Source organism: Mobula birostris, chromosome 7, assembly GCF_030028105.1.
Source record: "Mobula birostris isolate sMobBir1 chromosome 7, sMobBir1.hap1, whole genome shotgun sequence".
NCBI lineage: Eukaryota > Metazoa > Chordata > Chondrichthyes > Myliobatiformes > Myliobatidae > Mobula > Mobula birostris.
In genome coordinates, this window is record NC_092376.1 from 104,674,866 (window position 1) to 104,746,954 (window position 72,089).

A 72,089-nucleotide genomic window follows, 5' to 3' on the forward strand; every position below is an offset into this window, starting at 1 on the left:
AATAATCTGCAGGTTTCTCAGCGTATTGAAGAATGGTCATGTGATCAAGCAGCTGAATCCTATTGGTTGCAGCTGTGGAATTGCCACCAAGGTAACATCCAATAGGTGAAGCAAGGGAAGAAACTGATCTAAAGGTAAATGAAAATAAAACAACTGTATCATATTTACATTAGACAAATTCAAAATACACGAGACCATCACGTCATGGTGCCAGACATCCCACCCTGCAAAAACTCATTTCAGGAAGATAGCACCATCAATTTGTGGGAGACTCCCGGAACTTTCGGGAGAGGTGGGATGTCTGCAATAGAGTAGCTCCTTAGCAGCTAGCCAGCTAGTTTAAATAACGTTAGCTATGCTAATGAACGAATGACACCTGTTAATCTCACCTCAACATGTTTTATACAGTCTTAACCTGCCATGGGCAATAGAAAAGTCACTGTTGCAAACAGTGCAGCGAGCAACACTGTCATTATTTTTGACCCTTATTAGGCAGGGGTACACTTTAGTGTAGTCTGGGGTGACGTATGTTTTATATTTTCTTTTTTTGGAACACTCTGCCACTCTGACTTTTTTTGGAACTCTCTCGCTCGTGGTCTTACTCTCGCTCTCTCTCTCTCGTGCGTGCGCTCTTTCACTCGTGGCCGCTCTCACTCACGCTCACTCTCGTGCTTGCTTTCTTGCTCTTGCTCTCTCTCTCTCACGTTTGCTTTCTTGCTCTTGCTCTCGCTCGCTCTCTCACGCGCGCACTCTCTTTCTCTCTCTCTCTCTCGTGGCCACTCTCACTCGCGCTTGCTTTCTCACTCTCACTCTCCCTCTCGCTCTCTTTCGCACACTCTCTCTCAAAAAATTGATTTCCGTGATATTGTATATAATTTGCGGGCATCAGGGAGCCACTATTAATATGCGAGAGACTCCCGGAACTTCCGGGAGAGGTGAGATGTCTGTGGTGCATATCACATTAATTGTGCAATTCCTCATTGTTATCACTTCAGAGGATCTGTCCTGGGCCTAGCACTTAAGTGCCACTGTGGCAGCGTTTCTACTTCCTCAGAAGTTTGCAAAGATTCAGCATGACATCTAGAACTTTGATAAACTTTACAGACATGAGGAAGTCTGCAGATGCTGGAAATCCAAAGCAACACATGCAAAATACTAGAGGAATTCAGCAGGTCAGGCAGCATCTATGGAAATGGGTAAACAGCTGATGTTTTGGGCCGAGATCCTTCTTCAGGACTAGAAAGGGGGGGGAGGGGGAATGCCAGAATAAAAAAATGGGGGGCGGGAAGGAGGGTAGTTAGAAGGTGATAGGTGAAGCCGGGTGGGTAGGAATGATAAAGGGCCAGAGAGGAAGGAATCTGATATGAGAGAGGAGAGTGGACTATAGGAGAAAAGGAAGAAGGAAGAGACATAGGGGGAAGTGATAGGCAGGTGAAAAGAAGTAAGAGGCTAGAATGGGAATAGAAGAAGAGGTGAGGGAGTGGGAAAAAATTATTGTAAAGGGAAATCGATATTCATGCCATCAGGTTGGAGGCTATCCAGATGCAATATAAGGTGTTTCTCTTCCACCCTAAGTGTGGCCTTATCTTGGTACAAGAGGAGGCATAGAGCAATATATCAAAATGAGAATGGGAATCTGAATTAAAATGTTTGGGGTCTAGGAAGTTCTACTTTTGGCATATGGAGCAGCAGTGCTTGATGAGGCGGTCCCCCAATAGACAATGGTTCTCACCAATGGCCACATCAGGAGCGCTGAGTACAACAGATGACTCCAGCAGGTTCACAGGTGAAGTGTTGCCTCACCTGGGGGACTGTTTGGGGCCCTGAACAGAAGTGAGGGAGGAGGTGAATGGGCAGGTATAGCACCTTGGCCACTTGCAGGGGTAAGTGCCAGGAGGGAGATTAATGTGGAGGAACAGATGAGGGAATCACAGACGGAGTGATTCTGCTGGAGAATGGAGGGGTGGAAAGGTAAAGACATATTTGGTGGTAAAACTCCTTTGGTGATGGTGAAAATTGTGGAGGATGATATTTTGGATGCAAAGGGTCGTACGGAGGTAGGTAAGGACAAGAGGAACTCTATCACTGTTAAGTCAGTGGGAAGATTGGTGAGCATGGATACTCGGGAAATAGAGGAGATGTGGGTGGAGGCAGCATCAATACTGGAGGAGGGTAACTCTGTTCTGTGAAGAAGGAGGACATCTTTGATGTCCTGGAAAGGAAAGCTGAATCCAAGGAACGGATGCACGATGGCAACAAAGGAACTGAGAAAAGGGAGTAGGATTTCTGCAGGAGGCAGTATGGGAAGAGGTTCAGTCGAGATACCCATGGGAATCGATAGGTTTATAAATGATTGTCAACAGTTTGCCTGAAGAGATGCAGCTAGAGGGATTGAGAAATGGAAGGGAGGTGTCAGAAATGGACCAACTGAGTTTAAGGCCAGAGTGTAAGTCAGAGGCAAAGTTGATGAAATTGATGAGCTCAGCGTGGATGTATGAAGCAGCGCCAACGCGGTTATTGGTGTAGCGGAGGAAGAGTTGGGGAGCATTACCAGGGAATGCTTGGGACATGGACTGGTCTATAGAGCCAGTGAAGAGGTAGGCAGATACTTCTATAGAAGTGTGATAGATAGTATATTGATTGGTTGTATCACAGCCTGGTATGGAAACACCAATGTCCTTGAACAGAAAGTCCAACAAGAAGTAGTGGATACAGCCCTGTCCTCTCCACCATTTGGCACTGTCACAAGAAAGCAGCATCCATCATCAAGGGCCCTCACCACCCAGGCCGTGCTCTGTTCCCACTGCTGTCATCAGGAAGAAGGTCCAGGAACCTCAGGACCCACACCACTGAGTTCAGGAACCATAATAACTCTTCAACCAATAGCTTCTTGAACCAGTAACGATAACTTCACTCAACTTCACTTGTCCCATCATTGAACTATTCCACGATCTATTGTCTAACTTTCAAGGACTCTTAATCTCATGTTCTTGATACTTATTTCTAATTTATTGTTACTATTATTTCTTTATTTTCTTTTGAATTTGCAGTTTGTTGTATTTTGCACACTGGTTGTTTGCCCATCCTGCTGAGTGTGGTCTTTCATTGATTCTATAATGTTTCTTGGATATGCTGGGTATGCCTGCAAAAATAACATCTTAGGGTTGTATACAGTGACATAAATGTGCTTTGATAATAAAATTACTTTGAACTTGGAACATAAATCAACTCGATATATTAGTCCATGTTCTCAAATTTAATTTTATAATCATACAAGATATAGGGACACAGCTGACTTTGGCTCAGTATATAGAAACATAGAAACATAGAAAATAGGTGCAGGAGTAGGCCATTCGGCCCTTCGAGCCTGCACCGCCATTTATTATGATCATGGCTGATCATCCAACTTAGAACCCCGCCCCAGCCTTCCCTCCATACCCACTGATCCCCGTAGCCACAAGGGCCATATCTAACTCCCTCTTAAATATAGCCAATGAACTGGCCTCAACTGCTTCCTGTGGCAGAGAATTCCACAGATTCACCACTCTCTGTGTGAAGAAGTTTTTCCTAATCTCAGTCCTAAAAGGCTTCCCCCTTATCCTCAAACTGTGACCCCTCGTTCTGGACTTCCCCAACATCGGGAACAATCTTCCTGCATCTAGCCTGTCCAATCCCTTTAGGATTTTATAGGTTTCAATCAGATCCCCCCTCAATCTTCTAAATTCCAACGAGTACAAGCCTAGTTCATCCAGTCTTTCTTCATATGAAAGTCCTGCCATCCCAGGAATCAATCTGGTGAACCTTCTCTGTACTCCCTCTATGGCAAGGATGTCTTTCCTCAGATTAGGGGACCAAAACTGCACACAATACTCCAGGTGTGGTCTCACCAAGGCCTTGTACAACTGCAGTAGTACCTCCTTGCTCCTGTACTCGAATCCTCTCGCTATAAATGCCAGCATACCATTCGCCTTTTTCACCGCCTGCTGTACCTGCATGCCCACTTTCAATGACTGGTGTATAATGACACCCAGGTCTCATTGCACCTCCCCTTTTCCTAATCGGCCACCATTCAGATAATAATCTGTTTTCCTATTTTTGCCACCAAAGTGGATAACTTCACATTTATCCACATTAAATTGCATCTGCCATGAATTTGCCCACTCACCCAACCTATCCAAGTCACCCTGCATCCTCTTAGCATCCTCCTCACAGCTAACACTGCCACCCAGCTTCGTGTCATCTGCAAACTTGGAGATACTGCATTTAATTCCCTCATCCAAGTCATTAATATATATTGTAAACAACTGGGGTCCCAGCACTGAGCCTTGCGGTACCCCACTAGTCACTGCCTGCCATTCTGAAAAGGTCCCGTTTATTCCCACTCTTTGCTTCCTGTCTGCTAACCAATTCTCCATCCACATCAATACCTTACCCCCAATACCGTGTGCTTTAAGTTTGCACACTAATCTCCTGTGTGGGACCTTGTCAAAAGCCTTTTGAAAATCCAAATATACCACATCCACTGGTTCTCCCCTATCCACTCTACTAGTTACATCCTCAAAAAATTCTATGAGATTCGTCAGACATGATTTTCCTTTCACAAATCCATGCTGACTTTGTCCGATGATTTCACCGCTTTCCAAATGTGCTGTTATCACATCTTTGATAACTGACTCCAGCAGTTTCTCCACCACCAACGTTAGGCTAACCGGTCTATAATTCCCCGGTTTCTCTCTCCCTCCTTTTTTAAAAAGCGGGGTTACATTAGCCACCCTCCAATCCTCAGGAACTAGTCCAGAATCTAACTAGTTTTGAAAAATTATCACTAATGCATCCACTATTTCTTGGGCTACTTCCTTAAGCACTCTGGGATGCAGACCATCTGGCCCTGGGGATTTATCTGCCTTTAATCCCTTCAATTTACCTAACACCACTTCCCTACTGACATGTATTTCCCTCAGTTCCTCCATCTCACTGGAACCTCTGTGTCCTACTATTTCTGGAAGATTATTTATGTCCTGCTTGGTGAAGACAGAACCAAAGTAATTATTCAATTGGTCTGCCATGTTCTTGCTCCCCATAATCAATTCACCTGTTTCTGTCTGTAGGGGACCTACATTTGTCTTTACCAGTCTTTTCCTTTTTACATATCTATAAAAGCTTTTACAGTCAGTTTTTATGTTCCCTGCCAGTTTTCTCTCATAATCTTTTTTCCCCTTCCTAATTAAGCCCTTTGTCCTCCTCTGCTGAACTCTGAATTTCTCCCAGTCCTCAGGTGGGCAAACCATCAGTTCAAACTGTATTGTTTTAATGGGATTGCAAAGAGTAAGTTGAGAATATATAGTTATAGACTGCCCCACTACTTCTGCACCTTCACTACAACAGCCACAGATGCTTTAGAAACTGCCTTTTCAACTTTAAAGTCCTTGAGGACAGATTGTGAAAGGTGCCATAGCAAAACAAGTCTTCCTTCCTTTCTTCCACTCCCTCTTTCCCTTCTATCCTCTCTCTTTCCTCTCCCCACCATAAATGTTGTCTTCTTTTCCTCCCTACAACGATTTGTTCCTTCTGTCCTCTATTCCTCTATCTGTTCCCTTTCTTCTTTCCTTCCTTCTTCTCTTCCTCTTTCCCTTCCCTCTTCCTTGCTGGCAAAGAAGATTGAGTGCTAGAAGATAGGATTTTTATGGAAAGGTGTTCTCTGGTTGAATAGACTGGACTATTTCTATGCTTTATGACTTAATGACTCTAATTATTTGTGACTGGGTTCATGAGCAGACTATGAAGTCATTAAGTCTTTACTTCACTCACTCGCTGATTATTATAATGCTAAATGGATATGGTAATCTGGACTGATATATCGATGCCTCCCTGGGCCCAAAGCAACCTTTATTTTTTTATTGCTGAGCAAGTTCATCATCATTGTGTTGTGTAACCAGCAACATGGGACAAGACTAACTTGATCATTTTATGTTTTAAGAAAAATAAAACAGTAAACACTGGGCACATTCAACACACCAAGTGTGAAGAGTAGGAAATATTAATGCTTAAATTCAAACATATTCCCAGTTTCTAACATTTACACATTTATTGTGCTTCTGGATCTCTTTTTTGTCATTTCCTGTATTCCTAATTCTTAATTGTATATTGGGACCTATTATTTATATACTTTAATGATAAATTTACATTGAACTTTGAACATAAGTTAACTTGTAATGTCAGTCTATGTTCTCAAAGTAAGTTTCAGAATCATGTGATATAGTTCCCTTCTGAGTGAAATCCATAACTACTTGTTTTATTTACTTGTTTTATGGAGGAATTATATCATTATTGAGGGAGAAATTAGGGATAATCATGAGGAGTGAGGATTGCCTGTCTTTACGGGGAGAAGCTTCCTTGTATCTGCAGTGAATAAGACTGTGCCCATTTCTGACACATTAAATTACAGCTGTATTTAATGCCAAATAACATCCTTGAGAAAATGTTCCCTAAATTTGATAGAGTCCAGAATGAAATGGCATTAGGGTCATTTATAAATGAATCCATGTAAGACCATAAGAAGTAGGAGCAGAATTAGGCCTTTTGACCCATTGAGTCTGCTCTGTCATTTCATCATGGTTGATCCAATTTTCCTCTCAGCCCCAATCTCCTGCCTTTTCCCCACATCCCTTCATGCCCTGATCAATCAAGAATCTATCAACCTCTGCCTTAAATATACATAAAGGCTTGAGCACCGCAGCTGCCTGTGGTAACAAATTCCACAGATTCACCACTGTCTGGCTGAAGTCATTCCTCCTCATTTCTGTTCTAAAAGGATGCCCTTCTATTCTGAGGCTGTATCCTCTGGTCTTAGACTCACACAATGTAGGAAGCATCCTCTCCACATCCACTCTTTCAAGACCTTTCACCACTCTATAGGTTCCAATGAGGTCACCCCTCATTCTTCTGAATTCTAGTGAATACTGGCCCATAGCCATCAAACGCTCTTCATATGACAAGCACTTCATATACAATGTGACCTCACTCAATGCATCCCACAGACTAGTCCATGTCAACCCAGTGAAAAGCAGGTATAAGAGACAGCAGATGCTGGAATAGAAAATCTATGTTTCAGGTTGAGGCTGGGTCCATTAGCCCACCACAGATGCTGCCCGACTGTTGAGATCTTGTAGCATCTCATCTGTTGATACTTAAAGGCATGATGTGAGCCTATGGAGGTGAGATGTAGAGGTTTTTCAGGCTGCTTACCATGCAGAACCTCCTCTCTCCTTGGCATTATGGGGGCTGCAAAGAAAAGAGATATCAGGACTGTCACAGAGGAAAATTTGAGCTGGTGAAGAAAATGCAGGAAACGTGTCTGAGGACTCTTGAGGAATACCTTCTTAGTGACAGACAGGTCCTTCCCTTGGACTTCAAACCATCCTTAGAGGCCAGCAATTGGCATCATGGCACAATAATGCCTACAGTTTCAGATAGCTACCACTGTGACATCCATTGTATCAGTATCTCAGCAGCTAAATGACGCAAAAGGTATTTCTGTTACTTTTAGCAAACTTTGTGGACTCTGAAGTTATTTTCTGAAGGTGCTCAGTTGATGGTCCCAATGTCAACAGAGTATCCCTTTAAATAGCAAAGAAATTACCAAGCACCACATGCTCCTGGCCCTACTATATTGAGCTTTTTACTCCACTGTATGCCCAATGGGCAGGAACCTGTGTGCAGTAAATGATAATGTTATTTGATATGTGCCTGACGCCATATACTAATATGATGTGTTCAGTCCAAGTTTACATCTGTTAGCACTACCCTGCGTAAAGAAATTGGATAGTGGGACACTTATGAATTGGGTGCAACATGATAGGCTTATGTGCTTCTTTTGCGTACAAGTCCTTCTGGTTCTGTATTAGCAAGCTCCCTCTATCATTCTCCCAGTGAAGTGTTTGTATGGGTGAGTTTGCTGTACTTTATATGAACATTTCCACTGAGGTTAGTACCCAGTACTCACTCATTAGGGATCTACTCTCTGATCCCATTGGAACCTGATATCTCAGTGTCATAAGGAAACTAAGCTTGGCTGCATTACAGAGGATTTATGATAGACAAAGACCAAGGTCTGGCAACTAGGCCCAGCTTGGGTACAGAATTGGAACCACAAATTTAGGTGAGCAACTTGAGTTAATTTATTGGGCAGAACTCATTGCTAGGTTCTAGTTTCCCCCATCCTGTGGTAGAATATGAAGCCCAGTAGTAAATATCTGGCTTAATCTGGGTGAGCTGATGCCTGCTTTCATTTCTTGAAGATGGGCAGGCCTTTTCAATTTTGCACCAAGCACTGTTCGCAGTAGCATGACAGATGTTTGCTATTTTCATGTGAGGTATTATCTCACTCAGACTTTACATATAACTACACATAATAATCAAGCACAAATAAATAAAAGGTCTAGATTTATTTTCAACTCAGTGGTGTGGTGGGGGCTCACTTTTTAGTTGCATTAACAGTGATTGACTATCATTGGTAAAGTGTAAATTTAAAATTTTGCAAGAGTAACAAAAGTTGGAAATAAGTTGGTTGTTCTTTTGCCAGAAAACATTGAATCTTTGGAATGTACTTCTGATTGGTGTGTTGTGTGCATTATCTCTGCTTGTCTTCTAGAATGAACTGAACTATTTCTTAACTTGGACAGAGACAATGTTATAGAAAGTAATGTGATCACCAAGATTGATTTCAATTGCCTAAAGAAGTTGGAGAGAAATTACCCTGGATATTTTTCCCATGTTGGCTTTTCTGTTACTTTGTCTATCCAAGAGATTATGGATCTGCAGGTTGGGGTGAGAAGGGAATGAGGGGTTTTGTTGAAGGAGTGCATGGGAGGAGGTGTAGGTGTAGGACTCATAGGAAAATGAGTTCAAGATAAACCCAACCATTATGATACTGAGCAGGAATAATGATACATTCAATCATTTTCAAAGGGTAATCCAGTGCAAAAACAGGCTCTTTAGCTATCATGTCCTTGTGGACTATCAAGTACTTAATTATATTAATCTCATTTACCATCTGTTGGTCCATAACTTCTATGCATTGGTGATTCAATTCCTCATCTAGGTACCTCTGTTGTTCCGGTCCTGTATAGAAACTGTTTGCTGGGGATCTGAGCAACAATAATGTACCTAAGCCTAACAAAGAAGATTGTGATAAATGGGAAATTAGAACTTGGAGAAAATTGTTTACTTTCCACTTCATATCAAGAATGGAAAGATAAGCCAATGAAAACTATCAATCTCTGCAGCCATTGTGTGCTTTGTCATACAAAATCTGGTACTACTGGGAGAAGGTGGATGTGTCTCATATTAGTATTCACCCACCTTGTCTAGCTTAAATATAAAACTGCAATTGGAAGCATACATCTGAAGAGACACGATGCTGCAATACATAGACTTTGCCTGTGATCACTGTTTGATGGAGATAGCCAATTATCTCAAGCTTTGATCTATCCTTTTCCCATATTTACACATTCCCTTTTTGAAAACTAGCTTTGATTCTGCCTCTGGCACCAGTTTCTCAATATAGCTCAAGGACTGATCTGGCATATCATCTTAGAAAATCTCCTTTGCTTCTTGCCAAGGCTTTGACAGCTTTTCTAAGCAAGGAATTTGAAATGGATGCAATATTCATGTTGGCATCTAAATAGTTCAGTGTTAAATTAAAAAATAATCAGAGAGTACACACATCACCGTTTCCAGAGAAATCTTTATAGAATTCTATTGTACAAAAACTTCAGTGAGCATGACTGATATGTCATTTGTCAGAGATAGAACTACATTGACCATCTATCTTACTAAGTTTCTGAATTCAAGGTCAACTTGCAGGTTAGTATCTGTATTGGTTTTCATAAACCCTCTCCAGTTCTCCATAGCACAGGAATCCATCAATAGCATACAGTCCTATGATTAATAGTTCCTCAGCCAGCGCTTCACCCAGGAGAAACAAAGTGGCATAAATGATGACCTTTTCACAGGAGGCTTCTTTCAGTATTTTTCTGGTCCCTGAAAAGTGATAAGAGGCTGATAGATTTAACCCTCCCTCTCCCATGAGAAGTGAACCCAACTGCAGGCTACAATGAATTCAGCACTATGTATCACAGTCTTAGGCTGATTGAAGAAAAGAGTATTTTGAGATTAATACTTGGCTCTAAACTCATGATTTACCAGGCAGAAGTGATCCCTGCCCCCTTATATGCTTCTGAGACCTGGACTACTTACAGTAGGCATCTCAGGGCACTATATTATCAATTCTGTCTCTGCAAGATCATCCAGATTCACTGAAAAGATAAGAAAATCATCATCAGTGTAATCTTGCCCTCCACCATCCCCAATACAATAGGCAGGTTGTGTCAGCCACCTGTGTGACATCGTTCTCCCGAAACAGACACTATATTCCGAGCAACACACACAGAATGCTGGAGAAACACGTAAGGCCAGGCAGCATCTATGGAAAAGAGTAAACAGTCGATGTTTCGGGCTGAGACCCTTCATCAGGACACATTATTCTGAGCTCTGTCAGAAGATGAGATTAGCAATTGGAGTGAGGAAAATATTCAAAGTCTCCTTGTGGAAACGCAGCATCTCTATTGACCCATGGAGAAGCTCTGGCCTAAAATGGTGCAGGATATTTCAGGGTGATATTGAAAATATCAGGTTCATATATTGTAAGCACACAGAAGCCCTATGTAATTAGCAGAAGGAGCACAACACCTCACACTTTACTATCTAGTGCATCAACAACTTCCTATCCTATGTGAAGAATAGTTGTGAGATTCACCCATTGGCCTCCCCAGCCACCTCAGAACCTCTGAAATATCAAATCATCCTTGAGACCAAGAGAATTTGTTGAAAGGTAAAGGTTGCCAAATTGCGTGGGACCATATGTTCTGTTTACCCACAGTCTTATCCACCTTAGCTTTTGGGAAAGGCATGTTTATGATATAAATATATTAAATTTTAACTGTAATGATTAACCAGCAAGTCAGAGTATAATTAAAGTAAACTATCTTGTCAAGCATTACATGCCCTCAAATCCTTAAACTGTGCAAACCAAATGAGTAAGCAAAATTAAGAGAAGGAACATTAAACAAGACAAACAATGATTTTAAAATAATCATCTACAGTACTCTTCTCAGCAATTATAAATAACATTTGACAGAAGTCGTTGAAGGAAGTCATAAAGCTAATGCCAAGTATCAGCAGAAATCGTTGAAATAGTTCCCATGAATAAGCAAACCAAACCTGTGTTAAATTTTACACTTTCTTAGAAGAAGTAAAAAGGAATTACTGGATATCCTTTTGGAAGACTATTCATTCTTGCAAAGCATTTGCCCCTCCAGCATTGTGCTTTTTTTTCTAGGCTTTTGGAATTTCTGGTAAAACTAGTATTTATACTCGTCACTATTGGCCTCTTGAGAAGATGGAGATGAGCATCTTTCCTGAACTGCTTCAATCCTGCAAGGTATAATCACTCTGTCATTGGGTGGCGGTGGGGAGGAACTGGGCGGCATTCCAAGAAATAGATCCAGCAATGATTAAAGAATAAAACTGTAGTAACATATTTCCAGGTCCGGATGAGGTGCAACTTAGAGGGAAGCTGCAGGTGGTGGTGCTGCCCTATACTTGTTAAGTGGTGGGTTTGGGAAATGCTATTAGAATGGTTAGCATTTTGTAGATGGTGTTCACTGCAGTCTCTGCTCACTGGTGTTTTGTTCTGGGTGATGTCAAACTTTGAGGTTGTTGGAGCTGCTCTCAATCAGGCAAATGGAGAAGTTGCCATCCTGAAATATCTTGTAAGTGGTGATAAAGCACAGGGGTGTCAGGAGGTGATCCACTATTCCAAGACAATCAGTCTCTGATCCATCCTTGCTTGCAAGATATTCATATGCCAATCCATTTTGGGGCCCTCAAGACTTTGATGGTGAGTGACTTATGAAATGAAACATCGACCTCAAAAGAGCTGAACTTGCCAAGATGCAACTATACCCACGCTCTTTAATGCTTGAGCCACTAGGCAGATTCCTTATTCTCAGTAAACTGACTAATCTCCCACCCTCATATTCCTGGATCTAAGTCAATGAGTCCCTCAGAGGTTCCATATGCCTCACCTTTTGGTACATTTGTTCTATAAACTCAACATGTCCTCTTTATGTGCTAAACATACATTGATACAATTTAAGGTGGTGCATAGGGCACAAATGTCGAAAGACAAATTCGATTGTTTCTATTCACATATAAGCCCAATTTGTGATAGATGCCATTCTGAGGTTGCTTCCTTGACTCATATGTTTTGGTCTTGTCCTTTCTTGCATAAATATTGGAAAGATATCTTTGATATTATTTCTACTGTTTTGTGTATTAATTTACAACCACACCTTGTTACTGCAACTTTTGGGTTACCAATGATGGAAGATAGTTAATTATCCCCTTCAGCCTGTCAGATGATTGATTTTTTTAACATTAATAGCTAGAAAATTTATCTTATTGAACTGGAAAGAGGTCAATCTCCCACAACATTTCAATGGTTTTCTCAAACTATATCTTGTTTAAATTTAGAGAAAATTAGAAGTGGCATCTCTGACCCTTCGATTAAATTTGAAGAAACTTGGACAACATTTATTCAACATTTCCATATGATGTAGTTTGACCTTTTCGAATCCTTTTTTTAAATTTAAAAATACATGGATAGAGGAGTAGAGTTAAGGACATTAATGATTCTATCCAATGTAATATGTTAGCCTGTCTTTTTTTTCTATAGCTTTGATTTTAGTTTTATTTAGTTTAGGTTAATGTCACTTAGTTTAATTAATATGTCTTTTTTTCTTTTTGTAATTTGGGATTTTTTTTAGATTTTTACTCATTTATCCCTCTACCATGTTTAATTATATTTATAGTTTGAGAAACTTTATACATCTGTATTATTACCAATGCTATATTTGAAATGTCAATTGTTAATAATGTAATCCCAATCTCTGTTCATTAATATTGTTATGTTTATAATTTTGAAAATTAATAAAAAGATTTAAAAAAAAATATTTGGAGAAGTGTGAATGCTCAGGCACAGAGAATGAAAGGGATCAAATTTAAGTTAAAAATAACTCAGTGGACCAGCATCTCAGGGTCAGAAACAAAGTTGCAGATAGTCTACCAGTACAGAAAGACCCCAGCAACAATCTACCCCTGACTGAACATTAATCACCAACTCTCAGAATTGTCCCAATGCTTGCAATAATTAAATATTACAATTGGAAACACTTCTGCAGTGAAAAATCAGAGTATCTTTTTTTAATATGGCATTCCTTTCCCACTTTGAGCCTTTTGATTATTAGTTATATAATCTTGAAAGTGACTATTTGACATGGTTGGGCACTTAGAAATGGGAAGGCAGTCCATTAACCGACAGTTGCAAACCAGACACATGCTGAGGCAGTAGGATAAGTATGCAAGTTGTTTGGAGGAACGCATTAAACCTTTGGAGGACCATGGGTAATACTTCACTTGATAGATTAGGAAATGCAGAAGAAATGGAGCCTGAATTTTGGGATGCATTGTAGTAGCCAACACTTTCACCACAGACTGTTCACATCTGTTTGGGGGTAAGGAGGGAGCTGCTGTCCAGGTTGCCAACTGTGATCTTAGAGCACCTCGTTCCTAGAGCTGCAGGAAAAGACTGTGTCCTCTTCTTAGGCTACAGGAGAAATGCAATTCAGAAACTGACAGCAATTCAGATTTGTTTTCCTTGGCTGTTTTGCAGCAGCCTAAAGTTATTAATTGATCCTGCTGAAGAAACTGTCCCCTATAATGGCACTGTTACTTATAGGATGCATGGCTGAATACTGTGTGAGACGGATATGTCAGCACACTTCTGAGACAGCCAGTGACTATCCTCTTGATATAGAATTGAGTTGCCTACCTTGAGGGCCAACTCATGGTTTGGTAGCTTAATGTGAAACAACTCAAGGTCAACCCTGCTCCAGAAAGCGGGTAGTATACAGTACAGTAAAATGCAGAAACAGGGAATTCGGCCCAGAGTGTTGTGCTGAACTAATTGAAGACTCCAAATCCCTTCTCCCGGCTCATGATCCACATCCCTGCATTCTATATATATTCATGTGCCTGTGTAAGAAACTCTTAAGCATGTCAATCTACCTGCTTTCACCACCATTCCTGGCAGTGTTCCTAGTAATGGACAGTTTGACCCCAAGAAAGAGGTACTGGCTCTTTACTCCATTTATGCTTCCCATAATTTTAAGAACTTCTATCAGATCTCCCCTCAACCTTCACCACTCCAGGGGAAACAACTTGGGTTTGGTTAACCTCTCCTTATAGCACATGACTTCTAATCCAGGCAGCATCCTGGACAACCTTTTTGGTACCCACTCCATAGCTACAATATCCTTCGTTAATGGGGTGACCAGAATTGAATGCAATACTCTAGAGGCACCCTAACTAGAATTTTAAAAAGCTGCAACATAACTTGCTGATACTTGAACTAAAAGCCTAAACAAGTTCCATGATTCGCTGCCATGCTTTCATGCAGCCTACCTCAGGGAACGGTGAAAAAATATATATTATGTACAACAAGCATAGAATGGACGTTTGAAGAGCAATATTTTACCAGATGCAGACATATAGGAGATTATTCTGCTTCCAATTGGCACAAAATAAGATGGTGCCCTCTTAATTCTTGGCTCTAATAACAAGGCATAGTGAAGAGTGTAATTAACATAGATAGATCTACACAAAGCCAGAAATGACCCAAAAAAGGTCAAGTAAAGGGTTAAGGATGTTTACTACTTTCCATACCCTTAAAGTAGCATACATAGACCACCTGGTACTGAGATTGATGGATTTATATTTGGTAAACATTTCAAGTGATCAAGATAAACTTGAGAAATGAGGTTGAGTGGATTATCAGCCATGATCTGGTCAGTGGTTTTACTTTGTTAGGAGTTTGAGGAGATTTTACATGTTTACAAAGATTCTTGCAGATTTCTACAAATGTATGGCTTCTACAGATGTAATGCTTTCTGACTTGCTGCATCATGGCCTTGTATGGACCCTCCAGTGCACGGGATCACAGAGATGGCAGAGGATTGTAGAATCAGCCAGTTTCATCATGGGTACAACCCTCCCTGCCATCAAAGACATCTTCCAGAGACAGGGCCTCAAGAAGTTGGCAACCATCATTGAGGGCTTTCACCATCCGGGACGTGCCCTCTTCGCGCTTGCATCAGCGAAGAGGTACGGGACTTGAAAGTTCACATTCAACATTTTAGGAACAACACTATCTCCTCTGCCATCAGATTTCTGAAGTGAATGAATCCATGAACATTGCCTCGTTATTTGTCTTTTGCTCTATTTATTCTTGTAACTTATAGCATTTTGTATGTATTGCATTGCACTGTTGCCACAAAAATAACAAATTTCACGACATATGCCAATGAAAATAAACCTGAATCTGATTGGGGGAGGGGGACTTATTTCCTAAGCAGCACACACAAAATGCTGGAGGAACTCAGCAAGTCAGGCAGCAGCTATGGAGATGAATAAACAGTTGACATTTCAGGCTGAGACTCTTCTTTAAGCATGGAAAGGAAGGTGGAAGATGCCAGACAAAGGAGGTGGGGGGAGGGGAAGAGGTATAAGCTAGAAGGTGATTGGTGAATACAGATGGGTGATGGAGCAGAAACGAAGTAAGAAACTGGGAGGTGATAGGTGGAAAGGGTAAAGGGCAGGAGAAAAATGAATCTGATAGGAGAGGAGAGAAAACAATGGTAGAAAGAGAAGGAGAGATACTGGGGGAACTGATAGGTAGGTAAGGAGAAGAGGGGGCAGAGTGGGGAATTGAAGAAGAGGGGAGGGAAACAGGAAAATTACATGAATTTGTGGAAATCAATGTTTATGATATCAGGTTGGAGTGTATCTAGATGAAATATGAGAGTAGAAGAGGAGGACATGCAGCGACATGTCGGAATGAGAGTGAGGATTTGAATTAACATATTCAGCCACTGGGAAATCCTGCTTTTTACAGATAGAGTGAAACTGCTCGTCAAAGCGATCCCCAATGTATGTCAGGTCTCACTAATGTAGAGGGGGCCATATTGGGAGCACCAAATAAAGTAAGTGTCACCAACAGATTCATAGGTGAAGTGTTGCTTCACCCAGGAGGAAGTGTTTGGGGCCCTGAACAGAGGAGAGGGAGGAGGTGAATGGGCAGGCTTGGCACTTCCTCCACTTGCAGGGCTAAGTATCAGGAGGGAGATTAGTGGGGAGGGACGGATGGACAAGGGAATGGAAATACTAATTTCCTCATGTTTCTTTGTGACACAGAGGTCCCTGGGCCTCAGTTTTAAGCAACACTGCCTTATCCTGAAAAGCAAAAATAAAGAAAGACCTGGCAATGGTCTAATCACTAGACTCTGACTGTACACTGACTGACCACAAGAGTGGTTGAGATCAGCCCTTAAAGAGTGGGGCTGTTTTCAATAAACTCTGGTGCTTGAAGAACCTTACAAATTTCTGTACAAAAATAAAGTTTATTTTAAAATGAGGAGTTTACTTTTTCTTTTCCAGACAGTTTATTGCAGACTTAAGATTTGTTCCTGTTCTGAACTGATGCTCATTGGAAAGTATCTCCATATGGTAAGAGGAAGCAGTGTTACGCTGTTATACTATTGTCCTACCTGTGTCACCAATGTTCAGCATCATCATTTCCCTTTTTCAGGTGGTCTTTTCAAGCTTCAGACACCCATCGTTAAATTCAAAGAAGAACAGGAAACAGTATCTTGTTAAAATATTCTTACCTGCCTGTTTAACTAAAATGTATTTAAAAAGGGGGATCTAGTGCTAGTGCTGGAATTCATTCATAAAATGCAGGTGCAATCCATTCATTTGCCCACCCATGTGCCCTGTGCCTCATTCCTCACCCCTCCAACCACCTGTACAGGGACACCAAGGGTTTAACCAGATGACAGGTTGAGCATTGACGAATGGACATCGCAGATATCGAACCACTGCTCGGACACTCTGATGCGGCCACGCAAGCCTCTGGCTGGCAGTACGGGGTTGGCTTGACGCTCCTCTTCAGTCACCACCTTCCAGGAGTAGTGGTCCTTTATGAGGAAGAGAGCACGGTGAGTGTAGGAATAAAAGGCTGCATCTAGGTTGGCCACAGGGTGGTCTCCAGCCACCGTTGATGGAAAGAAGTCCACTATCTTTTTGGGAAAGCCATTCACCTTCTGGTTAATATCGATGCTGAAGGCAGTCACCTGAAATGAAAGGGCACTATGAATCAAACAGACAATTTTACATTGAACTTGAGCTTCTCCTCCTTTCCATTAACCCTTCATTCCTAAGTTCCATATTTCCAGCAGGGGGTGAGGTATTGATGGTGAGAACACATTACCCGAAGCAAAAGTATTGCACCTATGCCATGGAGGTGAGCAACTAGATTTATAGAAAAGCATAGTGAGTCTTTACAGATGGTTTGTCTGGAGTAATAGAGTCATGCAGGCCTTTCATCACACTGAGGAGGCACCGACCATCAAGCATCCATTTACACTTAACCTTCACCAATCCAATTTGATCAACTCTCCACCTACCCACTTAGCCTTCCAATCCACAAACCTTTGGGCTGTTTGGGGATCCCAGAGCACCAAGGGCAAACAATGCGGTGACAGGGAGAACGTGCAAGCTCCACACAAACTGCAGATACGGTCAGGATCATACCTGGGTCACTGGAGCTCTGAGGCTCTATCCCATAACAACTTCAGGCATCTCAGTGTGGAGAGAGATGCCTTGTTAATGCAAGAACAGTTTGGACATACAGAGGCCCTATTAAATCTCTTAACTCCATTCTGCAACATCAAATGCCTCAACCCAAGCTACCAATATTCTCCACCATCCTAAACAGCTGACTTGTGCCTCAATTCTGCTTTCACTCCTGTGGTCCACATTCATTAACCCAAGGTTAGGATTGAACAGTACTGTGAGGAAGCATCACTACCAACCACACCTACATGATCTCAGCTAACATCTCTGTGTCTTACTGAGGAAACATGCACCCTTAAATTTACCTGTGTTCTTACTCAGCTGGAATGTAAAAGACCCATGTCACTATTTCTTGTGAGCAGATAAATAGAGAGGGGAACGGATAAACTATTAGGTAGTGGCTGAGAACTGAAAGGGGAAGCTGGGAAATAGGATAGAGCATCTAAGAGTTGGGGAGTAAGAGTCTGAGAATGGGGAAAGGGAAAACCTGGCCATCTATCCAGGGCACCTAATACTGAAAGATAAGGGAAATAACAGTGGGTTTGGGAAAAAGAAGACAAAAATCTCAGAGCAATACACAATAGCCAAGAGTTTGCATCACTACCTGACCAGGAGTAATTTAGAGCTCTCTAATTTGGGTTTCAGTACCACTTAGTGCAATGGCTACTGAGGACCCTTTACTATATTCTTGATATCATGCTGAGTTTTTAAGTAAATGGGAACATTGATATGTAGGAATTGTAATATATACAGTAGGTGCCATAAATGTGGCAACTTACCTCATCACCTTTGAAGAAATAAATGCTCCTGTCATTTCTGTTGAAATAAGCTGTGTCTATTGGGTTGGGGACATCGGGGAACCCTTCACTGATGGGCTTGGGGTAGGTGTTGCCATGTGCGTCTTGAGTAAAAGCCATATCATTAATGGGGTCGTAGTGCCAGTACTGTGTCCCTATAAACGAAATGGAGGAGTTAAAGATGTCTGATGCTCAAGTACTTCAAGAGTCCTCATCACCCAGTTGCACTGGTGAAGGATCATGCACAAAGTCATGCAACACAGAAGCAGGCCGTTTGGCTTACTGATTCTGACCCATTTACCCTCATCACCTTTTTTTAAAATCTTCTGTGTACCCTACCAAGCCCCCCAGATTCTACCACTCACCTACACACTAGGGAACATTTAGGATATTGCAGGAAACTGAAGCACCAAGGGAAACCCAAACAATCACCGGAGAATGTGAAAATGCCATACAGAGGGGATCTGAATTCAAGATCGAGCCAGGCCACTGGAGCTGTGATGTAATGGTTCTACCAGCCACACTAGCTGTCCCTTAGCAGTTTTGCCCATTCCAGTGAAGAGGGTGAGATCAAAAATTGTTCAGACGTATGGAGGCTCCATTAATTTCTTCAGCTTATCCTGTTGTTCAGTCAAATCATGACTTACTTATGTTTCAGCTCCATTTTCTTGTACTTGGTCCACATCCATTAACATTATAACTCACCAATGATTTGCAATTTTTGTCTTGGAGAATCTTGTTGACTCTCACCTATTGGTTGGTGGGGGTGGGGGCGGGGGAATCCACTCTGGATTTCCAATATTCCCTGTGAATAGATGCTCCCAGTTCTGCTTTTACAGGGTTTCAACTTGATCTTCAGGTTACGTGCCCTCATTCTTGCAACTTCCTTACCCAATAAAGCACAGGAACTTTTGTAAGAGCCTTTGAGATCACCTCAGACAGCCATTCACAAGGAAATAAAGCCATTTATGTAACCTGTCATCATAAATTATGGTGGACCATCCAGATCTACTTGGATGAGTGTGTGTCTTTAAGAACATATTGGACATACCCAAACCAAAAGCCTTGGATGAACCAATAGATTCATAGCCTATTGAGGGCTAGATCTGTGGCATTCAAGACTGGTGATTCAGAGCTATACAAAAAGTTCAGGTAGAACTTACAGAAGGCTATTTAAAGAGCAAAAAAACAATTCTGATTGAGGCTCGAGTTGGAATTGAATGCATGTCAGCTCTTGTAGGGTTTGCAGGCCATTACTTCCTACAAAGAGAAACTTAGCATAATGAATGGCCATTATGCTTTATTCCCAGATGAGCTCAATGCCCTCTATACATTCTTTGGAAGGGAGAATAAAATTAAACTTGTGCAAATCCCTGCAGTACTTAATGACCTTCAGAAGCAGATATCAGAATATCTTTCAAGAGTGTAAACCCTCACAAGTCATCAAGCCCTAATGCTGTACCTGGCAGGGCTCTGAGAACCTGTGCCAACCAACTGGCAGGAGTGTTCAAGGACATCTTTAATTTCTTGCTGCTGTAGTTGGATGTTCCCAACTGATTCAAAAGGGTGTCAATCATACCAGTGCCCATGCAGGGCAGGGTGAGCTGCCGCATTGATTATCACCCAATGGTATTCACATTTACTGTGATTAAATGCTTTGAGAGGATAGTTGTGGCTAGAATCAACTCTTGCCTATTTAGGGACCTGAACGCACTACAATTTGCCAATCATCAAAATAGGTCTACAATCTCACTGGCCTTGGATCACCTGGACAATAGTAATACCTACATCAGGCTGCAGTTCATTGGTTACAACTTAGTGTTCAACACAATCATACAGTTCTAATTAACAAGCTCCAAAACCTAGGCCTCTGTACCTTACCCTGCAACTAAACCCTTGACTTTCTCACTGGGAGACCACAATCTGTGCAGATCAAAAATAACATCTGTCCCTCAAGTCTATGTACTTAGACCACTGATCTACTCTCTCTGTACCAATGACTGTGTGGATAGGCACAGCTCAAACACCTTCTATAAATTTGCCAATGACACAACTATTGTTGATAGAGCTTGAGATGGTGACAAGGAGGTGTACAGGAGCAAGATAGATGAGCTGGTTGAGTGGCATTGAAACAACAACCTTGCACTCAACGTCATAAGATCAAGGAATTGATTGTGGAAGCTGAGGGAACACACACCAGTCCTCATTGAAGAATCAGAAGTGGAAAGGGAGGGCAGTTTCAAGTTTCTGGGTGTCAACATCTCAGAAGATTTATCCTGAGTCCAACATATTGATGTAATTTGGCAGCTATTATTCATTAGGGGTTTGAGGAGATTTGGTTCGTCACCAATGATACTCGCAGATTTACTCTGGAGAGCATTCTAACTGGTTGCATTACCATCCAGTATGGAGGGGTCACTGCACAGGATCGAAAAAACTGCAGGAAGTTGTAAACTTAATCAGCTCCATCATGGGCACTAGCTACTCAGCATCAAGGAAACCTTCAAAACGTACTGCTTCAAAAAGACTGCATTCGTCATTCAGGACCCCTATCACCCAGGACATGCCCTCTTCTTATTGCTACCATCAAGGAGGAGGTACAGGAGCCTGAAACACACACTCAATGTTTTAGGAACAGCTTCTTCCCCTTCACTACCAGACTTCTGAATGGACAGTGAACCCACGAATGCTACCTCACTGTTACATGTTCTCGTTTTACACTACTTATTTAATTAAATTTATATATATATATATATATTGTTATTTATAGGTTTTTTAAAACATTAATATGTATTGCATTGTACTGCTGCCACAAAATAAACAAATGTCATGACATAAGCCAAGAATATTAAACCTGATTCTGATTCTGATTCTGATTCTGGACACACTAACAGGAACTTTGGGAAAGGTTTGAAACAGAAAATACTGGAAACACTCAGCGGGACAGGCAGTACCTGTGGAACATGACAATTAATATTTCATGTCAGATAGTCTTCATCAGAACTGGGAAAGGGAATATTAAATTAGTTAAGTAGAACAGAAAAGTAACAGATACTCTCTAGCTTGTGAAGTGTTTCCAGCAAACTTACTTCATATTTCCAGTATCTACTGTGAATTTTTTGTAATGCGTGATAGTGAAAGAGCCAGTTTGGAAAATGTCACAGAAGATGATGACATTGGCATCATCTGCTGAGTGCAATTGCAAACTCCCAGCAAGGGCAATTCAATTTGATTTCGGTTCTGGATGTAGCCCAGTGGTAGAACTCTTGCCTGGAGGGAGAAGTTTGTGGATTTCACCATGTAATCTAGGTTAGAGTCCACTTCAGGGAGTCCAGTTATAGCATTGATTAGATGCAGAAACTGAAACTCTTTGTTATACCTGAATACCCAGTGCTCTCTGTGAATTCAGCGAGCTCCACCCCACCTTGAAAATTCAACCATACACACTTTGCACCAGCAGCTCAGGGTCAAATCCTGGAGTAGCGAGGCCATACCACCATCTTACCTTCTATGGTAAGTGGAAAGGTGGGGAGCCTCACTGATGTAGAAATAAACTGGATTTGTTTCTGACCTCATGAGCTGCTTGTATGGAGTTTGCATCTATTCGCCAAGACCGTGTTGATTTCCGCTGATCGTTCCACTCTCTTTTTATATCCCAAAAATGTTTGGATTGGTAGCTTAATTATTTCTTGATGTATATTAAAAGCAGAGGGAATCACTGTGAAGCTGATGGACACGTGTAAAGGGAAAATTATTTGAATGGAACTCATGAGATTGTCCCCTTGGAAGCAGGTATGGAAATGATGGGATAAATGTTTTTTTTTAATGCAGTGTAAAATTGAACATTGAATCTTTCTAGCTCAAATTTCACTCTTGGGAAACTTACTTGTAACACAGGAGGGTAATCAGTGCATCAGATCAATGCTAGCTCCCATCAGAGTAATCCCATCAGTCTAACTCTCCGTCTCATTAGGATACAACTTCCATCTCTCCATATCTCTCACATACTCATCAAATCCCATTTAATTGTCTTCACATTTACCTGTACTAAAGGGTAACTCATTATAGCCAATTAACCACTCAACATACCTTTGAGATGAAAGAGAAAACCAGAGCACCCCCAGGAAAGAATATGGTGACAGGGAGAATGAGTAAATTCCACACAGATGGTTTCCGAGGTCAGGATCGAACCCAGGTCACTGGAGCTGTGACTCAGCGGCTTTACCAGCTGCACCATTGTGCTATCTTATTTATCTTTGAGACAACTGGGGCAATTATAATTTACCCTGTAATAAACTTCCTTATATTTTACCTTTGAAGAAGTACTGTACATCTCTTTTCTCCTCAAAATTGTTACTCCAGGCCCAGATATGAACAAAAGCATCTATATCTGATTCAGGAAGATTTCGCCATCCAATGGAGATGGGAATTGGATCTCCATAGCGAGTTCTGTTGCTTCTGTTTTCATACAGCCAGTACCAGCTCTTTCTGAAGAAGTACGTGTTGAAGTGGTAAGTCACAGTGCCATCGGAATTCTTACGCTGGTAGACCCAGTCAAAAACTGTACTGAAAGCACCTTCACAAACACCTAAGAATTGAGGGAGGAACCACACGTTACCAATTTTGACATAGCCGGGATAAGTTACTTGTCATTGAATGGGGTTTATGCTAATACCTTATGAGGGGCAGAGTTCATGGGTATCAGATCTAGCAATGTGATGCAATTTAAGTGCAATTCCAGCAAAACTACTCAGTATAAACTGCAACATTCTGTCCTGGTCTGAGATTGTGAAATGACAGTTTATTTTATAACATTGTAAGGGATATCTGCAAAGTTTATTCATCCCTGGTAACCTGAAAGTAGAAATATAGAAACATACAAAACCTACAGCACAATACAGGCCCTTCGGCCCACAAAGCTGTGCCAAACATGTCCCTATCTTAGAAATTACCTAGGGTTACCCATAGCCCTCTATTTTTCTAAGCCCCATGTACCTATCCAGGAGTCTCTTAAAAGACCCTATCGAATCCACCTCCACCACCGTCGCCAGCAGCCCATTCTATGCACTTACTACTCTCTGCGTAAAAACCTTACCTTGACACCTCTACTGTCCCTGCTTCCAAGCACCTTAAAACTGTGCCCTCTTGTGCTAGTCATTTTAGCCCCAGTGATGACTTTCTTCTTGAACTAATGCAGATTAAAATTTGGTTTTCTGAAATTATCTGACTTGAATTAAAGTCCATCAGCCTGTAACAAAGACTCTCGCTTCTCTCTCCATGGATGCATAGCGACTTGTGTGTTTCCAACATTGATTGATTTTATCATAATGAATTGTGTTGATCACAAATGGACCAGACTTGCTATGGACAACTTATGACATTTATAAACCAGGTGCTTTTTTCAATAGCGCTCTTGTTTTATGATCAGTTTTATTGTATGGAAAAGACATCTTTTACCTTCAACTGAATTTAATTTCTAAAAATGTTGTGATGGATTTCTACTTAACACCCCTTGGATTATAAATTTGACAATATGTCATAAGCCCATAAGACCACGCCCTAGGAGCAGAATTAGGCCCATTGAACCTGCTCTAACATTCCATCATGGCTGATTCATTATCCCTCTCAGTCCCACTTTCCTACCATCTCCCCATAACTTTTGACACTCTGATAAATCAAGAACCTATCAACCTCAGCCTTAAATAAATAACTTGGCCTGCACAGCTGCCTGTGGCAATGAATTTCAGATTCACCACACTCTGATAAAATATTTTACCTCATCTCTGTTCTAAATGGATGTCCCTCAATTCTCAGTCTGTGCCCTTTGGTCCTAGACTCCCCCCATCTAGGAAACATCTTCTCCACATCCACTCTATCTAGACCTTACAGTGTTTAATATATTTCAATGAGATACCTCTTCATTCTTCTGAACTACAGGGGGTACAGTCTCAGCGCCATCAAACATTCCTCATATGTTAACTCTTTCATTCCTGGGATCATTCTTGTAAACCTCCTCTGGACCTTCTCCAATGCCTGCATATCCTTTCTTTGAGAAGGGGCCCAAACCTATTTACAATACTCCAAGTGAGGCCTCACCAGTGTCTGACAAAGACTCAGCATCCTATCCTTGCTTTTGTATTCTAGACTTCTTGAAATTAATGCTCACATTGCATTTGCCTCCCTCACACCAACTCAACCGACAAGTTAACCTTTAGGGAATCCTGTACAAGGACTCCCAAGGCCTTTGCACCTCTGATTTTTTAATTTTCTCCCCATTTCAAAACCGCTCCATGCCTTTATTCCTTCTGCCTAAGTGCATGACCATACACTTTGTAACCCAGGTTAATTAAACCCAAGGATATAAAGTTGGAAAGCTCCACCTGTGAAGGGATGAAAATGAGGTTTCCCAAATTTTCTTAAAACAAGAGAACTTAAAAAAAGAAATCTATGTCAGAACAAGACATGGTTGATGATGCGTGGATGAGCGACAGAAACACAGCAAACTATAGAAACCAACTAAAGATAAAAAAACTGTTAGAAGTGGAATTAGAAGTTAGTATCTCTACCTAACTTATTGGAAATCCTCAGGGTGAAACCCCTGGAGGGAGATAATATAAATAAAAGATTTATTGAAGCTACATCTATAATGAGCGCCAGCTGTAGCAAGATGATATCGGCAAAGTGATCTCTACCATACAACTGGGAATTAGTTCTGTTAAATCACACCAAGGGATTGGTGAGTTAAAACACTTTTACTGTTCTGAGTGTACAATTTGTGTGTGAAATACGTTCAGTAGTTTTGTAACTGAGAAATGTTTCGAAATGACAATGCGAAATTGAGTTATTTTGAAATAGAAAATAAAATGCGTATACAGTAAGAACTTACGGATTGTAGTCTTGCTGTACACAGGTCAGGTTTTTTTTGTGTAAGTTTTGTGAATCGACTTTCCATGGATGACTCACTATTTCCTCCAAAAGGCCAAGAAACCAGATGGCGAACCACCAAGATTGAAGAATCAGCAAGGGAATGAAATGTTTCAAGACATGGAGTGTTTAATATGGTTGGATAAATAAGTTTAGTTCTCATTTGAAGGATCTGAATTTGATTTTTTGGAAGAACTTATTATTTTGCAAGAACTTTGATAAGTGACTGAATGAGATTTATTTTGTTTAAGAGTTGGAGATTTGTCATAAAAGGAGTTAAGCTGTATATATGGTATATAATTTTGGAGGTGTTGAGTTTGAATTTGTAGACACACTGACATGAACTGAAACTAAGGTTAACTATACTACTTAAGAATAGAAATTCAATTAGTTTTCTGACTAACTAAGGATAAGTAAAAAGGAAAGGTCAGTCTGTAAACCTTTAAAAAGGGTACTAGATCTAATTAGTTAGAGAAATTGGAGTAGTACTGGTTATTCTAATGAAACTCACTGATTCTAACTAAAAAGGAATTCGGTTTTCATTTGATATCTGAGATTTGGAACCTAAAACAGAATTTTGAGTTGTGCTTACCCCTGTAAATATTTTGTATATCTTGCTATTTTTATAAATAAACTTGCCTCTGGAAATATGTGTCTTCTCCTCACTGCCTCCTTTTAATACCTAGAGTTTCTGACGGCCCACTAGCGCCCAGTGTAGTATGTACTACATGAATAGATTTTCACATAAAGAGTGTGGTTCCCAGACATATGAGATTAAGCACTACACAGGTGTTACAACTTCCCTACACTATATTCTATCTGCTACTTCTTTGCCCATTCCCCCTATCTGTCTAGGTCCTTCTGCAGACATCCTGCATCATCAGCACCACCTGCTCCTCCACCTGTACTTGTAGTATTTGCAAACTTGGCCACAAAGCCATCAAGATCTTAATTCATTTCATTGGCATATGACATGAAAAGAAGCAGTCCTAATGCCAAGCCCTGCGGCACACTACTAGTCATCGGCAGCCAACCAGAAAAGGTTCACTTTATTCTCACTCTTTTCCTCCTGTCAGCCAATCTTCTATGCATGCTGGTGTTATTCCTGTAATACCATTGGCTCTTAACTTGTTAAGAAGCCTAATGTTTGGCACCTTGTCAAAGGCTTTCTGAAAATCCAAATGAACAACATACATTACTGTATATATTTATATAGTGTATAAATATATCCACTACATTTAGTGATGCTACATGATCCCATCTGAAGTGCTGAGAAATTTTCTTCCTAATCCTCTTTCCGGAACCTTTTAGTGATTAAATTTTATATTCGGCTTCTTCAGCCAACAACATTTTGATTACAAGTTGGCTAGTGCGACCTAAGAAAATGAAGGAGTGCTATTCTTCTCTAGACAAGTACTGAAGCTGATTCACAGAACTAATGACAGAAAGGAGTCATCCATCCAAAGTGATCCAGCTGTGCTTCCATAATCCCAGAAAATACATCAACTTAATTACACATCGAGGGAAACTGACTCATGAATGGGAAAAAAGTAAACAATGCAGATTCGAAGTACCAATGGGAACAACTTTGACTTCTTCTGTGATTCACGTAAATAAATTCCTTCATCCCCAGGATCCTTATAAGTCTCTTTGATCCTTATAAGAAGTCTCTTCTGCAGATTCTCTGAGGTATTCATGCCTTTCTTAAAGCGTATTCTCAAGAATGGGACACACTACTCCAAGAGTGATCAAACTGGGTATAAAATTGCATCATAACTTCTTAAAGTAATGAATGTGATTGGTACAGATAGGTGTAAAAGTTGGTGTGGATGCAGTAGGCTAAAGGGCCTGCTTCTGACTGTAGCACCTGATTTTCGCATGACTTTAGAGAGTTGAATCGGGACTAGAAATCATATATTTTTATAGCATTCTAGTATTTTCAGCACTTCTTTCTGTGATTTTATTCCTTTTCATTCTTCCCTTTAGTTGCTTGATAACTTGGGACCATTAATCTAATGCTGCTATTAAAGCATCTATAGTAGAGGAAATGAACCAGATTTGCAAAATTGCAAGATAATTTTGCAACCTCTTGCTCACAGACTCACTACCCAGTCTGGGTCTATGATTACTTATTTATTAAGTAGTGAAGTGATGGAAGAAATGTACAGACAATCTGACTGTAGTGTCTGTAATTTCTGTCAAAAATAATGTTACTTCTCATGCTTTCTAACCTAGACAATCTGACATGAAGACTTTTCTCACTCTTTTACTGTAATTCACAGAGGATCTCAATGATATATTTTTTGTTTCTCTCCCATTTGCTGACCTTCACCACCTCATTTCTGAAAACCAGAAATCCGCAGACGCTGAAAATTTGAAATAAATAATGATGGAAATAATCTCGAGAAAATAGGGCTATGTAGATCAAGATTGATCTATCTTGGCTTCAACTCCACTTCTGCATCAGACTCCTGTAACGGTCATTTCCTCGATATTTCAGATATTTATCAATCTCCACATTAAATGTTTCTAACTGTGTGGTCTCTATCACCCGAAGGGCCATTGAATTCCAAGGATTCACCACCATCCAGGAGAATAAATTTCAAAGCACCTCAGTTTTAAATGACTGACCCCTTATTTTGTAGCTGCATCATCTTGTTTGTGACTCTGCCTTTCCTGAAAACATCTCACCAGCTACACTGTCAAGCCCCCTTAGGATCTTAAGTGTTTTGAATTCATTCTTCTAAACTCAAAGGAAAACAGACTGAAACTGCCTAGCCTCTCTTGATAGGACAACTCTTTCATCCTTGGAGTCAGCCTTGTGAATCCCTTTTTCAGGGGTTCAAAACTGTGTAGCTTACAGGACAAGCAACATCTGGGAAATAGAAACTAATTTAACCCAGTATATCACCATGTCAACTTTGGCCTCACATCATCAGAAGAATTCCTTCTGTCCTGTCCATCTCAACTTTGTAACTTAAAAATTAAATTTTTTGTCCCCCCTTCTCAGTTCTGACAAGTGGTCTTTGACTTGAAATCTTAACTCTTTCTCTTTCTGCATACGTTGCCTGACCTGTAATCATTATATAATAGAATTCAACCTGCAGATAAAGGAAACTACAAAGACATGAGGGAAGGGCTGGTCAAAGTTGATTGAAAGGGAACACTAGCAGGGATGATGGCAGAATAAGAATGGCTGGAGTTTCTGGGAGAAATTTGGAAGGAACAGGATAGATATAACCCAAAGAAGTATCTTAAAGGAAAGCTGAGGCAACTGGGGTGACAAGGGAAGTCAAAGACATCATAAAAGCAAAAGAGAAGACATAAAGTAAAGCAAAATATAATGGAAAGCTAGTGGATTGGGAAACACACAGAAAATGCTAAGGAATGGGGAATGGTGGGGGGGGGGTGGTGGTGGCAATTGCTGGAAGTTAGAGAAATCAATGTTCATGTCATCAAGTTGCAGGCTACCCAGACAGAATGTAAGGTGATGTGCTTCCAACCTGAGTGTGGCCAAATCACGGCAGTACAGGAGGCCATGGACTGTCATGTCGGAATGGGAATGGGAAGTAGAACTGAAATACGTGACTACAGGGAGATCCCACTATTTCTGGTGGATGTAGCATATGTGCTCAGTGAAGTGATCTCCCAATCTACTGGTATGCAGGAGGCTCTCCAAGAGCACCAAATGCAGTAGATGATATAAGAACATAAGAACATAATAAATAGGAGCAGGAGTAAACCATCTGGTCCATCGAGCCTGCTCCACCAGTCAATAAGATAATGGTTGGTCTGGCCATGGACTCATCTCCACCTACCTAATAACCCTAATTCCCCCTACTATGCAAAAATTTATCCAACCATGTCTGAAATACATTTACTGAGGTAGCCTCCACTGCTTCACTGGGCAGAGAATTCCACAGATTCAGCACCGTCTGGGAAATTCAGTTTCTCCTCATCTTCGTCCTAAATCTACTCCCCTGAATCTTGAGGGTCTGTCCTCTAGCTCTAGTCTCACCTACCAGTGGAAACAACTTTCCTGCCTCTATCTTATCTATTCCTTTCATAATTTTATATGCTTCTGTAAGATCTCCTCTCATTCTTCTGAATTCCAGCAAGTACGGTCCCAGACGACTCAGTCTCTCCTCATAGTCTAACCCCCTCATCTCTGGAATCAATCAGGTGGACCTTCTCTGCACTGCCTCCAAAGCCAGTATATCCTTCCTCAAGTAAGGAGACCAGAACTGCACACAGTACTCCAGGTGTGGCCTCACCAGTACCCTGTACAGTTGCAGCAGAACCTCCCTCCTCTTAAATTCTATCCCTCCAGCAATGAAGGCCAACATTCCATTTGCTTTCACAAGCAAACCAGCCTTTTGTGATTCATACACAAGCCCTCCCAAGTCCCTCTGCACAGTAGCATGCTGCAACTTTTTACCATTTAAATAATAATCTGCTCTTCCATTTTTCCTTCCAAAGTGGATGACCTTGCAGTTACCAACATTGTATTCTATTTGTCAGATCCTTGCCTACTCACTTAACCTACCTATGTCTCTCTGCAGACTCTCTGTACCTTCTGCACAATTTGCTTTTCCACTCAATTTCGTATCATCAACAAAATCAGATATACGACGGGTGACTGATAAGTTTGTGGCCTAAAGTAGAAGGAGATGAGTTATTAACTTCAAACTTTCTGCATAATCACTCAAAGAGTTGAACGGCATGTGCATGTATTGAGAGCTGTATAACTCATCTCCTCCTACCTTAGGCCACGAACGTATCAATCATCCCTACTGTGGACAGTTTCTGGAGGTCTAAGATCCGTATGCTCCACGACTGCTGGACTAAGTGTGTAAATGTGGGAGGGGACTAAAATAAATGTGCTAGGTTTTCTAAAGAAGGGCCGAGATGGCCTGTTTCCATGCTGTAATTGTTAAAATTGACTTCTTCTACCTTAGGCCACGAACTTATCAATCACCCCTTGTACTACACTTGTCCCTCTCTTCCAGGTTGTTACTGTATATCATGAACAGGTGCGGGCCCAGCACCAACCCTTGCGGCACACCGCTCATCACTGATTGCCAACCAGAGTGTTAGCCATGTATCCCGACTCTCTGCTTTCTATTAGTTAGCCAGCCATCCATACATGCTAATACATCACCCTCAACTCTATGCATCCCTAACTTATGGATAAGTCTTTCATGCAACACCTTATTGAATGCCTTCTGGAAATCCAAGTAAATAACGTCCATCTGTTCCCTTCTATCCACTGCGCTTATTATATTCTCAAAGGAGTCACAGGTGAAATATTGCCTCACCTGGAAGCACTGTTTGGGGCCCTGAACGGTAGTGAGGGAAGAGGTGTAGGGGCAGGTGTGGCACTTGTTCCACTTGCAATGATAAATGCTGGGAGAGAGATCAGTGGGGAGAGATGAGTGAACAAGGGAAAGATCTCTGCAGAAAGTAGAAAGTAGGGGTGAGGAAAAGATGTGCTTAATACTGGGATCCTGGTAGAGACAGCAGAAATATGGAGAATTGTGTGCTGGACATGGAGGCTGGACATGGGGTGGTAGGTGAGGACAATAGAACCTCAATCACTGGTGTGGACAAGGTGAGGTCAGACATGTGCAAAATGGAAGAGATGTGGGTGAGGGCAGAGAAAGACCCTTTCTTTGAAGAAGGAGGACACCTTAGTAGTTCAATATAGCCGACAAAAAGGCAGGCATTGCGGGGACCCGTGCAAGTGCCCAAGGCTAAATCTTTGGTTTGATGGAAGTGGGAGGAGTGGAAGGAGAAGTTATTGAGGGTGAGGACCGGTTCTGCCAGACGTGATGGTGAAGAACAACTGGTTGGGTTTGTTGTCCAGAAAGAAATGGAGAGTTTTAAGGCCCTCCAAATGGTAGATGGAGGTGTATAGGGACTGGACATCCATAGCGAAAATTAGATAATCCCTGAAGTCCCTGGAGCCAGTTTTCAATCTTCCAAGTCCTGTTCAGTTTTCATGCTTACGGTATGTCTTACAGTGGCCCACTGGAAACATAATCTTCCTTATGTTTTTATTTAAATCTTCCTCTATCATATATTGAGTCATCTCTAAACACCACTGCCTGAGTCACCTCTAGCTCCCTCCCCTCTCTTGCTCCCTCATCCCCATTAATCACAGCTGAGCCTTTAGTTGTCTCATCTCCTTTCCCCTCCCTAAAACCTGGCACAATTTAAGCTTTTTGTCATAGTGAATAACTCCTTCTTTCAGTAGCTATTCTGGTCCTGTGAAGCATCTTTGAATGGCATTCTGACATTGAAGTGTTTTATTAATTATTAATTTTTACAGTATTTCATTAATGGAAGTTATGTGTGGTTCTTGCTGAATATGGAAAAGGCACTCACCCAAACTGTCAAATGCCAACTGGGTGAAAGACAATGAACTCCCTTCATCAATGTGATAGGGCACCTCATCTGCAAGCTTAGATTATAGCAGCAAATGAGTTAAACTAACTTGCCTGTGGATGTGGAGACAAGCAAGGTGAAGAAACAGAAATTAATAACTTCACCTTCATTACAAGATTACTCCAGGATAGAGGACTGCATAGGGAATTTTAATTTGTAAGGTTCAACTGGGTCTAGTCTTCAACTCTAAGAGATGAGATTTTCAAGGTGCATGGTATATTGTGAGGACCATTTTCCAAAACCCTTGGGTGAGATGATTTTCAGCGATTGGCCAGCTCTGCATCAGTCTCCCATAGACTTCAGTGCCACTAATCTGAGTGAAGTAAAAAGTACTGTTTTGTACTGTGCTAGAACTGAAGAAGATCCATTACATGGCCTTCTGTAAACAAGCACTAAATCTGTCTAGAGTTTGTTTCTCAGTTTAATTGATAAAGGATGTAGACAATCTGATCAAGAAAGACAGCTTTTCATTTCCCCCTTTTGTTGAATGGAATAGTCCGCTCTCACTGTAACAGGATCTCTGCTTCCAGAGCCTGTACTTACCATATAAACGTTGTATAGCCTTCCTGTCTAACCAGTCTAGTTCAAAGTTTTCACCATGCGTGTTGTAATTTGGGTGCATAACAGAGCCTGTTCGAAGGAGATGAGGCAAGCCAAGTGCATGGCCAATTTCATGGACAGCAACCTATAGAGAAGAGCGCAAGGAAGCAGTCTATAAGCACAAAGTTGAACAAGATCATTTTCTTGGTTACATTGTGTTTAGGTAACTTAAAATGAGTTGGGTAACTCAGTGAGGTTTACTTAAACATGCAGGATCCCTTTTCCTTTGGCTTTTCTGAAGATTCATTAAGATGTTTAACAATGAGAAGGCACATAGTTTATGCAGAATTTCATGGATCTCAACCCAGCTGTTTGGTTGTAGCTTTTTGAATAAACTAATCTTCTCCTGAATATTCCAATAAAGTTGTTATTTCTCTCTGCAGGTTTTGAACAAGCACTGGTTATTACATTCGTATGAATAAGTATTGCGATTGCACATAATTGGTAGGCCCAGGTAGTAAGCATGATGAGAGCAAAGTGAGAGTTATTTATGGCTGTCACCTAACCCCAAATATTACATTACAGCTTCAAAGATCATTTTGTCTCTACAAAACTATATTATTAATATTGTTTTGCAGTTTTCTCCCCTCTAACTCCAGCTGTAATCAGAGGTCTATTCATTCCCAAAGGATATCAGAACTGAGTGGATGATATTCAGGAGAAATGGCTGATATCCCCCCTCTCTCTCTCTCTCTCTCTCTCTCTCTCTCTCTCTGTCTCTCCCTGACCCAGGGAGGTAACTGCTGGCTAACAACATGTTAGGCTGCCTCAGGTTACTTCACGAGAATGAAATAAGAACCAAATTTGTGCCACTCCATAACCAACTTCTAACCAATTTCTCTAAGTTGGAGATCACCAGCAAAGCACTGTGTCACTTTACTGCCTTTCCATCAGAATGGCACACACGTAAGGTGTACTCCTCCATGTGCTCCTATGGTCACTCAGTATTGATTTTGAACACCCTGGGAACTGGTAACTTGTAATCAGTTTATTCTTGTTATATGCTGAGTACACCGAAAAACTTTGCTCTGCAGGCCATCTATATGGATCATTCTATAGAATTTTTTGAAGTAGACAAATGGAAGGGCAATAATAGAATGTAGAATATACTCTTCCAATTAGAGAGACAACTAAAATGAAGTGCGGGAGATAAATAAAGTTTAAGGACCATGACAAAGCAGACTGAGAGATCAAGTGTTCACCTTTATTGTGCAAGAGTCTTATAACAGGATAGAAACTTTCCTTAAGCTTGCTAGTGCATATTCACCAGCTTTTTTATCTTCTGCCTATTGGAAGGTGGGTAGAAGGTGGAATAACTAGGGTGGGAGGTGTCCTCAATTACGCTGGTTTCTTTACTAAGCCAGTCAGAAGTACAGACAAGAGTCCATAGAGGAGAGGCTGGTTTGTGTGATGGACTAAGCTGTGTCGACAGCTCTGTGCATTTTCATGCAGACTTAGGCACAACAGTTGCCATAACAAATTGTGATGGACTTGGTACATCTGTAAAAAATAAGGATTACTAAGCAGCATACTGCAGGTTATTTATACTTCGATAAAATAACATCAGTCGCTGAAAGCAAGCATGCAAGTACAGCAGGCAGTGAAGAAAGCTAATGGCATGTTGGCCTTCATAACAAGGGGAATTGAGTATAAGAGCAAAGAGGTCCTTCTGCAGCTGTACAGGGCCCTGGTGAGACCACACCTGGAGTACTGTGTGTAGCTTTGGTCTCCAAGTCTGAGGAAGGACATTCTTGCTATTGAGGGAGTGCAGCGTAGGTTCACAAGGTTAATTCTCGGGATGATGGGACTGTCATATGTTGAAAGATTGGAGCGACTGGGTTTGTTTACTCTGGAATTTAGAAGGCTGAGAGGGGATCTTATTGAAACATATAAGATTATTAAGGGATTGGACACGCTGGAGGCAGGAAGCATGTTCCCGCTGATGGGTGAGTCCAGAACCAGAGGCCACAGTTTAAGAATAAGGGATAGGCCATTTAGAACGGAGTTGAGGAAAAACTTTTTCACCCAGAGAGTGGTGGATATATGGAATGCTCTACCCCAGAAAGCTGTGGAGGCCAAGTCTCTGGATGCTTTCAAGAAAGAGATGGACAGAGCTCTCAAAGATAGCGGAATCAAAGGTTAGGCAGGAACTGGATACTGATTGTGGATGATCAGCCATGATCACAGTGAATGGCGGTGCTGGCTCAAAGGGCCAAATGGGCTACTCCTGCACCCATTATCTATTGTCTATTGTCTATTATCTGCTTTTTAAAATCATTTGATAATATTTGGTTATTTGATGCAACCAGGAAATGACTTATCCATGTTGCTATCTGAATGCCTTTCAAAAGTTATCATTGTGCCCAGATCTACCACCTCTGGTGGCAGCTTTTTCTACTTACTCACTGCCTATGATGTGAAAAAGTTGCCCTTTGGACCCAATTATATTTTTCCTCTCACAATAAACATTTGGACTCTAGCTTTGGACACCCCTACCTTTGCCATGGAAAACATCCTATCTAATTGTATCACAGTTTGTTATGGCAACTTCTGTGCCTAAGTCCACAAGAAAATGCACAGAGTTGTCAACACTGCTCAGTCCACTATGCAAACCAGCCCCTCCTCTGCGGACTTTGTCTATTCACTTTATCTATGCACCATACAATATTCAAAGCATCTAACAAGGTCACCCCCAACCTCAGACTCTTAGATTCCAAGGAAGAAAAATCTTCCCTGCCTATTCAGCCTTTTCTTATAGCTCAACCACTCTAGCCCTGATAAAATCCATGTAAATCTTTTTCTGTACCCTCTCCATTTTAATGCCATCTTTACATCTGGATCAGGTGATATTTAATCTGGTGACTCCACTCATCATAAAGTCAACGGCTGCATTAAGTTTACAAAGATGTAAATCTTTTTGGATTAACTGTGACACACGTTATTCAAGGAGGTGTCATTTTCCCTAGGAGAGAGGAGGGAAATAAAGAGATAGAGATCGATCGAGAGAGAGCGAGAGAGATTCATGTATTCGTGGTCACATTGTAAAGATATAAATAGGAAATACCGTGAGGAGGCTAATGCCTTGACCGTTGTTGGTGACAACAAAATGTTCAGCATCATCGAAGTGGATATCTGCTAAATACCAGGCATGGGCAAAGATTTGTCCTGTCCCATCAAAGTCCTGAGAACAGCCAAAGTGTTGCCCTGGAACACAAGCATAAAAATAGTTTATAAAATGTTTACATAATGAATGTTTTATTCTCCTAAATAATATTCACACATTGCTAAGAAATGTCCAGCCTTGGTTCTGAATGTCAAAGAGAAATAATGGAAATATTGCAGAAAACTTTTAATAGCAACAGAAGTGGGACTTGCTATATTATAAGGAAAGGTTAAGAATGATGAGGAAGGGCATAAAACTATTTAATGTAAAAGGAAAGAATTACTCGGAGATGAGTTGGAAGATGATTAATGATTATAAGATTAATTGGAAATACTATTGGATATTTTCTAGAAAATTACAGTTCCTGAGCTGCAGGAAGATTGAGAATGTCAGATAGAGAATAGAATGAAAATATAATTCAACAAAAATTACCCCTCTTTGTCTCTGCTTGTCTATTCTTCAACTATCCTGTTTATTTCAACCTTTCCCTCTCAACATGTACATATTGGTGAGATAATGGGAAGAAGCTGTGAGTTTCATCTTGGGCACAGCACACCAGTACACTGGCATCTTGCCTTCAGCTTGTCTTGGACTTGTGCGTGGGAGTCCAAAGTGAGCTGAGCAGTACGCTACAGAGAGCCCAAGGTTTTCCAAGGAACCATCAGCTCATGATATGCTCATCCTCCTAAATCTGTAAACTTCAGTTCCATTAAAACTCAGTTGTCTATACCCAATCTTTTTTTTTAAAGAACCAACCAATCCTCATTCAGTCATTTGTTTGTAATGGATCAAACTAAAAATCTTGTGATAGTAATGGAAGTTTTGGAGATGGCTCTTTTGTGGAAAAGATTGATTCCCTCAGGTCTTTTCCTGACTAGTTGAAGAATAAGGTTATGTGTTTTGAATTTCGCCCTGTTTCTCTGTGAATGCCAAACTTCTGTTAAGTCTCGACCAGACAGGATCATAATAAGACCATAAGATATAGGAGCAGAATTAGGCCTTTGGCCCTTCGAGTCTGCTCTGTTATTTCATCATGGCTGATCCATTTTCCCTCTCAGCCCCAATCTCATGACTTCTCCCCGTATCCCTTCATGTCCTGACTAAACAGGAATCTATCAAACTCTGCCTTAAGTAAAAGTCTTAGGGGTAAGGATCTCTCAGTCAATTTAGGCGTGTGAGAGCATGTTCATCTGTAAAAATAGAAGTGTTGCAATAAATAGAACGTAGAACATAGAACATAGAATAGTACAGCACAGTACAGGCCCTTCAGCCCACAATGTTATGCCGACCCTCAAACCCTGCCTCTCATATAACCCCCCACCTTAAATTCCTCCATATACCTGTCTAGTAGTCTCTTAAACTTCACGAGTGTATCTGCCTCCACCATTGACTCAGGCAGTGCATTCCACTCACCAACCACTCTCTGAATAAAAAACCTTCCTCTAATATCCCCCTTGAACTTCCCACCCCTTACCTTAAAGCCATGTCCTCTTGTATTGAGCAGTGGTGCCCTGGGGAACAGGTGCTGGCTAGCCACTCTATCTATTCTTCTTATTATCTTTTACACCTCTATCATGTCTCCTCTCATCATTCCTTCTCTCCAAAGAGTAAAGCCCTAGCTCCCTTAATCTCTGATCATAATGCATACTTTCTAAACCAGGCAGCATCCTGGTAAATCTCCTCTGTACCCTTTCCAATGCTTCCACATCCTTCCTATAGTGAGGTGACCAGAACTGGACATAGTACTCCAAGTGTGGCCTAACCAGAGTTTTATAGAGCTGCATCATTACATTGCAACTCTTAAACTCTATCCCTCGACTTATGAAAGCTAACACCCCATAAGCTTTCTTAACTACCCTATCCACCTGTGAGGCAACTTTCAGGGATCTGTGGACATGTACCCCGAGATCCCTCTGCTCCTCCACACTACCAATTATCCTGCCGTTTACTTTGTACTCTTCCTTGGAGTTCGTCCTTCCAAAGTGTACCACCTCACACTTCTCCGGGTTGAACTCCATCTGCCACTTCTCAGCCCACTTCTGCATTCTATCAATGTCTCTCTGCAATCCTTGACAATCCTCTACACTATCTACAACACCACCAACCTTTGTGTCATCTGCAAACTTTCAACCCACCCTTCTACCCCGACATCCAGGTCGTTAATAAAAATCACGAAAAGTAGAGGTCCCAGAACAGATCCTTGTGGGACACCACTAGTCACAATCCTCCAATCGGAATGTACTCCCTCTGCCTTCTGCAGGCAAGCCAATTCTGAATCCACCTGGCCAAACTTCCCTGGATCCCATGCCTTCTGACTTTCTGAATAAGCTTACCATGTGGAACCTTGTCAAATGCCTTACTAAAATCCATATAGATCACATCCACTGCACTACCCTCATCTATATGCCTGGTCATCTCCTGAAAGAACGCTATCAGGCTTCTTAGACAGGATCTGCCCTTCACAAAGCCATGCTGACTGTCCCTGATCAGACCAAGATTCTCTAAATGCCTATAGATCCTATCTCTAAGAATCTTTTCCAACAGCTTTCCCACCACAGACGTAAGGCTCACTGGTCTATAATTACCCGGACTATCTCCACTACCTTTTTTGAACAAGGGGATAATATTTGCCTCCCTCCAATCCTCTGGCACCATTCTCGTGGACAATGAGGACATAAAGATCCTAGCCAGAGGCTCAGCAATCTCTTCTCTCGCCTCGTGGAGCAGCCTGGGGAATATTCTGTCAGGCCCCGGGGAGTTATCTGTCCTAATGTATTTTAACAACTCCAACACCTCCTCTCCCTTAATATCAACATGCTCCAGAACATCAACCTCACTCATATTGTCCTCACCATCATCAAGTTCCCTCTCATTGGTGAGTACAGAAGAGAAGTATTCATTGAGGACTTCGCTCACTTCCACAGCCTCCAGGCACATCTTCTCACCTTTATCTCTAATCGGTCCCACCTTCACTCCTGTCATCCTTTTTTTCTTCACATAATTGAAGAATGCCTTGGGGTTTTCCTTTACCCTACTAACCAAGGCCTTCTCATGCCCCCTCCTTGCTCTTCTCTGCCTTTTCTTAAGTTCCTTTCTTGCTTCCCTATATTCCTCAATAGACCCATCTGATCCTTGCTTCCTAAACCTCATGTATGCTGCCTTCTTCCACCTGACTAGATTTTCCACCTCACTTGTCACCCATGGTTCCTTCACCCTACCGTTCTTTATCTTCCTCACCGGGACAAATTTATCCCTAACATCCTGCAAGAGATCTCTAAACATCGACCACATGTCCATAGTACATTTCCCTGCAAAAATATCATCCCAATTCACACCCGCAAGTTCTAGCCTTATAGCCTCATAATTTGCCTTTCCCCAATTAAAAATTTCCCTGTCCTTTCTGTTTCTATCCTTTTCCATGATAATGCTAAAGGCCAGGGAGCGGTGATCACTGTCCCCCAGATGCTCCCCACTGAGAGATCTGTGACCTGACCCAGTTCATTACCCATTACTAGATCTAGTATGGCATTCCCCCTGGTCGGCCTGTCCACATACTGTGACAGGAATCTGTCCTGGACACACTTAACAAACTCTGCCCCATCTAAACCTTTGGAACTAATCAGGTGCCAATCAATATTAAGGAAGTTGAAGTTACCCATGATAACAACCCTGTTATTTTTGCACCTTTCCAAAATCTGCCTCCCAATCCTCTCCTCTGTATCTCTGCTGCTACCAGGGGGCCTATAGAATACCCCCAATAGAGTAACTGCTCCCTTCCTGTTCCCGACTTCCACCCATATTGAATAAATGTTCTGTCCCTTCTTATTGATTGTTCTCTCTGTTGTACCTGCATATATTTGGAGAATATTAGAAGGGGAGAGGTCAAATTGCGCACCAAAAGTAAAATAGCTTTACTGCCAAGAAAGTAAGTTCATAAAATAATAGAAATCTCTTCCGAGATTGATCTTTATAAGTGTTGTGTCAGTTTACAATGCTCCAGGATTATCTGCTTCCAGTTATAAGAAGGTAGATAGTAACGTAGCCATTAGGAAATGGCCCTTAGATTATGGACTGATTGAAGTCCAGTTGTAAGCATAACTCGTCCAGCTGGAGCTATCATAACACATTCAGAAACAGTCCTGAAACTTTTCCATTTGAACAAATGGAACACTCTGGTGATTTTTTTTTTGTTTGCCTTTGCTGGCCAACAGCCACTAGACAAACATTTATCTGGCATCCACCCCAGGCTGGCCAGGATCCAACAATGAACCATTGATTTCTCTTGTTGTGGCAGTCAGTGTACCAAAGGTGGAGGATACTAGTCCCTCATCATCCCAGAAATCAATAGCCAGTTTAAAGATTCTCCTTTAAGAATAAGCTGCCCTATGATTGACCTAGAAACCGTTCACTGCTGATGACTGTCTGCTGACTTTCAGCCTTTTGTTGACACAGCTTAAATCTCAAATGCATTCAACTGGTGAACTTCAGAGACTATGGATGTTAAAGAGTGTTAGCACTATAAAAGAGGCATTGCAAATGAGGCTTTGGCATTAAAAGAGTTAACATGCCCCATATTTTTCAATAATATAGGCTTACAAGGATTGTCAGGGGCTATCAGACATGTAATAAACAATGTTTTGAGAACTCAATTCCTCAAAAGATATGAGGTTGGAGTCAACTCACTCTAAATATATTCTCAGTCTCTCTCTCTCAAATTTCCCTGTTTATCATTTCTTTCTTTTGCCTTTTATCTTTTTCCATAACTACCAGTTGTTTAAACTGTTGACTGAACTCCAGATGAGGATGTAGGCACAAGTGAAAGAAGCCACCTTGCATTTGGTGTGAGCTGGCTGCATGACAGCAGTGAAACCTAGGCCCACTCTACTGCTGTCTGAGGGAGCTGCACTTCTAGAAACACTGTGTGAATCCCAGGCACCATCTTTGCTTTTGGGTGGATATTATGATTCTCGAGGCATTCTTTGAAGAAGGTAAAGGCCCTGTGTCCTTGCTTTATTTATCTCTCCATCAGCAATTTTAAAATTAGATTGGAGACTGCACTTGCTGGAAATCAGGAGCAACACACAGGGCACTGGAGGAACTCAGAAGGTCAGTGAGTATCTATGGAGGGAAATGGAGGAGGGCTGATGTATTGGGTTTAAGAGCCATCCACATGAAGGGTCTCAACCCAAACATTAATCGTCCATTTCCCTCCAAAGATGTCACTGGAGCTGCAGAGTTCGTTCAGTGCTTTGTGTGTTGCTTAAAACCAGATTACCTATCACCTTTCTCTGTTCCATTTGTTAGTGCTGTCTACAGTGGAGTTCCTATAGTGGTATAGTAATGAAGTACTACAGGCTGCGAACTGTTTGGGACAACCTGAGGTGGTGAAAGATTCCTTTGTAAACAATCTATATAATTTTTCTTTCTTGCATACCATTCAGTACAATAACAGATTTTTGAACCATTTTTAAGATGTGTGTGAGGAATACTTATAGAGATCTGCCTTGATTAGTAGTTAAATATGCCGTTTGTGCGACATTACAACTAACAGTGGCACATACAGTAGAGATGAGGGCTCACATTTCATAATCCTGACCCTGGCTGCTGTCAGTGCAGAGTTTTCATCTTTTCCCTGTGGGCTTCCTCCCAGCGCTCCATTTTCCGCCAACATCTCATAGGGATATGGGCTGGTTGCTTCATGGTAAATTTCCCCCAGTGTGTAAGGGAGTAGTAGCATATGGGAAAGCTGATGGGAATTAGACAATAGTGTGGATTTGGATGGGGTTGATGTAAAAATGGTACTTGATGGTGAACATGCTGAAAATCCTGCTTTTGTACTGTGCCTCTCTGTAACATTAATAGAAATATCAAACTTGCATGTAAATAACCTTGCGGATTGGAAATCTAAAAGAATCTGATGTCATCTGATGGTTCTCCTTCAGAGGAAAACATTTTTTCAGGTGTTCTTTGTGTCATGCAGTGGGACAAAATATAGCAATGCTCTTCTGATATTAGGCATGCCTTTCACAAGAGTTGTTATTCTTTCATTGATAAGTAGATCTTAGTGCTTAACACAGAAGGCACAATATGAGGCAAGAGTTAATTGCCTGTAATGTTGCAAAAGAAACATGTTTAACTGCTAATCAAGACTGACACTTTAAAGTCATCATCTGAGTACTCCCCATGGTAATCCAGCCAATTGTAGCTGATAGCTGAGATCTATTTCAGGGCAGTAATCAGCTGGTAAATTTCAGACTGCAGGTCAGGTGAATCCAAGCTAAGTGGTTTGGTATCTCTTCTTAATAAAGATTGTAACAAATGTGATACCTGGTGCCTGATGAGCAAATGTTAGTCGCAAGACTATTATCTAAGCACAATTATTATTATGCATCATTAAAGGGTTGTTTCAATGGCTATTTATATCTTTATTTGACTATCATCCAAAGCACCTTTACACTGCCATTACATTTTGGGAGGTTGCCAGAGAACAAGTATGTATTGTGTGCCAAATTGTAGGTAATGGGTGTGGCAGCAGATTAGACACTGGTTTTACACCTTGAGAAACTAAATTGGAATCAAGCCCAAACAAATGGGTTGTCACTCTTTTTTCATTAGGGAAGGGTCATTCATCAAGTTAGTTTAAGTCAGCTTCAAAAGCAGTCCACAGTAAGACAGTGTTCAGCAGTACAAGAAAACTTCACTGTTGGCTTTACTTGGACATCAGTTTTCAGGAAGGACACAGGATAGTTGGTGCAGGAAGTGTTGAAGTCTCTGTCAGTAATGCTGTTCTGTGGTTAGAAACATAGAAAACCCACAGCACAATACAGACCTTTCAGCCCACAATGCTGTGCCAAACATGTACTTAGTTTAGAAATTACTTAGGTTCACCCATAGCCCTCTACAGCAAAAATTACGGAGAATTGCCTCGACTCTGAACATTTAGTATTCGAACAATCTAGCTGTATTCATGCCGAAATGAAAGCAGCCGGAAGACAGTAGGAAATTCCAAACTCAGTAACTTTTTAATAATATGCCCTCATTTAATCAGGGCTGTCATTGCTGGTCTTTACAGGTAAAGATTTTCAAAATTAAGAAATGCTTAGATAAGGTAGAAAAACATAATGGCTCCGCTTGTCAGTGGGACCAAGGTAAAAGATCACATGCATAGAGCAGTCTCAACTAAATCCAATTTTATTTATTTACTTGTTTATTAAGATAGAGTGCAGATAGGCCTTTCAGGCCCTTCAATTCACACCTCCGAACAATCCCCTGATTTAATCCTAGCCTAATCATGGGACAACTTCAACATACCAACCAGTACGTCTTTGGACTGTGGGACTGAAGGAAACCCATGCGGCCAAGGAGAGAACATACTAACTCCTTACAGACAGCAATGGGAATTGAACCCCGGTCACCTGTACTGTAGCGAGTTGTGCTAACCACTATGCTACCGTGCCACCCCAATAGTGGCTAGAGTATAGAACTCACTTCTACTAGAGAGGTTGAGGTAAATTGTGCAACTTCACTTTAGTCGGTACATCACTCAAGAGAGAACAGAGAAGAAGAATATAATAAAAAAGGATGAAGGAGGTGAGTAGTGAGGCAAGAAGGACTTTCCTTTGTTCTGTAAGTACTCTGTAGGTCCCTGTTCCTGTCATTTTACTTCCTTAAAGGAGTACTTTTGTGATAAGCTGACAGGCTCTCTCTGACTTCCTTCACATTAGACAAGCACATTTATTTATGGAAAAAAATCACAGAATTTCAGTTTTCTTAGTAAAAAAGATGGTATTGAACAATTTTATGCATAAAATGCAAGAATAAAACTGGACTTCCATTTTTTAAAAATTTTCTACCACAGTCCTGTGGACTTCCATTTAATTAATTTGTTGCAGAGTAGCGACTTCATGGATACAATAATTTTATAGCAAGGATTCCACGTTATTGTAATCTGAAACACCCTTAATGATCCCAATTCAAGAAAGTATCAAAATATTACACAACGAAGTGCCATGGTACCCCCCCTCCCACTCCACCCCACCCCACCACACCCCACCACCTGGCCCACTGAACTGCATATATTCTCATCGAAGCCCAAATTCCTTCAGACAACGAGATATAACAGCAGAATTAGGTCATTCAGGACCATCAAGTCTAATCTGCCATTGAATCAAGGCTGATATTTTCAACACCATTGTCCCAGCTTCTTGTTGTAACCCATAATTTCCATACCAATCAATAACCTGTCAATCTCTGTCCGAAATACCCCCATTGACTTAGCCTCCTCTGGAGTGTAGCAATGAATTCCAAATATTCACCACCCTCTTGTCGAAGAATTCCTCCTGATTTCTGTTTTAAAGTCGTGAACTTGATTGTGGAGCTGTGCCCTCAGACACTAGATGCTCCTAGCAATGGAAATATCCTTTACATGCCCAGTCTATCCAGGCCTTTCAGCATCTAGGTGAGTACTGACTTATTAAGGATCAGTGTGCAGTTGGTAGATGGAGGCTACACTAACAAGTGTCCGTTCATGATCATTTGTTGAGGGACTTACGTACTTACTTGGGCCCTTAGCTCCTAAGTGGAGCATAGGCCATTGATGACCTCCCACCTCCATCGTCCTCAGAAGACAATGGTATGGTGGGAGTTTATCAACGCTTTTGTAATCCATTGCAACCACTGGATGGACGATTGACTTATACAGCTTTATTGAGGGAGGATGAATGTAATTGGCATTCATTTTTCTAGCCCAGGCACTCTGACCCTTTATCCAGTTCACATATGGCTGTTCAGACTCAAGCATACACTGCTTTAATTTGGGACACTGTTTAGAGTTTACAAGTGTGCACACCTTTGTATGGGAGTTTCTCTTTACCTGTTCCAAAGCCCAATTTGATGTTAATTTCAGCAGGAAGAGAAACCAGATCCTCCTCGAACTCCAGTGGGGTCACCTCACTCCACAACCGGAAGGCCAATCGCAGGATACTTTTCTGCTGCTCGACACTCATTTGGATGGTGAAGGCTTCATCCATAAGGCGCCATTTCAGTTTTCTCTTTGAGAAGCCCATGCTGGTGGATGCTCCTCCAAGGGCATCCAGGCTCTCTCGCTTCTTTCTGGAATGTTCCACCAGTCTGGCAAGGAAACGCTTATTCCTGGCAGGTCTCCGCTCTGTTTCTGGCTGGGTGGTCTCCGAGGTACTGTTGTTGGACTTGTTGTGTGACGTTTCGTTGACCTGGGAGCTGTTTTCCAGGCGCACCTTATCAGGCACACCGCAACGAGGCAGATTCATTATCTCAAGTGTGACGTTGTCAAGGACTCCAGTGGGTCTCAGCCCATTAGCTTCTTGGAATTCCTTGAGGTTCTGAAGATAAGATGGGTGGTCTGTAGCTGCCTTTGGAGCATTCCTTGCGGCTGTCTCTCCAGAAAGTCCTTCAGTCATGATCTGAGGCACTTCTCCAGCAACAGGGTTGTCTTCCTTTGGAGCCACGTCCTTACCATTTGCTTGGTGTTCCCAGTCCACAGGTTGACCCCAGCCAAATTTTTTCAAATATTCCTGCAGGATAAGTTTTTACAATTACTAATGCTTAGCTCTCCAGACATTTGTTAGATTAAACAAAATGGTGATGAACACTGTGCAGAGATAAAGTTAACCAAGCCTTAAGGGCCTGTGTCCTGTTGACATGAAGCTTTAGACTCAGTACTTGAGTAATCATTAAAGGGCTTTTTGGCAGAAGTGACAAATGTTTCTTTCGTGCCTTTAGGTGGTGGATTTGGAGGAGGTTACACATGAGATCAAACATCCTATCAAGCTCTCTCCTTAGACAACTTAGTTACAAGTCAATTCTCTTGGCCTCTATGTCATCAAATTACACAGCACAGCAACATTATGTTCCGCCCATTATGTCTGTGCAGGCATTTCAGTTTTAACTAATCTCATCTTTCTACACATGGTCCATATCCTTCCTTTCCTTGCCTGGTCATGTGATGACCTTAATGCCTCTTAAACTCCACTATCATATCTGCTTCCACTGCCAGCACATTCCAGGCATCCACTACTCCCTCTGTAAAAAAAAACAGCTTCACAAATCACTTCTAAACACCTCCCCTCTCAGCTTAATGCTATAGAGCACAGAAGGTAGAACAGTACACACAGGAGCAGGCCCTTTAGAACACAATGCCTTTGCCAAATGCAATGCCAAAATTAAACCCAACCTGTTCTGCCTATGTCTGGTCTACGCCCCTCACCAGTATCATATCTGCTTCCAGCAGCCTATTCCAGGCACCTATCACTCTCTGTGTAGAAACAATTGCCCCACACTGATGGTGGATGATCAGCCATGATCACAGTGAATGACGGTGCTGGCTCGAAGGGCCGAATGGCCTACTCCTGCACCTATTGTCTATTGTCACACCTCTCATGGAACATAGAACCTAGAAAACTGGACAGTACAGACAGGTACAAGCTTTTTGGCTCTCGATGTTGTGCCAACCTTTGAACTGCTCTAATATCAATCTAACGCTTCTCTCCTACATAACCCTCCACTTTTCTATCATCCACATGCCTATCTAAGAGTTTCTTAAATGTTCCTAATGTATCTTCCTCTGCCACACCCACTGGCAAGGTCTCCCATGCATCTGCCACTCTTTTTGTAAGGAACATACCTCAGACATCCCCCCTCACCCCATACTTTCTTCCAATCACATTAAATAGATAGATAGATAGATATACTTTATTAATCCCGAGGGAAATTTGGTTTCGTTACAGCTGCACCAACCAAGAATAGAGCGTAAATATAGCAATACAAAAAACCCCAACAATCAAACAACAATCGATGGCCACAGGCAGGAACGACCTCCCGTGCCACCAGTGTTGTCTCACGGTGGAATGTGGCCGAAGTCCAACAGTAAAAAGTTCAATATCCAGTCTGCAAACACCTTCCTCGATCGTAATATACCCCGGATTGCACCATCTGTTGTTAACCAGATCAGTAAGCACCCAACTCCTTTACGCTTACTGCTCTCAGTGCACTTCCGGTCAGTCAGAATGGTATTACCCACCGAACTCCTCTTCTCCAAAAGTCTCTGTTGTCTCGACCCGGTCCTCTTTCCTCGGCTGCCTCCTTGTAATAATCATTTCTGCCCTGGGAAAAGGTATCTGTCTACCCAATTGATCTATGCCTCTTAGTATTTTGTACACCTCCATCAAGTCATCTCTCATCCTCCTTCACTCTAAAGGCATAGCCCTAGCTTGCTCAATGAATCTTCGTAAGTCATGCCTTCTTGTCCAGGCAGCACTGTGGTTTCACACATATAGTCTTTACAGCTGGGATCAAGCTTTAGAGCTATGGCAGCACGGTAGTGCAGTGGTTAGTACAACACTTGACGGTACAGGTGACCCAGGTTCATTTCCTGCCACTGTCTGTGAGGAGTTTATACGTTCTCCCTGTGACCACGTGGGTTTCCTCCGGATGCTCCGGTTTTCTTCCCACAGTCCAAAGATGTACCAGCTCCTTGGATTTAATCTGTTATTTAAATGAGGTGGCTAGCCTCATTTGCCTGTTTCAGCTCCACGTTCTTCATAAACCTCTTAAAGACAGGCACATTGGTGAAATAAAAATGGAGGGAAGGGTTAGAATGATCTTAGAGTAGGTTACAAGGTCAGTGCAACATCATGGTGACGGAAGAGCCTGTACTGGGCTGTACTGTTCGATGTTCCATGCTCTTGGTAACACATAGCCATCTAAAATTAAGTCAGAAAACTTTGAACACGCTCAGCAGATCATGGTGTTTCTCTAGACAGAGAAAAAGTCAACTTCTCGAGTCTGAAAACCTTCATCAGAACTGAGAAAGAGAGAAATGAGGAGATACAGTAAGAGACACTGGAATCTGGAGCAATAAGCTGGAGGAACTCACCAGGTCAAGCAGCATCTATTTCCCTCCATAAACGTTGACTGACTTGTTGAATTCTTCCAGTGCTTTAAATCTTACGAGGAGAGGAACAAGTTAGCAGTGAAGGTGAAGCAGTGCACGGGTGGGACAAAGACGGGAATAAGTCAGACAGGATGGCCTAACGCAGCAGGTAAAGGTTAGGTTAAACTTCTTGTCTGTAATGTGTTGCTGATGGTGAGGATATGGACCATGGCCAACAGGACAATATATATACAAGAGAAAAACTAAAACAAAACAATGACAGGGCAAAGTTGCCCGTTCTTGTACAAACAGAGAGAAAGAATAAGTTGTCTGAAGTTGTAGAATTTCATATTGAGTCCTATCAGTTTTAGTCTGGAAAGCTTCAACTGCCTGGATAAGGTGGCACAGTTGTTATTTTACCAGACCAGCATTACAGTGGCATTTTTCTGAATGTATTGAGTTCAAATGCCACTTTTGCATGATAATCTGGTATAAAAACTGCTATTAACAATGGTGACCATGAAACAACAGAATTACTTTATAAACTAATCTCATTTTTTAAGGAAGGAAGTCTATAATTCCCATGCATTCTAGCCCATTTCTGGCATGGAAATATGGTCCTCTGAAATAATCTGGCAAGCTACGTAATTGTCCCATTCCCACCAGGAAAGGTAATGGACAGTTAAGCTACACTTAGGAGGATGAAGTTCCATGAATGTCACCATCCTCAAAGATAGTGGAGCACAGCATGGTAAAGTGAAAAACAGACCAAAGTGATACAACTTTTATTCCACTTGGTATTTATTTATTTATTGATTGATTATACAGTGAGGAATAGGTCCTTCCAGTACTTTGAGCTGCATTGCCCAGCAATCCCCAATTTAATCCTAGCCCAATCACGGGACAATTTACAATGACCGATTAACCTACCAACTGATAGGTCTTTAGACGGTGGGAGAAAACCCATGCAGTTGTGGGGAGAATGTACAAATTCCTTACAGGCAATAGCGGGAATTGAACCCAGGTCACCTGTACTGTAGAGAGTTGTGCTAATCACTATGTCCATTCTCCTCGAGTTCTCTTTATCACAAAAGACAAACTCCAGTGAGGTGAGTTGACCTCATCTTATATGGAAACTAAAATATGGTTGAATAGATTGCTAGAGCCAAGGCCATTGATTTCATCCATATCTCAATGTTAAGTCCTTTTACCTTTAAATATTTTTAAGAGTCAATGTCACGGGATGTTTAAAGATCATTATTTCAGGGTGCACCTCTAGTTTATTGGGTTAATTTTTTCACCTGAGCTGGCATTAACCTATACAAGTCCAGATGGTCAAGGCTTTAAGAAGCCCGTACTCTCGAGTACTCTGTCTAGCTTGGGGCACTACATTTCAGGCAGGATTTATTTACCTTAGAAGAGGCATATTAGCTCATCAATAATCTTTCATTAAATGGCTCATATTCCCTCAATTATTACATTGACATAATCTCTTTGAGGTGCTTGATATGCTTGACAGGTAATCTGCTTTTTCCTGATGTTGGGGCTTATGCAGTTTAGTACAGACCAAGCAAACATTAGATGTATAATGGGCAACTAGGTGCCCAGAGTGATTACATCCTAGTAAGATTAGATTGCTTGTCTCTAATTAATTTGTTGTTCTTGGCCAAATAATTTTCATGTACTGCCTTTGGACAAAGGAAATTGTCAGGCTTCTGGTAATCTCCTGCTGAAGTTTTATAACATTGGACAACAGGGGGTGATAGAAATGTCTTTTTTTGCCAGTGTTTATTGTGCTAATGAACTTGACAGACATCTGCGAACCTGGGGCCTTGAAGGAAAGGAGCCCCAGACTCCCTGTGGGTGGGAAACTTGTAGTTAAAATCCTTTAATGTGAATGGGATTACTGTCTAGAATTTACATCAAAAGTATGAATGGGATCAAGATAAATTGTGAGGTATGATTCACAGGGTGTCGGAGATTTCCTGAAACTTGTCATACTTTATGAACTGATTGCAAATGGACACTTAGAGGCACCATGACTGGATTTTACACCATTCACAGCAAAACTGTAGACCCCTGTACCTGACCCTCCAAACCTCAACATCATGCACCTACATAGATGCTTGGTGTTTAGACTGTATTCGGTGGCCCAGAGGACCAGCTCCCGTTCTGTATGATCAGCATCTACAGTGCCTTGAAAAAGTGTTCAGCTCCCAGCCCTTTGTTCACGTAAGCTAATATTACAACCAGGGATTCTGAGCAATTTAACTGAGAATTTTTATTAATGAATCACATGCCCAAAACACAGGGAAAATTGCAAAGCAAGAAAACCTAAAATTTCAGAAACTGAAATGTCAGCAGTTCAAAAATATTCAACCCCTTTGCTCAGTACGTAGTTGAACCACATCTCGTATTGCAAAGAAAAAAAAAACATATTCTTGCTGTAAAGATTTTGCAAAGTATCACTTAGAAGCTACTGTAAAGATGTGGAAGAAGGTCTTGTGGTCAGATGAGACTAAAGTGGATCTTTCTAGTCTCAACACTAAGCAGTATGTGTGGCATAAATCTAATACTGCACATCAGCCAGGTAACACCATCCCCACTGTAAAGTATGGTGGAGGTAGCATCATGCTATGGGAATGCTTTTCAGCAGTAGGGTCTGGAAATCTGATCAGAATTGAAGGGAAGATAACTGCTGGTAAATACAGAGAAATCCTGGATAAAAACCTGCTAGCCTCTGCCAGAAAGCTTAAACTGAGGAGGAAGTTCATCTTTCAGCAGGACAACGACCGAAAACACACTGCCAGAACTACCATGGAGTGGCTTCAAATTAAGAAAATTGATGTTCTTGAGTGTCCCATTCAGAGTCCTGACCTTAACCTGATAAAACATCTCTGGCAATAGCTCAAGATTGCTCTCCACTGGTGCTTCCCAATTAACCTGACACAGCTTGAGCAATTTTGCAAGGAGGAATGGGCAAATCCTGTTCCACCACATTGTGCAAAGCTCTAAAGACTTATCCCAAAAGACTATTGGCTGTAATAGCTGTGAGAGATGGTTCAACTAATTACTGAATACTTTTGAACTGCTGACATTTCAGTTTTTGAATTTTTAATTTTTCATGCTTTATAATTACTGTTTTTTGGGCTCATCTGTGAAAAAGAAGGATCATTGATTCACAAATAAAAATTCTCAGTTAAATTGATCAAGATCCCTGGTTGTAATACTCATTTATGTGAACAAAGAGCTGGAGACCGAATACTTTTTCAAGGCACTGTAGATGTCACCAAACTCAAAATGGATGAACGCATTTACAGACCAACACTCCATTCAATCGAGGGTAATAAGCAAAGAGCAAAGACAACAAAACATGTCGAAAAGATTCACACCAAGCTCAGCTTCAAGAAAAAATTTACACAAATGATTAGAGATTGGGTTATTGTGAGTGGAGTCATCTCCTATCTCACCTCTGCTGTTCCAATAGTGAAGATGCGGGGAGCGTGCCAGTTGTTCCTCACTGCGTCAGAGTGATCCCTTTTGTTGAAGACTGGCTCACCACCACCAGGGATCAGCACAGTGGAGCAAAACAAAACAGCCACAGGTGTGAGGGTGTTGGACAGCTGCATCCCTCCGGCCTCAAACCTCTTGTTCTTGCGAATTGTGGAGACGTCTTCTGCCAGCTGTCGTCAGGCTGACTTTTTAAAGAATGATTCCGCACTCCCTCCTTCTGTCCCTCCTGGTGACGCTCTGCAAGACCCCACCCACAGTCTTGGGCTGACAGGCAGGGACGATTAAACCTGCAGCCTGTAAAAAATCCTTTAAAGTGCACCCTTTCTACTCATTCAAAGAAGAAACTCAATACTCATTCATTTCCAGGGGGTGATTTGGTTTAATTCTTTCTGTTGAAACCCAGCAAAATGCAATTGGATATTTAAAAAAATAATATAGAATGCACAATGACTCATTGCAATAATTAAATCCTGTCTTCCAACTACAGTAACTTATGTTGGTAAGGAACCTTTATCCAGGAGAAGGTCTTGAATGGGGTCTTTATAAGTGTGGGAAAGGGCAGGAGCTGAGTAGAGTGTGACAATTTAAGCAGGTTGTTAAACAACAGTCAGAAAGTGAAAGTTGGTTATATAGTGGTTGGGGTGATATAGTGAGAGATTTAGAAAGGGCAGCTGAGTGGAGGGGGGAGTTGTTGGGCATGGGATGCTGTTTTCAATAATGACACTGCTGAAAGTTGGTGTGGAGAAGGAGAAGGGAGTTGTAGGGAGGTTTTGCCCAGAAGGAAGCAGAAGAGAATAGCAAGAAACTCAAAGGTAAGGGAAACACAGGGAAAGGATTTCAGAGCTGTGTAGTTCCTTGACAGTGAGAGGAATTTCAGACCCTTCAGGGGTGAGCCATCACTGAGGCATTAACCAGTCCCAGGAGATGGACACAATGATGACTTTGGTGTCAGAGTTTGTATTCTGCATGCATTGAAAACTATTCCTTAACTTTAACACAGTAAAAATTAAGTAATTCGGTTTAGTTCACATGATGAACCTCAACATGCCTAACTTCATAGTCCCAAGTTTTATTCTGAATTATGTTTTAGTCTTTGAAATGTGACATAGTGTCTTCATAGAACTGTAGAGTCACACAGCACGGAGAGAGGCTTTTCAGCCCATTGAGACTGCACTGGCCTTCACTACACTATTCCCGTGTTAGTTTCCTTCTCAAGGAAATTTACAGACAGAGGAGTGAACATCATTTGAAAGCTTAACTTCAGGTTTATCACTATTCAACAGTACACATCTATACAGCTAAACAAAACCACATTCCTCAGGGGCCAAGGTGCACAGCACAATGCAAGGATCACATACAGCGTCAAAATGTAAAGGTCCAGAATTCAGTGGCCATGGCACTTCTCATGGCATGCATGATTAGCTTAGCGTTCCTCAGTTTAAAGTGCAAACATATTTTCCCTTGTAACCTGCTGGAATTGTGAGCTGATAATGGAAAGAGAAAGGGAAAAGGCTGACTGTGGTCTACTGAGTCAGGCTATAATTTTGTACTTCCTGAGCAAATTATATGGATTTAGAGGTAAGGCAGAAAATGGGAGTAAAGTAAACTGTGTGAATTTCTTACCAAATCAAGAAAAGAAGGAATAACAAAATGAGTGAAAGAATGATTTAATTTTACATGTTAAAATTTCAAAATAATACCCCACTTAAAATAATCATTCATTTTCTGGGCTAGAGAGCTGATTGCTAGATATTGATGATCATGATGTTGCTAAAGGGATGTTAAACTAGGGGTCATAAAACCTAATTATCCACGATAACCTTAATTGGCAATGAAGCAGGCAAACACAACATTCTGAGATGCTTAAAGGTGAGCTACCACTTTTATTTTATTGATTTTATGATAGGAAATGATATAAGGTTACGGAATTATTAAATTCACTGAAAGGTGCATTTTGATGTTCTTGAAGGATTATTTCAGCTCAGGACCTCCTACCTAGTCTTATCATGTGGATAAGTCATAACAATTATCTCTAGTGTTAGTTAATTATTTTGCCCAGTTTAAACAAGAATGCCAAGAACAGTTTATATTTAAAGGGTGCCCTTAACTTAATGAATCTTCCCAAGGTAATTATGGGATTCAGATGAGAAGAGAATTCATTATTTAACTCAGCCACAAAGAACACTATTATTCAAATTGGAACTTGAATGAGAGATAAAGAATTGGGCAAGGAGATAATGCTTGCAGAAAGGAATGGCATGATGTTGTTATCATGCGCTGCTGATGAGGATGATCTGCGAACATGATTGGGGGGGTATGGGTTTATTATTGTCCCATGTACTAAGATGCAGTGAAAAGCTTTCATTAGGTGTGCTATCCAAGCAGAGTGACCAATTTATTAGGTATCTTCTGTACTGAGTATATATTTGTGGTCTTCTGCTGCTGTATCCCACCCACTTCAAAGTTTAAAGTGCTGTGCATTCAGAGATGCTCTTTTACACACCACTATTGTGACATGTAATTATTTGAATTACTTTAGCTTTCCTGTCAGTTTGAACCTGTCTGGACATTTTCCTCTAACCTCTCTCATTAGCAAGGCATTTTCACCCTTAGAACTGCCACTCTCTGGATTATTTTTTGTTTCTCGCACCATTCTCTGCAAACTCTAAAGTCTATTGTGCATGAAAATCCTGGGAGATCAGCAGATTCTGAGATACTTAAACCACCCTGTCTGGCACTAACAATCATTCCACAGTCAAAGTCCTTTAGATCACATTTCTTTCCCATTCTGGCATTTGGTCTAAACAATAACTGGACCTCTTAACCACGTCTGCATGCTTTTATGAATTGAATTGCAGCCACGTGATTACAAGCAAGTTAACATGTGTACATAGTAAAGTGGCACTGAGTGGATAAGAACATTGAGGTAGTACAAATAAGAGAATGCAGAATATAGTTTTGCAGTACCAGAGAAAATGCAGTGGAAACAGACAAGTAAAATGCAATGTCCATGATGAGGTAGATTGGGAGACTGAGAGTTCATTTTTATTGTATGAGAGGTGTGTTCAAGATTCTGTTAACAATGGAATAGAAGCTGTTCTTGAGTCTGGTGGTTGTGCTCTCATGCTTTTGCATGTTCTGCCCACCAGGAAAGAGGAGAGCAGAGATAACCTGGTTTTGGAGGGGTCTTTGATTATGCTGGCTGCTTCCCCAAGGTAGAAGAATATTGGACTGTGTCAATGGAGGGGATGCTCATTTATGTGGTCGACTTGACTGCATCTACAACCCTTGACACTTTCTTGCATTTGTGAGCAGAGCAGTTACCATACAAAAGTGTGATGCATCTGTATAAGATGCTCTTTGGTGCAGTCTTTAGGGACATCTGAAGTCATTCTGGACACACTGGGAGGAAAGACCCTGGGAGATGTTGGAGCAAAGTGAGAGGGGTTTTGAACAGAGGTGTAGTTGGGAGAGAATATGTGAGTGAAAAGCAAGACCAGGGAGTCTGGAAAGGAAATGGCTCCCTTTCACTTTTGGGCTTCCTGCATTTCCAAGAGCTTGGAGACCTCCAGCAATAGCCAGAAGTTCCTGGGCTTGATTCTGACCTGGCACATGAGTTGATTATCTAACTGAGCTATTGTTTATCAGCATAGCATGCTAACAAAGATACAAATCTGCAATGAATTGCACCACATCAGGAAATTATATCTATTTAATTTTAAATTCCAAGCCCAGCCAGTCAGCAGCACTGATCAGGTCAATCATCACAACAAATAATTTGTTGTATCTCATTAGTTACACAGACACACAATTCCTGTTCCACTTGTTCAAACTTGGTCATGATTACAACTTCTCATTCTTCTGCAGCTCACACCTGTTAATCCACTTGCAACATGCAAAAAAAAGTGTCAGTTTCCCATCCACACCCTCCTCCTGAATATTGTATTGTGTATTATTTTTTGTTGCTTGTTTCCTTCTTGATAATGCTGTCCCATCTATCATGGGGAAGGCTTAAAAATTCTGGATGTGCCCACACTATGCAGATATACTCTCACCACTGGTTTAGTTATGTAACAAGCATCACTTTGAAAATAGCCTTTAGGTGCATTGGTTGGCAACTTTGCCATTTCTTTAGTGTTGTTCTGTCTTACAAGGCTGACTTGCTTGCTCAGAGCTCTACCCAACATGGGTGGAATGTGTGCAAGGAGGCAGCTGGATTCGAACCTGGGACCTCTTACTCTGAAGTCTGGGTGTGGATACCACTACACCACCTGGCACAGTCAACTCTGAAGATGTACTTAAATGCAATTGCTGGATTCCCCAAAGCAGATTTGTCCGGCTGCCCCCCTGTGTGTCATTACTTTTGCCTGTACTTTCACAGGAGTTCATTTGGGATATGGGTTAGCTATTGTGGAAGGTGATGAATTTGTACTTGCATGGCATCTGTAACTTCCACATGACATCTCAATGTCAATTAAATACAATTATCAAATCCAGTTGACTGTTATGATGCCAGAAGCAAACTACACATTAAAAACAATGTAGGATTAGTACAAAACAGGTAGTTGATAGTTATTCGATGGATCAAAGGACCTTGTAGCAGCAAATTTGATCCATACTGAAAACAAAGCAATTGCCACCAGCCTGCAACCCCACAGAGTTGTTATACTTGTGTGACACCCCCACAGCTCCAGTAATTGCTCTGAAGTGTGGAATTCCCTGTTTCGATTCTTTATTAGCAATTAGCAAATAAGGATTATCGAGCGTTAGCTCAGCGGTCAGCAAAGATATGACCTCTGTGGTTCCAAGCTACAAACTGTCATGAAATAAGCTTGAATATATGTTTTACCCTCTTTTTTAACCCCCCCCAACTAAAGTGACTGGCCACTATAATACACGTAATCGACACCAGCACAGAATACATGGCACCTACAGTCCTGTTTCTGTGCTTCATACTGTACATCTATGACTCTTTGATCAGATACTATCCCAATATGGACACTAGCACTAAATAACCACTCATTGTACTCAGCTCCTAGTTTCAATGTGTCTATTCTTCCCTTTTCCCATGTACTATCTCAATGTGCTTACGTTTTGAAATGATCTGTGTAGATGGCATGTAAGACAGAGTTTTTCACTGTGTCCTGGTATCTATACAATTGAACAGTGCCAGGGTATATGTATTACACTTTTGGTGGCATAGTGGTGCACCAGTTAGAACTGCTGCTGCTTAGCTCCAGCAACTTGGTTCACTTCTGATCCCAGATGTGTCTATGTGGAGTTTGCTCTGGCTGTGTGCGTTTCCCACAGGTGTACCAGTTTTCACCCACATCCCGAAGTTATGTTGGTTGATAAGTTAATTGACCAGAGTAAATTGCCCATAGCGTGGGTAGGAGACAGGGGAATCGGGAGAATCGGTAACGTGAGAAAAAAATAAATTTAATGAAAATTAGTGAAATTAGTAATAATGATGGATGACTCTGAACTGGCATAGATTCTGGACTCAATGTGTGAACAACTGCTTTTTATGTTGTAAGGAAACACAGATTTTTTCACCCATAGCAACACAAAATGCTGGAGGATCTCCACTGGTCAAACAGCATCTGTGGAAATAAATAATTGGTTGACGTTTCAGGCCGAGACCTTTCTCAGGAGTGAAAAGGAAGGGGGAGATACCAGAATAAAAAGGTAGGGGGAGGGGGAGGAGGTTGCCTAGAAAGTAATAGGTGAAGCTAAGTTGGTAGGAAAGGTAAAGAGCTGGAGAGGAAGCAATCTGATAGGAGAGGTGAATGGACCATTGGAGAAAGGAAAGGAAAAGGGATTCCAAGGTTGTTATAGGTAGGTGAGAAGAGGTAAAAGGCCAGAGTGGGGAATAGAAGAAGAGGGGGAGGGAATATTTTTTACCGGAAGGAGAAATTGATATTCATGCTATGAGGTTGGAGGCTACCTAGACAGAATATAATATATTGCTCCTTCACCACGAGGATGTCCTTATCTTGGCACAAGAGGAGACCATAGACCAACATGTCAGAATGGGAATGGAAATTGGAATTATGATGTTAGGCCACTGGGAAGTTCTGCTTTGGCCTATGGTGCAGAGGAGCTTGGTGAACCACAATTTATGATATGTTTCACCAATGTAAAGGAGACTTCATTGGGAGCACTGGACTCAATGGACGACCCCAGCAGATTCATAAGTGAAATATTGCCTCATGTGGAAGGACTGTTTGGAGCCCTGCATGGAGATTTCAAGGATAAGTTCCAGGAATGATATTACTGAGGAGGGACTAGTGGACAAGGGAATCATGGAGGGAGCAAGTCCTACAGAAAACGAAGTGGTGGGGGCGGGAGTGTAGGTAAAGGTATGTTTAGTCATAGGGTCCCTTTGGAGATGGCCGAAGTTGTGGAGGATGATGTGCTGGATGTGGAGGCTCACGGAGTGGTAGGTAAGGACAAGAGGAACTCTATCACTGTCAAGTCAGTGGGAAGATGGTGTGAGCATGGATACTCGGGAAATAGAGGAGATGTGGGTGAAGGCAGCATTAATACTGGAGGAGGGTAACTCTGTTCTGTGAAGAAGGAGGACATCTCTGATGTCCTGGAAAAGAAAGCATTGTGGGGACAGATGAGGTGGAGTTGAAGGAACTGACAAAGTGAATAGCATTTTTACAGGAGATGGGTTGGGAAGAGGTATATTCAAGATAATCATGGAAATCAGTAGGTTTATATCAGATGTTGGTTGACAACTTGTCTTCAGAGATGGAGAGTGAGAAAGAGAGAGAGAGATCGAGAAAGGGAAGGGAGGTGTTAGAAATGGGCCAAGTAAATATAAAGGGCAAGGTGAAAGTTAGAAGCAAAATTGATGACAACAACAAGTTCAGCATGGGTACATGAAGTAGTGCAAATGTAGAGGTCAATGTAGGGGAGGAAGAGTTGGGGATTATTACCAGGGAAAGCTTGGAACATGGACTGTTCTACATAACCAACAAAGAGGCAGGCATAGCTGGGGCCAATGGCTACCCCTCAAGTCAGGAGAAAACAGGAGGAGCTGAAGCAAAAGTTGTTGAGGGTGAAGACTAGTTCTGCTGGACTGAGGAGGATGGTGGCAGAAGGAAACTGGTTGGTTCTTTCATTGAGAAAGAAGCGGAGGGTTTTGTGATGTTCTTGATGGGGGATCAAAGTTTATAGGAACGGAACATCTCTGGTGAAGATGAGGCTGTCAGGCCAAGGAATTGAAAGTCACTGAGGAATCAGGAGCATGAGACCAGTCAGGAATGTAGATGGGAAGGGACTGAACTAAGGGGGATAGAATGGAGTTGAGATATGAGGACATGAGCTCAGTGGGGCTGGAACTGGCAGAGACAATAAGCCTACCCGAACAGTCAGATTTGTGGATCTTGGGTAGGAGGTAGGAGTGAACAGTGCAGGGTAAGGAAGCTATGAATTTGGTGACAGATGATGGGAGTTCTCCAGGGATGATGAGGTCAGAGATGGTCCAGAGTGGGGTCTTCTTCAAGAGATAGGTACAAGGAGGTGTTTGAGAGTTGCCATCTGGCCTCACCCATTTAGTTCTTGAAACCAAATGCATTCTCCTCTTATGTCTCTGGTGTTGATTCAGGAATTAATTCAACCCAAACATTGGAGGGAACTTCTCTGGTCTTAGTCTCAGATCTGACAGACATGTCCGGATGTCAGTTTAACCACTCACTGACTACCTGTGGAGTGCAACAGTTTACCAGTGTTGGACTGAGTCCACATCCAGGTTATGTGTCAGTTCTGTTGAGTGTGAAGCAAGTGCATAGTCACCGCAGTTCGGCTGCCACCTAATTGAAGGTCCTAGGATTAGTCAACATCTTTAATATTCAGGTAGTTGAGTTCACCCAGTCAATAGCCAGCATATTGTATAGGCTGGGTCATTTGCCCTGGGACTGATAGAAGTACATGTTTAGGAGCCGTGTTGATAGGATAGATAGTTAAAGTCCTTTTACCCATTGGAAGGTATCTGGAGAAGAAGGATGCTTATGTGAGAATGTTGTTCTTGGACTACAGTTCAGCATTCAACACCATAGTTCCATCCAGGCTCGACAAGAAGCTCAGAGATCTTGGCCTTCATCCTGCCTTGTGCATCTGGATCCTGGACATCCTGTCAGATCGCCAGCAGGTGGTAAGAGTGGACTCCCTCACCTCCATCCTTCTGACTCTCTATACAGGAGACCCCAGGGCTGTGTCCTAAGCCCCCTCCTTTACTCCCTGTATACCCATGACTGTATCGTCACCCACAGCTCCAATCTGCTAATTAACTACGTTGATTGGCTTTATCTCAAACAATAACAAAGTGGCCTGCAGGGAAGAAGTCATCTCTCTGACACAGTGGTGTCAAGAAAACAACCTCCCCCACAATATCACAAAAACAAAGGAGCTGGTTGTGGATTACAGGAGGAATGGAGACAGGTTAACCCCTATTGACATCAATGGATCTGGGGTTGAGAGGATAAACAGCTTCAAGTTCCTTGGCATCCACATCACCGAGGACCTCACATGGTCTGTACACACCAGTTGTGTGGTGAAAAAGATACAACAGTGCCACTTTCACCTCAGACAGTTGATAAAGTTTGGTATGGGCCCCCAAATCCAAGGAATTTCTACAGGGGCACAATTGAGAGCATCCTGACTGGCTGCATCACTGCCTGGTATGGGAACTGTACTTCCCTCAAACACAGGACTCTGCAGAGAGTGGTGTGGTCAGCCCGGCGCATCTGCAGTTCTGAACTTCCCATGATTCAGGAAATTTACAGGACAGCTATGTAAAAAGGGCCCATAGGATCACTGGGGACTCTGGTCACCCCAACCATAATCAATTCCAGCTGCTATCATCTGAGAAATGGTGCCACAGCATAAAAGCCTCCAGGACAGCTTCTTGGACAGCAGTCTCCAGGACAGCTTCTTCCACCAGGCCATCAGACTGATGAACTCACACTGATTTGAGTGTACTCTATATTACATTGACCGTTCTATTTATTATAAATTATTATAAATTACTATGGTTGCACATGGCACATTTAGAGGGTGACGTAACATAAAGAGTTTTACTCCTCTTGTATGTGAAGGATGTAAGAAACGAAGTCAATTCAATTCAATCAAACAGAAGAGGGCATAATTTTCTGATGAAAAGTAGGAGATTTAAAGAGAACCTTGGAGGTAATCTCTTTTACAAACTTATTGATATCTATACCAGAAGAGGTGGAATCAGATGCAATTATTATATTCAAGATGCATTTAGAGAGAGACTTTAAGAGGCAATCCTTGGAATAATATTGTCTTAATTTGGGGAAATGAGATGAGTGTAGATGGGGATGGCCAAGGAGCTCAGGTCTGTGCTGTTCAGCAGTATGACTCTATTATATAACTGATGACTATCCAATTCTCCTTCAACAACCTCTTCTTAAAAATCTGTGACTACTATGAGCCTGTGATGGGATCAGCTGAGATTAATCCTATCCTGTACAAATACTTCCTTTGCTGCCTACCATAAAAATGCATTCTGCTGAAGACTTTGTGTTTATGCTTTCAGGTTTTCAGGTGGCAACTATCATTCCAGTGCCGAGGAAGGTGACGATAACCTGCCTAATGACTATTGTCCAATGACATTAACATCAACCATTATGAAATGCTTTGAGCAGCTGGTCAAGGAGCACATTAGAGCCTTTCTCCCGGCTACCTTGGACCCTTTCCAGTTCGCTTATCGCTCAAATTGATCCACTGCTGATGCAAAAGCCTCTGGCCCTCCACCTGGAAAATGGGGTCTTATATGCCAGATTGCTGTTTATAGACTTCAGTTCGCCGTTCACCATCATACTGATGAGAAAACTGTCCTTGCTGGGTCTCAAGACCTCCCTCTTAACAGGAAGACCACAGTCTGTCCGTGTGGGCAGCAATGTCTCTCGTCCCACTACGCTAAGCACTGGCGCTCCCCAGGCTGTATTCTCAGCACATTGCTGACGCATGACTGTGTCGCAGGATCCAGCTCAAATCGTGTCATCAAGTTTGCAGATGACATGACAGTGGTTAGCTTCATCAAGATCGATGACAAGATGAAGTGTAGAGAGGAACTGGAACAGCTGGTGGATTAGTGTGAGAAGAACAACCCAAACCTGAAGGTGGAAAGGGCAAAGGAAATCATTGTGGACTTCAGGAAAGTGTAGACAAACATCTCTCTCTGTGAATGCATGGCTCCTCCATAGAGAGAGATAAGTGCACCAAGTTCCTGGGATTTCATGACATGGATGACCTCACCTGGTCTCTTAATATCACCTCCCTGAACAAGAAGGCACAGCAACACCTCCAATTCCTAAGAAGACTGAGGCAAGCAAGGCTCCCACTCTCATCTTAACTGTGTTCTACAAGAGCACAATTGGGAGTGTCCTAACAAGTTGCATCTCCATCTGGTATGGGAGCAATCAAACAATGGACCAGAAGTCTTTACAAAGGACTATGAGAAGAGCTGAGAGGATCATCGGGGTCTCCCTACCATCCACTGGGGACATTTATCAGAAGTGCTTTGTATCCAGGGCCTTAGTATTAATACGGATCCCACCCATCCATCCAGCATCCTCCTAGACTTTCTACCATGGGCAGGAAATTATGATAGTTAAAAACAAGAACTGCCAGGATGAGAAACAGTCTCTTCCCCCAAGCCTTTAGGTTTCTGAACTCCTGGCCATATCATATTCGAAGTGTCACTGGATAATCTGTTCTGTGCCTTACAATATTTAATATTAATGCACTTTAATTTGTTATTTATATCTGATTCATCTGTAGATTTTATCCTTACCATCATAAATTATTTTGTGTTGTGTGCTTTACACCCTGGTTTGAAGAAACATTGTCTCATTTCTGTATACATTATATGGTTATATACATTATGTACATGTGTATAGTGAAATGACAATAAACTTCACTTGACTTGATTTGAGGTAGCACTGCTCAGTATGCAGATATGCAACTAATTGACTGGTAGAACTGTTGACATTCAAGCAAAGACAAGAATCCTTTTGTCTGTCACCAGTAATGAAATACATGAGCAGCTCACCTGGAAGTGGCTGGGACAGCACAAGAGATCTCAGCTCTTTAAAGGAAAATATCCCGACGAGGAGCATCATCAGAAGAGAGGTCAGCTGAGCCAGCCCTGTGGACCCATTGAAATGCTCAAGGTCTACGCTCTGTCATTCACTACTGATGGAGCCACGGCAAGAGCTGCCCTCTGTTTGGGGGTTCAGTGCAATGACAAACGTTGTGAACTCTACTAGGATGGCTGCGCGTCCTGCATTTTTTGCATGTTACATTGTGAAAAGTGAGTTTTATAAATGAATCATTGAGTCATATAACATAGAGACAGGCTCTTTTTCCCAACCTGCCCATGCTGACCAAGATGCCCACGGCCTAGCCTCATTTACCCCGTATCCCTCTAACCAGGGGTTCCCAACCTGGGGGCCATGGACCCTTGCTGAATGGTATTGGCCATTGCCGTAAAAAAGGGTTGGGAATCCCTGCCCTAAGCCTTTATCGTCCAGTTTATTATAACATCATCTTTTTATATAAAAGGTTTCTATTCAGCTTATTTCAATTTACAAGGTGGAAGAGGAGAAGGGATCATACTGTGAGATTCTTGGATATCAATATCTGGTATGATTATGAAAAAATAATAATAGTCTATGACTCACTGGGTTAGGAATTTGTTAAACACACATGTGGCAGTGTGTGTGTCTTATGATTTGCTTCTTGAATTTTGCTTCATTAACTTCATTGGAGCTGTGTGTTGGAAACTGTGTACAAAGTGCATATGCACAAGGGAAAAAGGATGAGTTCCCTCACCTCCCTGCCCCACTTACATACCAAGCTGCATTGCAAAAAAAACTTCAGTACAATCAGTTTCTCATTAACACTATTATTAACTAAAGTACACTGTTTACCTCAGTCTATAGATGGTGCTGTGCTGTAGGCATACATAATAGAGGAAGAGTTTGGCCTTCATCAACTTAGAATATCACAAAATGCTTCACAGGTAATGAAACATAGTGGATGCCAGTTAATTGGTGTATTGGTTTATTTGGGACAGCTCTTAAAGAACAAAAACGAGCAGAGAAAATAGTTGGGATTCTCTTCATTTCTTTGGGATGCTGCCACTTACTTGGAACAGGAGACCGTTGCTGAACAGTTTCTAACTAACGTCAGTCATGTGAATTTTTGTGGCAATTAGACATGACACTGTGCTTGAAGTGACCAGTTTTAAATAATATCAGTTTTGTGCGCTTGTGTTCAAGAAACAGTGATTTTTGTCACTGATAGTTGGCAAGAAATAAGCAGTAAGACAGTTTAAAACTTTTTTGCTCTGTGGTTTCAAGCATCCGGGCTTGGAGATACCAGAAATGGCCAGGTGTGAAAATGAAACGATTTAACTACTTCAACAAGTTAGGGAATATGAAGAATTTGAAGGTATCGATAATCATCTTGAATGCTATAATTTAAATGCAGATTTGGAGGATGGAATTTTCGAAAGCATGTATGAAGGTTGTCCATTAGATGCACTAGGTTTCTGTGCTAATCTTGCTCATTTACAGTTAATCAAAAGAACATGATAATGTGTCGGTTGTCCTTCGTATCTGACGATGATAGTGAAATCTGTGCAGGAGAGTGTTCGAAAGTGGAAAAGCCATTGCACTGAAACAGTTCCACTCTCTTGACCTCAAAAATCAGGATCCAGTGATACGAGTAGTCGTCTTCTTTGGTTGCTGTGGATATTCAGGATTTCTTGTGTGCTTTATCATGCCCTTCAGTCTCCATGAAGCATCGCCGAACTGCCTTCTCGGCTATTGGATCTCACTGTTGAACTCATCTGCCCAGTCCAGCAGAGCTGACTTCACATGCTAGGACAGGCATGTCCCTAATTCACCAGTGTCTTAGACCCACCGGCTTCCCTCACCTGGTTTAGCCCGCTTGTTGAAGGAACGTACCCAGGTGTGGTCGCTGTCACATGCAGACAGCTACTTGGAGCAACAGGTGAGAGCTGAATGTCTGGTGGGGGCAAAAGGTGAGTGAGCTGCCAGAATGGACACAATAAACCCCTTCATCAGAGGTGCTTCCCCTCTCTGGACACCCTATACATGGCAGTGTACTGAATGAATTCCTCCATTGTTAACTATTATAGGAACTAATGCACAGTTTTATAGTGCTGTAGTAGCATTGGTAGTGTTCTAATCTGTTATGTATTTTACTCAAATACATGTTGTACTCATTTTGGCATTTTTTTATACCTTTTTAGCTATTTCCATGAAACTTTGGCTAATTAGGATAGTCCATTAACGGGGCCAAAATCTACTGGTCCTGATATGTCCCGATTAACTGGAATCCACTGTACTGCTGAAATGTAGTCAGTTGTAATGTTGGAAATGAAAACAACTAGGGCAGATCATCTGTTAGTGATGTTGGTTAAGGAATAGAGATTGGTTTAGAAAGAGGGAAGAATTTCCCACTACACTTAAGGTTATGGCATTTGTTACATCTGCCTGAAAAGGCAAGTCCAGTTTTAGTTTTGAAAGGGAGCACTTCTGGCATAATGGCATGCTCTCATACAGCTCGGAAATGTCAGCATTGCTTATATTCCCAAGTGTCTGCTGGGGCAGTTGAGACTCTAACATAATGGCAAGAATAAGCCAAGCTGACACATTTAGAACACTGATTTTTCTTATCCTCTGTGAACAGAACTATATTGACTTTTTACACTATTCTCATGATTCTTCAACGCAGTTCAGGAAAATCATTTTTCAGAGCCTATTGTACTGTTCCTTACAAAAACGTGCATGTATTAAAATGCAATGTTTAGTTCATTATGAATATGGAACTGGTTTTGTTAGACCAGCACCTTTAAGGACTAATTGTCCTATCTCAAAGGTTTCAAAGGTACATTTAATGTCAGAGAAATGTATACAATACACATCATGAAATTCTTTTTCTTTGCAAAAATCCATGAAATCAGCGGAGTGCCCCAAAGAATGAATGGAATGAATGACAGTTAAATGTTAGAACCCCAAAGATCCACCCCCCCAGCTCCACACACACACACACACACACACACAGCAGCAAAGCAACGACACACTCCCCTCCCCCACCAGCAAAAATGCATTGGCACCCCTCCCCCACCAAGCACTCAGGTGTGCAGCAAAGCATCAATAAAGACACAGACCTGCAGAACCCCAAAGACTGCATTCACCTGGTATACGATTTACCACAGACGCTCTCTGTCCCTAATAAGGGAAAAAGAATTGTCCCTGTTTCACAGCAAGAGGGGAGATATAATAAAACAACTCGCCGATTTATGGTGTTTAAAGTCTTTTGCGTTGCTTTTTCCGAGCTCTGTGCCCAAAGAGCTCAGGTTTCTGGGCACACAGCCAACAGCCAGCTTGCTGTTTTAAATCTTCCGTCTCCTACGACTCACCGATTTCCTGTGGCGGCACTGACCTCGAGTCCACCCACCTCCAGTCCACCCACCTCCAGAGCCACAAAATCCCAGAACCCTGACGGCGTGCTAGTCTTCTAGGCCTCGCCTTTCGCATATCGAACAGTAGCCAGTCGTGTGACCCTGAGGACAGGTCTAATTCCCGCAAAGAACCAAAATCAGGGTGTAACTCCAGGTTAGGGTCTTCAAATGTACCCTGAAAGGGAAAAATAGATATTATTAAAGATGGAAATAGAGCTGTTTCCGAAGATGCCAGCAATGGAGTCGCCGTTAGGCACCATCGTTCTCATAAGCTCCTCCTCCTCTAAGGATATCCCAACATCCGTGAGGCAGTCATTGCTTCTATGTGATTGGCTACTCTTCTAAATTAAGGTCAGACGCACACAACAGGATGCAATTGATTTCCTTGCCCTTTTAAGAGGGACGCAAGGTTTGTAACAGCAGTCTAGCCACTAAATGCTGTTTGAAAATATGCTTGGTTAGAGAGTATCCTAAACGGCAACAAGAGAATGCTTTCAAGATGTATGTTCTGCTCAATGACCAGAGCAACAGATCCTTAGCCTGGTCAGAGCTCTTTGAACTGTTTGGCATCCATAGTGATTCTTCATCCTACATCTTGAACACCTGTGGTAGTCTAATGGAGAGATCAGGTAGAAGAGAGACAGGTTATCAGATTGAAGCATTGAATGGTGACATTACTCTTACACTTCCAATGCTAATTGAGTGTAATGACATTCCAGACAATCGCAAGAAATACCAACTCCTGAGGCTGCTCTCTAGCACCTCAGGTGATGTGCCAAACAGATCCCACCTGTAGATGATAAAGCCCAAATCCCACTTTGGCTTGGGAGAGATATCCTCACAGCACACAAGGTCAGGAAGGATATCAGTGGTCATGGCAATGCACCCTTTGCACAGAAGCTGGACCTAGGATGGGTCCTTGTTGGTGATATATGTTCAGGGAATGTACACAGGCCTACTGTTCACAGCTTTACAACAAACACTCTGGAAAATCGGAGGTCTTCACTGTTTAGTCCTTGCACAAGCCATTTTAACCTTAAGGAAAAGGTAAACTCCAGTTCACAGTCTCTACATGATCTCTCGCAAAACATCAATATCAGCAGAACAGATGAATATTACCTTAAGTTCACTCTTCTAAAAAACTGAGGAAGGTCATAAGCTCTCACTTTCTTTTGAAGCTAAATTCTTTCTTAAGACTATGGACAACAGGCCTTTCAGGATGAGTTCAACAGCTGGATGCTGCCTTTCCCCTTTAAATCTCCCAGAACTTTCCTGCCCAATTAAAGAGAACAAGCCTTGACTCACTTCTCTTCTCTACAGCGTGTGCTTGATCAAAGTTGAAGGTGAAAGAACAATTGTTGTTTTCATGCAGAGTGTCTTTGAGTATCTTTGACAATGACCATGCCGAGCTACTCTTCCACTGACTAAGGGAAAAGAAAGCTGGTATCTACCCACATTTAGAGTCTACCACCCCAGAATGATAGACCAGATCAGGGTGAAGAGCACTCTAACTGGCTGTATTTCTGTCTGGTATGTGTGTGAGCTATTCAAGTGCAAAAAGATTTGTTTGTTTGTTTTATCGGCTACGCAAAAGCATTTGATAAAGTGAAGAAGTTATTTGAAATACTACAGGAAACTCTAGATCTAGATTCGAAAGACCTCCGCCTAATCAGAAACCTGTACTGGGAGCAAACTGCCGCTGTAAGAATAGATGGAGAAGTGAGTCAGTTTAAGAAAATCAAGAGAGGCGTTAGACAAGGGTGTGTTTTATCCCCAGATTTATTTAATGTGTACAGTGAAACAATATTACAAAAAATAAGAGACACCTTGGGAATCAGAGTTGGCGGTGAAAACATCAATAATTTCAGATCTGCGGATGATACTGTGTTAATTGCAAGTACAGAGGAAGAAATACAAAACTTAATTGGTATAGTTGTTGAAGAAAGTGCAAAAATAGGTCTATCTATCAATTGCAAAAAGACAGAATGTATGGTGATATTCAAAAAGAAGGAGAATCCTATCTGCAGGCTGAGAATAAACGGGGAAGACATAAAACAAGTACAGAACTTTTGCTACTTAGGAAACTGGGTGACATCAGATGGCAGGTGCGACATGGACATCAAGAGAAGAATAGGGATGGCAAAAGACACTTTTATGAGAATGAAGAGTATAGTGACCAATACTAAACTAGGCATGACAACCCACCTCAGAGAACTGAAATGTTATGTTTATCCAGATATGTTATATGGCTCAGAATGCTGGACAATATCTAGTAACATGAGGAAATGAATTGAAGCAGCAGAGATGTAGTTTTTGAGGAGGATGCAAAAAGTATCGGGGCGAAATGAATATCTAATGAGGATGTCATGAACAGAGCAAACACAAAAAGAGAAATAATGCATGAGATCATGAAAAGGCAACGTAACTTCATTGGACATGTGATTAGGAAAGAAGAGTTAGAATGCACGGTAATTATGGGAAAAATTGAAGGGAAGAAAGCAAGAGGAAGGCAAAGACAAATGATGATGGAGACAGCAGTCAGAGAACTGGAAATGAATACCAATGAATTGATCCACTTGACCCGAAACAGGAGTGTGTGGGCCATGGCAGACAAAGCTCAAACTGGGCATGGCACCTGATGATGATGATGATGATGATGTGTGTGTGTGTGTGTGTGTGTGTGGGGGGGTGGGTTTGGTAGGGAGGGTTTCTGCATGGGATCAAAATAAGCTGAAGAAAGTCGTGAACTCAGCCAGCTCCATTATGGGGACTGGCCTCCCCAGCATCCAGGACACCTTCAAGGAGGATGCCTCAAAAAGGTGGCATCCATCATTAAGGACCTACCCAGGACATGCCTTTTTCTCAGTTCTATTATCAAGAAGGAGCTACAGGAGCCTAAAAGCACACACTCAATGATTCAGGAACAGCTTCTTTCCCTCTGCCATCAGATTTCAGAATGGACAATGAACCCACTACGTTTTTGCACTGCTTATTTAATTTAACTAATATTAATACTGTATGTATACATATACATATATAATAACAAAATTTCATGACATATGCTGGAAATTTTTGATTCTGATTCTAGTACTCAGTATGATGGCATTCGCCTGAGTAACATCCTGCTACCAGACCAGACTTGTATAATAGATTTTTGGGGCCCTGATCCACTTTAGGATAATGTATGTGGAGTTTACTGCTAATATTTAGCAGGTGTAGGCTAGTTGGCCTCAACTCAGTGGTTGGGAAGATATTGGAATTGACTGGTAAGGATGAGGTCTCAGGGTACTTGGGGGCATGTAATTAAATAGGCCGAAGTTAGCAAGGTTTCCTTAAAGGAAAATCTTGCTTGACAAATATGTTGGAACTCTTTGACGAATTAACAAGTAGGATAGACAAAGCAGAATCCGTGGATGTTGTGTACCTGGATTTTCGGAAGGTCTTAGAAGAATGAGGGGGGGATCGCATTGAAACCTATTGACCTTCGAAAGGCCTAGATAGAATGGATATGGAGAGGATGTTTCCTATAGTGGGGGATGTCTAGGACCAGTGAGCACAGCCTCAGAATAAAGTGATGTCCATTTAGAATGGAGATGAGGAGGAATTTCTTTAGCCAGAGGCTGATGAATCTGTGGAACTCACACAAACAGGTGTGGAGGCCAGGTCATTGGTGCATTTAAAATGGGGCTTGATAGGTTCTTGACTAGTCAGTGCTTGAAAGGTTATGGGGAAAGGGCAGGAGAATGGTATTGACAGGGAAATGGATTAGCAATGTCGAAATGGTGGAGCAAACTCATTGGGCTGAATAACCTAATTCTGCTCCTATCTCTTATACTCTTATGGTGATTCGTTGTTTTACTGTGAGAGAAGTTCGAGATTTCACACGCTTTCTTTGATATTGAGACAATGACCTTCAAAAGGACATGGTCACTACAGGTGAAGAATAATGTCCTTCACCAGCAGTGGGCACGTAATGTCTCAGAAGTGTTGCAATGAAAGGGGAACAACAATATGTTTCAGATACCTGACTCTTTGTTGAAGATGACTAATTTGTGGATGATGGTCACATATCTCTATCATCTGAGGAAGCAGCAATTTGCCTGCTGAACAGACCACGAGCTTCACTTTTTGAGTCTAACTGGAGGCTTCACGAACCATGTCAAAAAGAATTGATGTTTTGACAACATTTCTATAAAAAAAACATGCAAAAGACATCAAAGGCCTTGACCTGGGTAGAGAAGCTATTCTCAGTGCAGCTGGGATGTTGCAAATGACACATTTACCTTGCAGGTGTCTACCAGTGACAAGTCATTCACATAATGCAGAGTTCTGTCAACAATGCACTGTCTCTTCAGTCCTCTCAGGGTTGTTGCTCCTGTCTCGATACAAGGAAAGTTGCTACTCAGACAGCTATCAAAGAAAATAAACAACTGGCATGACCCTCTCCCCAATGATGTAGGAGTTTCAGAAAGACTGGCATCAACATCTTCAGCATCTTCACATCCCAGATGCTTGCACAGCCAGCTCTCTCTCAGCCACCAAACAAAAATCTGCTTCTCTTTTGATGTTTCCACCAAAGCTACTGGTGCTGTTGTGTACCTGAAGACAACTGACAAGGATGGCCACATTGCTATTGATTCATCTTGGGAAAGGCAGAACTAGCACCACAAGCTGAGCCATACAGAGTTGTGTGAGGCAATATTAGCAGTGAAAATGACAGAACTGATTGTCAAGAGATGGACATTGAATCTGCTGCTATAACTTTTGACTGTGATAATAAGGTATGCTTGGTTACATGCACAATGAATCCAAAAGGTTTTATGTGTGTATTCATAACAGGATCCAAAGAATTTGACAGACTAAGCAGGCAAAGTGGTGGGAGTACGTATCCACAGATCACATTTCCAGATCTGTCCAAGCCTCCCAGCTCACCAATAGCAACTAGTTAACAAGATCATTGATTCTGTACAAACCACACTCCACTTGCTACATACAACCAGATGTATATGACCCTGAAACTGATATAAAGATCTGACCACAAATGATCAGCCATCCTACTGGCACAACAAATAGGCCAGGGGGGTTTGAAAAATTCTCTTCCTTGAAACCCTTGCAAGAAATACTTGCAACTCTTATTCACATTGTGCACTCTCTCTCGAGCCTATGGCACAGCTCTCTACCAAGTGCAAAGGTCAGCCTAGATGCTTGAGACCCACACCACTAGCATACTACTGTCCAAGCCAATGAACACAATAATCCACTCTGTGATAGCGGCCACCTTCTCTGAGGAATTAGACATTCTTCCTAACAAAAATAAACATCAACAAGAACAGCCCATTCACCAAATTGAATCCAATCATAGGCACAAAATGACCTGCTCAGAGTTGTTTTAAGATCAAAACTTGCAGATTTGAGCTGCTCAGGGAGGAACCCCATTATTTTCCCTAGTAAACATCACATCTCCACGTTGCTCGTACAGCAGAATCATGAACAGCTGGAGCATCAAGAACACACAGTCATGGAAGGAGCCATTAGAGCAGCTGATATGTGGCTAATGGGTGGCAAGGGATGAATAAGTAAAATTTTTCATGATTATGTGCCTTGTCTCGAGTTGTGTGTATAATAGGAAAGCAGATGATGTCAGACTTGCCAGTCAAGTGACTAAGCACCTCTCCACCTTTCACATATACTGGTCCAGATGTCCTTGGTCCTTGGACTGTGGTAGGTAGACGTACAAGAGGAGGTCTTGATCATAGCAAATGATGGGTGGTACTCGAGCTGTTCACATAGAAGTGATTGAATCCATGAATACACCTAGCTGCATTAATGCACTGAGGCAGTTCTTTGCCATCCGTGGTCTGTCTAAAAGCTCATACTCTGACTGTTGTATGAATTTTGTTAGTGCTAGCCATAAACTTGAGTTTCAGAATATGATGATGGACACTAAGGTGTAGAGGTATATCAGCAACCAAGGCTGCACTAGAGACGTTAATCCACCACACTCCTCACATATATGCAGTGCATGGGAGAATCATCGGAGTGTCAAAGAGAATCTTAGACTCCTTGCTTATACACAGAGGATCTTCCAGCTTGAGTCATGAGGTTTTGTGCACTCTTATAGCAGAAGTAATGGTAATTATCATCTCAAGAATTAGTCTTTGCAGATACAGACACTCCTTTAATTCTCATTCCTGCAATGCTTCTCACACAGAAACACAATGTACTGCTCCCATCTAGAAACTTTACAGAAATGAACCTCCATAAAAAGCAATGGTGCCAAGTGCAGAATTTAGCTGATCAATTCTGGAGGTGATGGAAACAAGAATATCTACAGACACTGCAAGTCAGCACAAGTGGCAAGAGCAATTGAGAAGGTGATGTGCTTCTGAAGGA

General features: G+C 41.7%; 1 protein-coding gene across 1 annotated transcript; it reads right to left on the reverse strand.

Annotated features, from left to right (window-relative positions):
* Positions 1–17,000: 17,000 nt before the first annotated feature.
* On the reverse strand, positions 17,001–51,279 carry LOC140200950 (matrix metalloproteinase-21-like). The gene is made up of 7 exons (XM_072264595.1): positions 51,121–51,279; positions 44,615–45,293; positions 35,644–35,783; positions 32,523–32,664; positions 22,921–23,196; positions 18,591–18,763; positions 17,001–17,309 (listed from the first exon to the last, which is right to left on the reverse strand). Exons 1-7 carry the CDS (start codon positions 51,277–51,279, stop codon positions 17,001–17,003), a joined length of 1,878 nt encoding a protein of 625 aa, XP_072120696.1.
* Positions 51,280–72,089: the final 20,810 nt, after the last annotated feature.

Excerpts from the sequence above, each read along its gene's own strand:
- LOC140200950 (XM_072264595.1), bottom strand. The coding sequence starts at position 51,279 with ATGCAGCTGTCCAACACCCTCACACCTGTGGCTGTTTTGTTTTGCTCC. Across the intron at positions 32,665-35,643 it reads AAGGCATTAGCCTCCTCACG|GTTGCTGTCCATGAAATTGG; the intron begins GTATTTCCTATT and ends TCTTCTCTATAG. Across the intron at positions 17,310-18,590 it reads ATTTCTTCAAAGGTGATGAG|GTGACTGCCTTCAGCATCGA; the intron begins GTAAGTTGCCAC and ends CTTTCATTTCAG.